The following is a 72,089-nucleotide window of genomic DNA, read 5'->3' on the forward strand; positions in this document are numbered from 1 at the left end:
TCCTTTTTTCTCTCTAACCACCTTAGGGAGGTTAGTTGGTTTTTGTGAAAAAATAGAATAAATAAAATATGATTTTATTTTTCCATAATAAAGTTACACGATTTGTAAGTGAATCTACATGATTTCACACAAAGCCTATACGATAGATTTTTTTAACTAAACGATTGGAAAATCTTGCTATACGATAGTGCATTCTTCTTCAATCGTCTTCCTCCTCTAAACGCCTAAACTCCCTTCTAACCAAAATAGTCAGAGTCCACCACTTCTAGGTTCTTAACCTGAGAATACCGAGGATACCAAGTGGTAGTGTCCTTCACTTTTGGTTCATTTTTGTTGTTGTTCGAGGAGTTCGTGACTGTTCAAGAAGTTCGTGAAAGTTTGAGGGATTTACATGAAGAAGTGTTCTTCAAAGGTATAATCTCTTAAATTTTTTTTTCTAGTCTAAAAGCATGCTGTAATTTTTATTAAGATGCATAATTTGTATGTTTGCTGTAAATGTTTGTTTTCAATTTAAGTGGAATTTGGAAGATCCGCTTCCGCTCATGGATCTCCTTATAAACGAGTTCCTTCACATAGGTAACTTAACCTTAATTCTAAGTGAGTTGTGAATTCCTACCTATGAGGGTAATCCTTTGATCTGTATGGATGAGAGTGGCCAAGTTCGTCAACTCAATATGCCTACCATTTTGAGAATTTGTCCATGTGGGGAGCTGGGAACACAACTACACAAGATGAAATTCATTCCTTCCCGATCATAGGGAAAGTAGAAGAAATACTCTCTTAAGGGCTGATTCCGGATATTGAACAATGAGGACCCTTACCCTCTCACTCTCAGAGAGGGGTCTAGTTTATAGTTGGGCTATAACTAATTGTTCATTATAGGGATCGGTGGTATTTAAAAAGTTAGATGTAATTACAGCAGTAAAACGGTAATTTGACCTAGTTGAAGTTACAAGCAATTCGTGAAAGGTCAACTTACTGTTGATTTAAATATATCTACAGTGCGAAGAATGCAACTACCGGTCTTTAGTGGAGCGGTTGACAGTTAATAAATGTTGATTAATTTAATTAAAGAGTTTAATTAATTAATCTCGTATCACTGGAGCTTCTAATCTGTAGGTCCTCTTGCTAGCTCAATAAAGGTTAAATGAGAATCAACTAATTTTGGATTAATTTGAATTGCTTAAATTAATTAAAGGGAATTAATTGTATAAGATGCAATTAATATAATGTATATGGATACATTATAATATAAAGTTTAATGAGAGAAATAAATATTTGAATTCAAATATTAACTATGTGAATGTGATTCATATAAAACTATATAAAGTTTAATATGAATATAATTCATATTAAAACTATGGTTAAAATTAATGTAAATATGATTCATATTAAAACTATAGGTTATGGGAGATATTATTATTTGAATATGATTCAAATATATGAAATTTATATTAAATATGATTCAATATAAAGTATTTAATTTAGCTATATTAAAAATTGTTTTAATATACTTAAATTAAGAAATATCTCCCTTGGGAGTTATTTCATTATGTAATTGGAGGAGTTTTTCCCTTCTCTCTAACATAATTTGGCCGATGTAATTTTGAAGGTAGAGGTAGTACATTGTTTTTCTCTGTCTCTTGGTACTTTCCTCTTGAACTCTCTCAAGAAAACATTAATTCCCTTACCAAAAAATAACAAGAAGGCCCACAATGCCTTCTTGATTTTCACCTTAAGAATAGTAAGAAAGGCTTGGTGGTGGTGTCCAAGATTTGTTCCTGTGTTGTTTTCTTCAAGGAAGAAAGAGCATTGTTTGTTTGCTCGAGGGAGATCAAACTCAAAGTTGTTTGAGACTTGGAGAGGAGTTTATCGTGAGGAGGAGTCTTCAAAGGTAAGTTCCTCTTGTATTCTTTTCTATTTCATAGCAGCATGCTTATATCAATGTTTGTTTTATCTTTTTCTTCTCTGTATTTTATGTTTTCAATATCAAATACCAAATGCTCGGCGTTCACACGCTTCCATGGGGAGTTCGATTCTTTCATGATTATGGTTTATTATATACGTTTGATACTAGTAGCTCTCTGGTTGGCTCTTGTGATGTTGATTGGACTGGGAGCTCTAAAGATAGAAAAGTACATATGGAGGTTATTTCTCTCTAGGACTACCTGATTTCATGGTTTAGCAAAAAACAAAACGGTGTTTCTTTGTCAATAATAAAGCTGAATACATTGTAGTAGGAAGTAGCTGCACCCAGTTGATATAGATAAAACAAATGTTGTAGGAGTATGATGTCTCACAAGATGTCATGACTCTTTACTGTGATAACATGAGTGTGATTAATATATCCAAAAATCTTATTCACACAGTCATAGTAAACACATTGACATTAGAAATTACTTTACTCGTGACCTTGTGGAGAGTAAACAAATCATGTTGGAGCATGTCAGCATAAAAAACCAAATAGCAGATATTTTTACAAAGGCTTTAGATACAACTCATTTTGAGGCCATGAGAGCAGCATTAGGCCTATGTATTCTGAAAGCATAGCAATTAATTTTATGGGCCAATCTTGAATTGAACGTGGCTCATCTCATTTTGAAGCCCAAAGGATTATCATGTTTAAAATCGCCTTAATTGTGGTTGTTGAGGGTGTGAGTTGGGTCATTTTAATAGTTTCATCTTATGCAGACATAAACAGAAGGTCATGTTGACATAAACAGAAGGCCAAAAAAACATAAAGTTTGAGTTAAATCTCTTTTGAGCCTAAAACAATAGGTCATTGGTGCCATTTTCCCATATTTCACCTCTTCTCTCCCGTTTCCTCCATTTTCTTCTCTTCGGAAAGAACGTTCATTACACCCATCCCATCTTGATCCAAAGACAAAAACATTGTCGTTTTGAACTTTTGATAGGCTTATTAGGACTAATAAGCATATCTCTATCTTCCATTCTCCTCCATCAATCTTGGCTTCTTCTCTTTTTCCATAGAATGGAAGGAAATGAAATCCAAAATCCAAGAATTAGTAGAATAATGCTTCAAACAATAACTTTTAATTCTTAATGACAGTTGAAAATTTCTATTAAATATATATATATATATATAAAAGGAAAAGCCTCACAAGATTTAAACAAAAGGCAAAATGGATTTCTCTTGTATTATTTGCCTCATTTCTCCTTACTATTCAATCAAAATCCATGTTATGCCAATTGTTATAAACTGTTCCCTTCTTCCTTTTATTCCTCTTTTTATTTTTTCTTGATTAACTCCTCACTTACATTAGAGAAAAATTTCCACAGCTTGTAAATTGTGGTTACTGGAGTCAAAATAGGGTTTTCAAAGAAGAAAAAACAAATTGAAGAAAATTGAAGTGAAGAATGATCTTGAAAATGTGATGGAAATAACATGATTTTAAGGAGTAGAACGAAGAGAAAGATAAGGAGTGATGGTTGGGATCAACGCAAGTCTACTAGATAAGAGGAAATGAGAGTAAAAGGGATGGGAACAGAGTGAAGAGAAGAAGATAAAAAAGAACTGAATAAAGAAAAGTCATGTTAAGAATTGGACACCTGACCAATGACACCTTTAGCTCCAATTATTGTACTAAAAATAGGCATGTTCAAAAAAATCTAAAATTTGAAAAAATCGATTACTCCAATCCAATTTGTGTGGTTTGGGTTAGATTAAGTTTGATTCTAATAAATGAAAATTTTATGGGTTGGGTTAGTTCATGATTCATCTAAAATATCTCAAACCAACTTGAACTTATTATTAACTTCAAATATATATATATATATATATATATATATATATATTTACTTATGTTACAATTAGATACTCATATATTTATTTTAGTTTTACTCAATTTCTTGAGTTATTTGAATAATATATTCTCTAATAACTCTAAATAGTTTTTTTTAGCACTCCAAATTTTACATTATAAAAATTTAAATTGAATTATTAATCTTAATTCAATATATGAAAATAATTAAATCAAATTTTTGTATTAACATTTTACTTCTTTTAGAATAAAAATTTAAATAAATGACCTGAGTATCCCAACCAATCCAACTCAAATGTTTCATGGTTAAACGAGGTTGAATTAATTTTTTAAGGAGAATTATTTTTGTTGAAGAAATTTACAATCCGAATAATTGGGTTAGGTCTTTAAAGTTCTTCAACTCACGAATACCCCTACTAAAAAAATCTTTAACGTCAAAGGCCATTTTGAACTATTATTTAAATGTTGCGGACATAAAATGTCTATTTTGAAGCCTCGATGATCAAATAGTCACTAAACTTAAACTAGATTGTTTTGGATTTTTATCAAATGGTCTTGATGATGTTTTATTTATTCTAAAAGAAAACATTTTAAGTTTAAAATGGTCCGCTAGTTTTGATATTTAAACTGGATCATGTATTAATGATCCGATTAGAGATTTGAAAAACCTGATAGTTACATTTGTTAAGTTAGATTATATGTCCGCATCTACTCCATCTCACATGTGTCAACTTAAAAAATATTGTTTTTATTTTGATTTTTAGACACACCTAAAAATGATAAAACCCACTGATTTAAATATTACTTTAGTTTCTATATTTTTTGTTTTTGTTCATTTTGGTCCATACGTTTTTAGATTCAATTTATTTTGGTTCTTAAATTTTTAAAAAGTTAGTATTTTAATTCTTTAAAAATGAAATAATATAGAAAGTGAAGAAATTAAGATGATCACTTTTTAAAGTATAAGGATTAAAATGAATATTTTAAAAATATAGAGAATTAAGATTAAAAATTGAGATATTAAAATAAATATTTTCGAAAGTATATCCATCAAAATGTATAAAAAAACCAAAGTCTAGGAAGGAAAGTAGTATTCAAAGCATAGATAAACCATGTTTCCCTAAATGTGATAGATGAGTTTTTTTAACCCAAAATATATATATTTTTAAAAAAGATGAATTATGTTTCAGTGTTTCAGTTGCTGAGGCTGGGAAGGAAGCGATAATGGTGGGAGCTTTGTATGGGGAATCAAAACTCTTCTCATCCTTTCTGGGAGTTGGTGCTAACCATTTCCTTCGCTCTGGGCTGCCTCTTCACCAACTCTTCGCCTATAATCCGGGTACTCTTTGCTTTTCTTTTATCAAAATCTCTCTCTTTATCTTGTTCTTTCTGAATACTTGTCTTCTCGCCCGACTGGTTAGCAACTCCTTACAATCCCGCTGTTTCCCGATCTTCTCCAGTGATAATTTGCTGTTATGCCATTGCAATCTGAATTCAACATCGAACTACTCAGTAATTACAGCGGTTTCTTGTGCTAATTTGTGCTAGTTTCCAAGTTGATGTGTTGTTATAAAACTACTTGCTGTTTTTTTTAGCTGCTTCTGTTTTTCACTTGAATGCAAAATCTAGGTAAAATGGAGGTAATCTGTATATACTTTTTTTTTAGGAGGGAAACATGTCTCAATGCAATTATCCAGGGCGTTTTCTGGTTTGACCAACCTCTTCTTCAGTAGAAGGTTCGAAGCTCGATAGTTTTGCTCTCGCTTTTTGAAGTTTAGGGTTATTGGAATTGGTATTTTGCACTTATACTACCCAGGATGTAAAATGTTCCTTAATTCTCATGGATATTCACATGACATTTAGTTTTATTCATCCGTGATTTGTGGACTTCAAATGGTATACTTTGATGAAAGTTCCAAGTTACACTTCACAGCGTGCTGTGCACATGGTAAAATTGATACTTGATAGTTATAAACATGTAAGTCATGTTCCCCTCAACACAGTTGACGGTCATATAGTTGACAGGGTTTAGGATGAGTATTCTTATTATCATTTTAGATGTCTTTGTATGTGCTTTGATACTTACTCAATGTGAATAGTGAACACGTGCACCCATGCAGTTGCGTATAATTATCTGTTATGGAATACATAGTTGTTTTGTTAGGCATCCTATTTAGATTTGGCCTTTGTGATATAGTTTCTGAAGGGGTCATAATACTTTTAGATATTTGACATCCAGTTGGAACTTTAGAACGAGCATGCTTAAGAATTGTATCCATTATTGTTTCTTTTAGCATATTTTAAGCACAAGGATATGTTGATTTTCAAAAAGTATTGAGTGAACCATTCTCATCGAAATTGATAGAAATGTGGACGAGATGCAAAATATGAAACGTAAACTTCTAAGACCTGGAAAAATTTCTCCTCGTCGACCTGTTCCAGACAATATACCAAGGCCTCCTTATGTCAAATCTAGGCAACCACCTGGAATTGCTAGTGGACCTGAGGTGCACGATGAGAAGGGCATAGAGTGTATGAGAGCTTCTGGGAGGCTTGCAGCCAAAGTTCTAGAATATGCAGGGACATTAGTAAAGGTATTTTTCTGCCTATTAAGGCTGGTCGCAGAGTAAATTACATGTTTCTATTTTCTCTACTTTCTTCTACAGTTCTACTTTCAAGTGAAACTCGTAACTCTCCGTGACTTATTGTCATTGCTTTATAGAAAAGAACGTATTAACATGAATTTACATAAAATTTGACCAGCAGAGAGTGCATTGGGACAAAAGGAATGCTAAAATCTAACAAAAGTCTGTTAAATAATGAATAATCTGTCCCAAATAGATTCCAAACCTCTGATCTCTGTACTTATTATTTTGAAATATGCTTTCTCCTTTTCAGCCAAGTGACCTAACAAAGAGCTGACATTACATCATTCCCAAAAAGTTCTCAATCTTTTACTTTTCTCCAAAAAAATTGCCCGTATAGATCAGTGGAATGAAACCACGTTCTTCCTTCATGTTTTATGTAATAAATTTTGACGTTGAATATTCCCAATAAGTGTGTGTGTGTGTATATATGTATATTAATTGGATAGTTGAAGTCAATAATGAAGTAAATTTCAAAAGAGGTATCCTTGATGCTCCATGTATCTCAATCATTTAAGGTGTGCTCTTTCTCAAAAAAGAGGAGAGTGTTTAGATCATCTGTTTTTTCATTGGCACTTTGATAATACACTGAATGTGCATGTGATGCCAGTTCCTGCATTTTCTGTGATGGAGCTCCTTGCTTAGATATCTGTGATTCCTTCAAATAGTGAGGCTAAGATCATAAGGTTGAATGCTACTCAAGCTATTTTTTTGGGATGTTTTGAGAATGGGTAATGGAGTTGTTTGTGAACATGCCATGGGTGAAATAATGAGGTTCGGAAGTGAGCGTATCTTAATTCTTCTCATTGTGCTTCTAACCATGAAGAAATCTTGTCATTTACTCATGTCTTTGTTTATATTGGTAAATTGAAGAGTATTTTTATGATCTCTCAACTTCTGATCAAATTTGACTCCTATCTGTACTACCTTGTCCAATTCCATTTTTTTCATTTACATGTTTCTTATCCAAGGAAAAACAATTTAAATGTTGCGATTCCTTTTGTTATTATGTTTAAACTACATGCAGTTTATCAGGTCATGTTGCATCCATTTATGAATCACCATTATATTTTATTGCAAAATTTTGATTCTCTCGTCTATTGGCAGCCAGGTATTATGACGGATGATATTGATAAGGCTGTTCATGAAATGATAATTGATAATGGAGCCTATCCATCACCTTTGGGTTATGGTGGCTTTCCAAAGAGTGTATGCACTTCAGTGAATGAATGCATTTGCCATGGGATACCAGATTCCCGAGTTCTTGAGGTCTTCTCTATGAATTCTTAGTAACATCTACAAATTTTATTGAAAAATCAATAGCTTGTTTTATGATGATGAATTGAGATGTCAGTTTTTTTCCCCAGGATGGAGATATTATCAATATAGATGTTACCGTCTATCTAAATGTAAGGATTTGCAACTCTGAACTTAATTTGTTTCAACAGATGCATATTTGAAGATTTAAATAATTTATACTGACCTTTATTTGACCGTGTGTACCTATTTCTTTCATTTTATACACTATGCATGAGAATTTAAAGTTATATAAGCTTATCTTTCTGTTTTCTTTCTACAACTTCTTTCAACACTTGAAAACATTGTGGGTGGAGGCAACAATATTCACATCACTCATCTTCAATTTATAGATATGACAGTCTTTTCTTCTCCTCTTTTAATGGCTTGAAGATCATAAATCTAATCTTTCTCATTGAAATCCAAACTAATATTTCTCATTGAAACCTTAAAAGCTACCTCCGATCTCAAAATTAACCTTTCAAAGTCTATGGGTGAATACTGCATACATGCATATGCATGTCCATGGGTCTCAAAATTAACCTTTAAAAACTACCTTCAAAATTAACCTTTCATAGTCTATGGTTGTTGAACGCTGCATATAAGGATATGTCCGTGGTGTTAAACATTCTACTTTTTTATTCCCTTTTGTTTTTGTTTTGTTTTTTTGAATTCTATGGTGTTAAACAGTTGGAACTATAAACCAGTTATTCTCCCTTTAATCTACCAGCGTCTCTTGGGGTGAATCTGAAAGTTCTTTCCTTTTAGAACATGATATTACAGAAAATTGAGCAAATTTATATTGAAGAATAATAATATTTTTAAAGAGAAGTGGGCCCAACCCTCTTCAGATTGAAAATATGTGGTTGTCTCATCCCTCTTTTAGCTCTTTACCTGTATGGGGGTGGTGAAGGTCCTAGGAAGATGGTAAAGTTATCGTTTTATGCATAAACTTCGTTGTTTGAAGGAATCACTTAAAATTTCTATTGAAATTAGGGTTTTGCACTCTAGGGGCATTTTTGTCTTTTTCATTGTACCCTAGGGTTTCCCTTTTCTCTATTTAAGCTAGTGGTCTATTGTATTTCTTTGTATCAGTTTTCTAATAAGAATTCCTTTATCCCGTGGTTTTTCTCCCTAATTAGGGTTTTCCACGTAAAATCTTGGTGTGCTATTTTTCTTTCCCTACTCTATTTTTCATCATAGTATCAAAGCATGGAGACAAAACCCTGGCCACCATTGAGGAAAATCCAACAGGAGAATCCCAAACCAATAACCCAGATATAACCAGTATTATCCAAAAAGCCATTGACAGGTACTTCCAATCTCTTCTTCCCCACTTTCGTGAAGACCAGCCACTGCCGCCCTACCAACCACCGGCCGATTCCTTTGCAGACGGAATGACCAGCCGCCAGACCCAGCAACCGACGACCAGCGACCCGGTGGCTACCCATCTGGTTCGGTCGCGCTCAGACGAAGACGACCAGTGACCGGCCGAACAAAGTCAAGATCTATCCGGTCGCTCTCAGACACAGTCAAACGACTTTGACCAGCCCCGATCTACGATGGCCAGCGCTGACCGGCCCAAATCTGTGATGCCCAGCGCTGACCAGTCCAGATCGATCGTGCCCAGCAGTTCCCGTTTGTTGCTGTTGCCGCCGGTCTTCTCCTCTCAGATTGGCGTCTCATCTCAGCCACTGCCGCACCAAAAGACAGATGGAAGAAGTGTTGGTGTTTTCCAGCCGAGTTTGAGCAACCGAATGGGGCAGTTTTCGCCGATCATGGATGAGTTTGGAGGGGGAGATTCTTCATCATACCACCAGGATGAAGGAAATATAATCCAAGATCAAATTACCCAGTTGCAGTTGCAGTTGCAGATTAAACGACAGAACGAGATGTTTCAGCAGTAGCTAGCTACTATTGGGGAAACCCTGGGATCGACATCCAAGATCCAACCAGATCTAAACCCATATCCTGAAAACTCAGTAACTTCGTTCCCTACTTACCCCTCAAATTTATGTTCTGGAGCTATAGGCAATTCTTCTAGCTTTATTATTGGAGAAAAGTTGAATGGTGATAATTACTTTTCTTGGTCCCAATCTATAAGGGTCGTCACAAATTTGGATACTTGACAAGTGAAATACCAAAACCAAGGATTGGTGATCCCTAAGAGCGAATGTGGAAAGGAGAGGATTCTTTGTTGAGATCGATTTTGATTGGAAGTATGGAACCTCAGGTTGGAAAACCTTTATTGTATGCAGCTACAACCCGTGATATTTTGGGAGGCAACCCAAAAACTCTATTCTAGGAGACAGAATGCCTCTCGTTTATATACCCTACGTAAGCAGGTCCATGAATGCAAATAGGGAACCATGGACATTACTGCTTACTTTAACAAGCTGTCTCTCTTGTGGCAAGAGATGGATTTGTGCCGTGAAATGATTTGGAACTGTCCTTGTGGAGGAGTGTTACATTATCAGTCTGAAGAAACAGATCACATGTATGACTTTCGTGCAAGACTCAACTCTAAATTTGATACAGTGCGAAGTCGTATATTGGGGACCAGACCTATACCATCCCTAATGGAAGTCTGTTCTGAAGTTCGCCTGGAGGAAGATAGGTCGAGGGCCATGAACAGTACACCTGTAACACCAACAGATTCCGCTGCTTTCAAAACGTCAGGTCCTATCCAAGATAAACAGAACAGTAAGCCGCCCCCAGTGTGTGAACATTGCAAAAACCCTGGCGCACAAAAGATCAGTGCTAGAAACTTCACGACTGACCGCCAAATGGTAAGAAACGACAGCCAAGCCGGGCTCTTGTAGGTGAATCTGTTACTGGAGATACTCAGCCTCAGAATCAGGAAACCACTCAGAGCACTACTACTACAGTGGGTGTAAGTGCAATCACCCATTCAGGTACTTTTCGCTCCTTTGGCCTTGTGTATAACTGGTAATAAACCATGGATATTAGACTCAGGAGCCACAGATCACTTAACTGACTCCTCTGATCAATTTTTGTCTTATCAACCTGGTGTTGGAAATGAAAGAATCAGAATTGCAGATAGGTAATTTGCCCCCGTTGCTGGAAAAGGACGGGTGTCACCCTTTGCAGGCTTAATCCTCCAAGATGTGTTGCATGTGCCAAAAGTGTCTTACAATTTGTTATCTATTAGTAAACTTACAAGAGATTTGAAGTGTCGTGTTATCTTCTCACCTGATGATGTTGTTTTTCAGGATCTGAGCTCGGGGATGACGATTGGCACTACCTGGCATGACAGGGGGCTCTATTTCCTCACTGAAGAAGCCTCCTTTAGGATATGTGATAGGACTAGTTTGTTTCCTTCCCATTTTTCTGTTTCTGAAACTGATTATATGTTATGGCATTATCGCCTAGGCCATCCTAATTTCCAATATATGAATTATTTGTTTCCTCATCTTTTTCGCAACGTTAATATTTCTAAATTGAAATGCGATGTGTGTGTCCAGGTCAAGCAGCCTTGTGTTTCTTTCTCTTCTCAACCTTATAAGCCCCCTACACCGTTTACTTTGTTCCATAACGATGTCTGGGTCCGTCACCAGTCACTACCATAACTGGGAAGCGTTGGTTTGTAGCCTTTATTGGCGATCATACTCGACTAACCTGGGTTTTCCTTCTGACAGATAAATCAGAAGGTACTTCAGTTTTCCAACAATTTTACAATTCTATAGAAACCCAGTTCAACTCCAAAATCGCTATTCTCCGGAGTGATAATGGTCGAGAGTACCTTAGTAACTCCTTACGCGAATTCCTAGTCTTCAAAGGTGTTGTCCATTAGAGTTCCTGTGCGTACACTCCTCAACAAAATGGAGTGGCCGAATGGAAAAACCGTCACCTTGTTGAAGTTGCCCGATCACTTATGTTGTCAACTTCCCTTCCTTCTTATTTGTGGGGTGATGCTATCTTGACAGCAGCCCATCTAATAAACCGCATGCCATCCCGGGTCCTAAAATTCCAAACCCCCTTAGATTTCTTCAAAGAGTCTTACCCAAACTCTAGACTTCTTTATGATGTACCCTTTCGTGTCTTTGGCTGTGTGATGTTCGTCCACACATGGATCTAACCGTACCAAGTTTACCCCTCGAGCACAAAAATGCATTTTTGTAGGGTACCCTCTACATCAGCGTGGGTACAAGTGTTATCATCCCCCCTTCCAGAAAATACTTTGTCTCTATGGATGTGTCATTCTTTGAAGATCATCCATTCTTTCCCAATGGTTCTCTTAAGGGGAGCATTCTAGTGAAGAAACTAATTGGGGTCCCAGTCTTTTGCCTTACCTGAACCTAAACCCATCCTTGATGTCAGTATCAGCACCAATGCACTTATCCTCCCAACCAAACAAGTCCCTTGGATCACATACTATAGGAAGAATCTCAGGAAGGAAGCCTGTTATCTCTCCGGCTCCAGTTCATGAGTCTGAACAGAGTTCAGTTCCAGGTACTAGTAGTCCTATCCCTGATCATGATAATAAATATGATAAAACTGATGCTTGTGTTGAAAATGTTGAGAGCAAAAGCAGGGAAGATAATGATAGCAAAGATGTGATTGAGGTCGATGATGGTGCAGAGACAAATGATTGTGTAACTCTTGAGAACATGGTAGAACCTTGAAAAGAAGCATCTCTTATTCCCGCTGAAAAAATTGTTGAAAGTGGGAAAATAACAGAACCGGAGGGTGAGTGCAGTATGTCAGAAGAAAGTAAAGACAAAGATGAATCTCTTGATCTTTCGATTGCCCTAAGGAAAGGTACTAGATCATGTACTAAATATCCGTTGCAGAGTTACTTGTCCTATAGTAATTTGTCTCCTGAGTTCAAGGCCCTCACTACAAACCTAGACACTGTGGTGATACCAAACAGTATACACACAACGTTGGAAAGTCCTGAATGGAAAGCCGCAGTTATGGAAGAAATGAGAGCTCTCGAGAAAAATCATTCGTGGGATCAAGTCAATCTTCCAAGTGGTCATAAAGCAGTCGGATGTAAATGGGTGTTCACAATAAAATATAGGCCCGATGGAACAGTTGACAGATACAAAACCAGATTAGTTGCCAGGGGTTTTACTCAGACTTTTGGGGTTGATTATTCCGAAACTTTTTCGCCGGTTGCAAAGCTAAACACAGTTCGGGTCCTCCTTTATGTTGCAGTTAATAAAGATTGGCCCCTTTACCAGCTTGATTGAAGAATGCCTTTCTTAACGGAGAATTGGAGGAAGAAGTCTATATGAGTCATCCCCCAGGATTCGAGAAACAGTTTAATCAACGAGTTTGCAGATTAAGAAAGTCCTTATCTGGGCTAAAACAGTCACCAAGTGCTTGGTTTGGCAGGTTTACTATATTTGTAAAGTCGCAAGGATATAAACAGGGTCATTCTGATCATACTCTGTTTACTAAAAGGTCAGTATTCGGGAAAATTGCAGTTTTGATTGTTTATGTTGATGACATTGTTATTTCAGGCAATGATACCTCAGAGATTGACCAATTGAAGGCAAAGATGGCTGAGGAATTCGAAATAAAGGACCTTGGAAAACTAAGATACTTCCTTGGAATAGAAGTAGCTCGATCGAAAGAAGGAATTTCAGTTTCTCAACGGAAGTATACTCTGGACTTGCTTAAGGAAACAGGTATGACGGGTTGCAAACCAGTTGATACCCCTATAGAAGCAAATGCAAAGTTAAGTAATATGAGTAAAGGTGTTTCAGTGAGCAAAGAAAGATATCAGCGACTTGTTGGGAAATTAATCTCTCTCTCATACTAGACCCGACATCTCTTATGCAGTAAGTATGGTAAGTCAGTTCATGCAGTCTCCATATGAAGAACACATGAGGGCAGTAAAGCGCATTTTGAGATATCTGAAAACCTCTCCAGGGAAAGGTTTGATGTTTAGGAAAACTAAAAGGCGATGCATCGAAGCTTACACCGATGTTGATTGGGCAGGATCTGTAGTAGACAAAAAATCAACATCAGGGTATTGTACCTTTGTGTGGGGCAACCTTGTTACATGGAGAAGCAAATAGCAAGGTGTCGTTGCCAGAAGTAGTGCCAAGGGCCATGAGTCTGGGAATCTGTAAAGAGATTTGGCTTGAAAAAGTTTTGGAAGACCTTGATCAAGAGCATACCGGTCCAATGAAACTCTATTGTGATAATAAAGCAGCCATAAGCATAGCAAATAACCCTGTTCAGATTTGGCTTGAATAAAGTGTTTGGAGCAAAGACCTTGATCAAGAGCATATGCCAGTTCATGTCTCCATATGAAACTCTATTGTGATAATAAAGCAGCCATAAGCATAGCAAATAACCCTGTTCAACATGACAGAACAAAGCATGTAGAGATTGATCGGCATTTTATCAAGGAAAGACTTGATAGTGGCAACATTTGTGTTCCTTATATTCCTTCCAATCAACAGATTGTAGATGTCCTAACAAAAGTAAGTTGTTTGACGCATGTGTGAGTAAGTTGGGTCTTATTGACATCTACGTCCCAACTTGAGGGGGAGTGTTGAAATTAGGGTTTTACACTCTAGGGGCATTTTTGTCTTTTTTATTGTATCCTAGGATTTCCCTTTTCTCTATTTAAGCTGGTGGTCTGTTTATTTCTTTGTATCAATTTTCTAATAAGAATTCCCTTTATCCCGAAACTGGATTTTTCTCCCTATACCCCTATAGAAGGCAAAGTTTAATCCACAGTAAATTAATCTTGGTGTGCTATTCTTTCTTTCCCTACTCTTATTTTTCAGGATCAATCAACATCAGGGTCCTTTGTGTGGGGCAACCTTGTTACATGGAGAAGCAAAAAGCAAGGTGTCGTTGCCAGAAGTAGCCATAAGGGCCATGAGTCTGGGAATCTGTAAAGAGATTTGGCTTGAAAAAGTTTTGGAAGACCTTGATCAAGAGCATACCGGTCCAATGAAACTCTATTGTGATAATAAAGCAGCCATAAGCATAGCAAATAACCCTGTTCAACATGACAGAACAAAGCATGTAGAGATTGATCGGCATTTTATCAAGGAAAGACTTGATAGTGGCAACATTTGTGTTCCTTATATTCCTTCCAATCAACAGATTGCAGATGTTCTAACAAAAGCAAGTTGTTTGACGCATGTGTGAGCAAGTTGGGTCTTATTGACATCTACGCCCCAACTTGAGGGGGAGTGTTGAAATTAGGGTTTTACACTCTAGGGGCATTTTTGTCTTTTTCATTGTATCCTAGGGTTTCCCTTTTCTCTATTTAAGCTGGTGGTCTATTTATTTCTTTGTATCAGTTTTCTAATAAGAATTCCTTTATCCCGTGGTTTTTCTCCCTAATTAGGGTTTTCCACGTAAAATCTTGGTGTGCTATTTTTCTTTCCCTACTCTTATTTTTCATCAATTTCGAATTGTGAAGTTTCTAGAGACTTGAAGATCAAAAAACAGGTGTTTAACTAGCATTAACATGCTGGATAAACTGGAAGAGGTTGATTCCCTAAGTTTTGAGCTGAGGGAGGAAATGTTGTCTCTGAAACTTGAGTTTGAAGAGGTGATTAAAAGTGACTATTAGGTGGAAGCAAATGGCTAAGTTTAAATGGGCCAAAGAAGGTGACAACAACTCATTACCTTCCATACATCATACATGCCATCTTTAGAATTTTGTGAGATTCAATTGGTAATTTGTAATTTCATTACCATGTATAGTGTGGTGTGAATATTTTTTTTTCTTACAAAGTAAACGGACTACAACCCAATTTATACACTCCAAAGTGACCGCAAAAATGTGATTCAAACTCGATGGTGGCTATATACCTAGGACGTTAAAATTCTATGAGCTGTTTGACATTCGTAGATTAGACACTTGTTCATGAGATTAGCCGAGGTGCTTGTAAACTAGCTTGGACACATTGTTATGAAAAACTGTAATCATAGTGGGCTGAGAAAAAAAGGGCAGGAAAAAAAAAAGGAAATAAAGTCTTAAAAGGAATAGAGCTATATAAGAAACTATCTATACATATGAGCCTAATAAAAAGGTTCTTATATAAAGCGTTAAAATTTGTGTCCTGGGCCATTGTTTAGAAACACATTAAATGAATAACTCCAACATATTCATGCCCATGAATTAGTCTCTTATCTTTCTGGTTTTCATTCTTGAAGATTGTGGGTCATATGTAGGGCTTGAGCATCTAAATAAATAACCGTACTGCTGGGATTTCAATGCTATCTTGATGATCAATAGCTCATAATGATTATATATGTTAGTTTAATGGGTGGCCATTGTAAAGTGTCTCATAAGCTGTTATTCGTACACTTTATTATCACATATTAGATAGACATTCATATGTCAACCTCATCTAGAAAGGTGGGAAAGTAATCAAAGCATTAATCTTTTTTTTTTTTTCCTTTTCTGTTATTCAAGAAAATAAAAATTTGTAGCTATTAAAGCTATTTATGCTATCTGCAATTATAATCTGTAGGGGTACCATGGTGATACTTCAGCAACTTTCTTTTGTGGAGATGTTGATGACGAAGCTAAAAAACTTGTCCGGGTAGCTTTTTCTTTCTTCTTTTGTTAATGGGTAGCTTTTTGCTTTTTGTTTTTTGTTCTTTTTTTTTCTGTTTTGTTGTTTTTTTTTTTTTTTTTATGAGAAACAAATTTCATTGATTTTAAACATAGCCATGTTGTTCTTGATGTCTTTTAACACGTAAATACTTATATATATTTTTGTTAATATTTCAAAGAAATTGGTTTTCTACTAGGACCTATCTTGAACTTCATATATATATATATATATATATATTATAAGAACACCTGCTTTCATTGAGAAAAAAAATGAATGAATATAAGGGCATATAAAAAAAGACAAGCCTAGCAAAACACCCCATCTAAAGGAAGCTGTTTTGTATCTAGAACTTTATATTTTTGTTGGGCGTAAATTCTTGGAGGATAGGTCCTTGTAGAAAACCATATGATAGATCAAAGCCCTGCAATGTTATTTTCTCCCCATTTAATATTGATTTTCACTTGTTGGGTCTTCTACATAATTCAAGCATACAAATGAGGGAGAATGTTAGATGATATAGTATTAAATTTACCTTCACCCATCAGCTTAAGCTTTTGGGTCAATTGGTGATTTAAGAGTAGTTCTCTTCAACAACACCCTTTGAGCAAATTCCTTTGTATTATGAGTTCCATCTGATGGGCAGTTGTGTTACACTATTAAAACCATATGAATGATAATCAAGTATTGTAGGCTTGAGTGGTTGTTTCATAAGATTAGTTGAGTTGGGATAAGTTGGTCCAAACATTTGTGTGCATTAAGGGGGAAAAAAACAGAAGTCGTGTCACGTGACTAAGAGCATCAAATAAGAACTTCACTAATTTGATATAATATGACAAGTTTAGGTTTAGCCAGCTAGATGCCCATCATTTAAGTATTGTGCATTATTATGCTCACTAATTTAATTTAATACGAAGAGTTAAATTTAGCTAGCTAGATGCCCATCATTTGAGTATTGTGCATTACTACGTTCACTAATTTAATTTAATATGAAAGTTTAAGTTTAGCTAGCTAGATGCCCACCATTTGAGTATTGTGCACAAGTATAACTATGTTAAAATTATTTATGTTATGTTAAATTGGTCAAGTGAGAGATGGTGTTGAAGTCCGTGGATTTAGTAGGTCTAGGTATCGAGAGCCTAAGACTACATAATGAGGCATTCTCGGCAAAGTGGTTGTGGTGCTTCATGGAGCTTAATACGTTGTAGATTAGGGTGATATGAGTAGATATGACCCACATCTTTTGAGTTTGGTGCAAGTGGTGGATCAAGAAAAACCTATGAAAAGCTATTTCCTCTGTGTTTCTTCTTTTTTTCCTCAGTTTATCCATTGGTTAGTTGGGAAAGGCTCGAAGGTTTATTTTGGGGAGGATCATTGGGTGGGGGATAAGCCTCTTTGGGCTTTGTTTATAAGGTTTTATTGTCTTTTGAACAAGAGGCTAAATCTTCTGGCCTCAATGGTGCCATTCTCAGGCTCTTTGATTTTTTTAGGTTTCCAATGTTAAAAAATCCCGTTAACATCATTAGATAATTTCACTACAATGATGCCCTTATTGTTGCTTATTTGCACTTGAGAGAGAATATTTCTTTTTTGCACTCCCGCCAGAACAAATTTTGACCATTTATTTATTTGTTTGTTATTTTTTTTCTCCAATACGCTTTAGGTGACTAAAGAGTGCTTAGATAAAGCAATATCCATTTGCGCACCAGGAGTGGAGTTCAAGCAAATTGGCAAAATAATTCAGTAAGAAAACCCACTTTGTACTGCTGAACCATATGACACTATTGAAGATTGTAGTTTCAAGGTTTGGATATCAATGATATTTTCTGTTACCTATCCAGAGAGAAAGATAAAGGATTAGATTTATTTTCTACTCTGTGATTCCTTTTATGGTTAACACCCAAGGTGTGACGTGATTTTGTTAAAATACCACAAAATATGAGCATATTCTAATTTGATAAAGACTGTTATTGTCTCTGCTTTTCTTTGGAAACGTGTAATGTGATAGAGCTACTAGGAATTAAAATCTCTTTTTAAGAACTAATGGGGAGGGGAAGGGTTAAAGAATTAGTTGAGGTATAATTCAAAAAGGATTCTGTTAGGTTTCTCTTACCCTGCACTTAGTAAACCCAACAATATATGCAAGAAAACAGAGTAACAGGGCTCTTATAGACTGTTATCAATAGAGAAGAGGACTTAAAGTCTGTATTACAATGCTAAACACAGAGCACACTAGCTTAATAGCAAATGAACAACAATAAAAGGAAAATATCGAGGAAATAAAAGATAGCAAACCAGCACATTCGAGAGAGTTGGTGGTCCTCTCCTCTAAAAAAGCTACTCTCAGCTTTTTACCAAAATAAACCCTGGCCTACACTAAAACTCAAGCTGTCCTTTTATAACAACTTTTGTGGTCCCTCAACGGTTTTCCTCCTCTTCCACGTACTTTGCAGCTATTGTCTTTTATGTAGTTCCTTTCTTGCCCCTCCTTTTATATGCGTAGAGAATTGGGATTTCAACAATACTGCCCTCTTGAAATGCGCCTTGTCTCAGAGTGGAAGTGAGGAAATTGTTGGTTCATTAAGTAGACCGACTCCCATGTTACTTCATTCTCGGGAAGGCCCTTCCATTTGACAAACCATTGATTGGCTGCTAATTCACCGTTCCAACGCACGCCTAAAACCATTTCAAGGATTATTTATAACTCGAACTCCTCAGTTAAGGTCGGTGGGTGGTGCTAAATCTGATGAGCTTGCCCCAGTTTCTTCTTAAGTTGAGAAATATGAAACACGTTGTGAATCCACCTTTGGTGGAAGAGCCCGTTTGTAAGCTATTGCGTTTAATGCGGTTAACATAAACTGTGCTGGAATTTCTATGTGAACTAACTATGCGCCGAGTTGTAGCTAAATATGCACTTATCATAAGTTTTCTTATAGTTTGCCAAGTATAAACAAACTAGTGTGAGTCGAGGTTGAACTTAGGGATTTGTAACTAAGAATGTTTGGAAAGTAATGCGTATGCAGCGAGAACTTAAGTAATTTCAGTAAAGTCAAAAAGCATGTGATTAATAAGTATGCAGTGAAATTAGCTAATTGGGCAATGAGTACTTTGAGTCTAATTCTGAGAATACTTAGAGAAGCAGCAGCTTTAACTTGTGTTAAAAATGTATGGAGAAAGCAGGGTTGGAGGGAAGTCGACGCTTAGTTCCTAAGTTTAGCTTCAAAGGTAATCCAGGCTTGCAACATCCGTTCATCACACACCTCTCAGTGGCCAGCCACATTTGTCATATCTCTACGATGCATGAATGATGTTGCGTTGAGCATAAGGTTGTTTCTATCTCTAGAAATACTTCTTATTTTGCTTAGTGAGATCCGCAACTACTTACCCTCTTGGGCAGTTGGTTATAGCTACTTGATTCACTGAGTGATCATAAGCAAACATTTATATAATCATACACTAAGCAAACATGATTAACCCTTACAGATTCAATTTAGCTCATAACATTCAACTTCCCCCTTACCTCGTGGAGATTAGTTACTCATGGTAAATGAAAAAGTGATGGTAAAGATAGAGGAGATAATGAAAGTAGTCATGATGATATCTAGATAGAAATAGAATTGTTGTTTACAAATTGAGTAATCTCTTAAAGTCACAATGCAATACAATAGTAAAGATAAAAAAGAAAATGATGGAAGGTCAGTTTTCAGCAATCTCTTGCATCAAACAGATGTAGTGTCAAGGTTGCTGATGACAAAATGGTAGTATGAAGTGGAAAAGCCTTCTCAAACTCTTGCTTTGGCGAAATTCCGGTGGTAAGTCGAAGGTGATTTTTGGAAGTGAAGCTCTCTCAGAGAAATTCTCGATTATGCTTTTGCTTGTGATCATTGAATTTTGACTAAGACAAAAATCCGGATCCCTTGACATTGGCGTCAAGGCTCTATTTATAGAGCCATCCACTGATTGCTTTGGGCATCCCGCTTTGGTTAGTCGCAATCCCTGACTAGGTAGGTGAGAATGTCAACGCTGCTATTATGGTCAATGTTCCGAGTTTTGGTAGAATATCCATTGGGATTATGTCAGAGATCCCGATCGACCGTCTCTTCATCGGGTGCGAGTTCGGCACATGTGGACAATTCCTGCGATCAACTGCAAAATATAGCACTTCTTTGGTGCAGATTAACTCATGATATGCGGTCAACAAGGATTTTAAATGTACTTCAGTGCAAGTATATTTTTAAGAATGAATCCCTAGTATTATCAACACATACTTTGCTTATCTAACTTCATTATTCTAAGTAAAAGGCTACAATAACTTGTATTTCTACGAGTTATCACACCCCCAAATTTAGAATAATGCTTGTCCTCAAGCATATCTTATACTAAAGAAATTCAAACTTACTCTACACCTCAAATCAGAGGGGGAGAGGGTCTAGTATAAACATCTTGATAAGGAGTGGTCCTGATAGAAATATGAAAAGTAGTATTATACCACAATTCGGCCAATGCAATCCACTTGTTCCATTTTGTTCGTTGTTCATTGCAAAAGCATCTTAGGTATGTTTCAAGACAGCAATTAACCCTCTTCTTTTGGCCATTTGTTTGAGGGTGGAAAGCCATGCTCCTTTTTAACAAGGTTCCCATCAACATGAACGTCTCTGTCTAGAAGTTGCTTAGGAAAATCTTATCTCGATCAAAGATTGTGAAGTTGCTCAGAAAAATCTTATCTCGGTCAGAGATTGTGGACTTTGGGACCCCATGGTGACGTACTACTTCTTGTATGAATAACTTAGTTACTTGTTTTGCCGAGAATGGATGCTTGAGAGGGATGATGTGGGCATACTTACTTAATCCGTCAACGACCACCATGGTAGAGTCATACCCACCAGCCTTTGGAAATCCTTCTGTAAAGTCCATCGTTCACTCAACTAGATCATCATTGAGCGCCCCCCACCCCAATTGTTGTCTCCTCTCTCCTCTTTTACCCTTCCCTCCGACCTACTTTTCCCCATCCGTTCACCTTCTTACCAGCGCTGATTAGTCTTCATCTTCCTTCGACCTACTTCTCCCCATCCAATCACCTTCTTAACAGTGTCTTCACCTTTCTCTTCACCTTTCTCAGACCTTTCATTTTCCAAATCAATGGAGGTAAAAAGTTGTTGCATTTTCGATCATTTCTTCGGTATGTGGCAAGATGGTAACAGTTTTTGGGTGGAAGACATGAAAAGAGGTCAGAAAGTTTTCTTATCAATTATTATGGCACAATGGCTCCACACCCGCTTGAAAAGGTTTTTGAGTGGTCCAACTTTTGAGTTCTTCTTACTTAAGGAAAGAGTAGATCGAAGTGTTATTCCCCTTGCTAAATTTGCAAAGAACGGTGGTTTGTAGAGTGTGCGGTATGGCCTTCAACAGGAGGAAGGAAGAACATCCACATCCCTTATGAAGATGGCAAATCCGGTTGGCAAGAATTTAAGATGGTTAGTTTTTGGATTAATAGCCCCCAGAATCTCCCATTCAAATGGAACGTCGGATATTAAAGAAGCCATTAACAAAGTTTGATCACTCCACCAAAGTTATCCCTGAGCTCAATCTCCAAAGGAAACATGAAAGAAATTTCACAAATGTGGTAAAAGAAAAACGGAATATTAAGTTCTCTGCCCCAGAGTCATCAATTAAGAACATTAACGAGTAGTTGCAGTCCCCTATTTCAGCGATGGTAAAACAGAGCAAGAAATCCTTTTGGGTTCAGAAGAATTATGATATCTTTTAAGGAAGATTTTAACAACTTATGGATCATTTCGAGGTTATTTGTGTTTAATGAATGGAAGGAGATAGCAATAATACTGAAAGAGGTATTCCACTCTAACGTCGTAATCAATCCCCTGTTTGTAGATAAAGCCTTGATCAAAGTTGACTAAGGAAAATTGGAAGAGTTGATTGATGATTCGGGTAAATGTTAGTTAATTGGTCCTTTATCACTTATTTGAAAAATGGAATAAGTTAAAGACATGGTAGACCTTCAGTTATGAAAGGTTTTGGGGGATGGATATCAATAAAAAATCTTCCATTAGATTACTGGTGTTGAAGCACGTTTGAAGTAATTGGAGCTTATTTTGGAGGCCTTGAAAGCATAGCAACTGAAACTCTTAATCTCAAATTGCTCGGAAGCTAAAATTCAAGTTAGAAGAAATCTTTGTGGATTCATACCAGTGACCATAGAAATTAAGGATAAAAAATGTGGCAACATTTTTTTGAATTTTGGGGATATCGAGTGTGTTGAAACTCCCAAAATAACTCGTGGCAATTTATTTGTTAATTATTTTTTCAATCCAATAGATTTAGTTCGTCTGAATCAAGTTATGAAGGATGAAGGTGGTGATATTGAAGTTATGGAATCAGAATGGTCTTTCCTTGTATCCACGCAGTCCAAACCGGAGTACTCAAACCCGAATGCGTTCTTGAAGAAGAATCTTTGGCTGACAATGCAGACAATGAAGACTTCCTCGCCAATCAAGCCTCCCTCAACAATGGCTGGTGTGAACACTTTAGAAGAATGTGAAAAGTCGCTTTTAATGAGGAAAGAGAGTTTCTAACGATTCGGGTTTTAAGGATAACATTATTATCATAAACACAAAAAAGGCAGATGAAGAGACACTTTTAGAAAAAAGAAAAGGAGTGAAGAACATTAATGATAAAGGAGAGCTATCCAACATGGAAGACCAAACGACCCACGACGAATGTAATGCTGAGAAAGTGCTGCACCAGGGATTTTCTCTTGGAATTTCTCAAAAAGTAGGGACCTTGAGCAACTCCCCCCTATATCCAGACGATAGGAAGCTAAACTTGAGGTAAATCAAGAAAACTCTCTGCTTCCTCGGCTACTCGGTCGAAATTCTCCTGTCATTGGAAACCTTTTCCCAAACATTTTGCTAGAAAAAGAACTTCATCAACAAATGAACAGTACCAGACAATCAGGAGATGTTGGAAAGCAGTAATCTTAGAATCTCAAAAACTTTTGGCTCCTCAGCCGGTCAAGAAAACCAGAGTCTGAGTCCCCTCAGAATAAGCTCAACAGAAAACAATCCTGATCTGTTAGAGGATTGTTGCACAAGAATTCAAGCACCCTCTTCTTCTATAAGGTCAGATAGCATCTCTTCTTCTTCTAAATAGTTTAATCATTCGAATTTCAACATTCCTAACTCAAAATGTAATTTCTTGAGAGGTACACCTTGTTCTCCTCTGATCTCCTCTAAAACAAGGAAGTGTTATTCATCAGTGTTAGTAATGAAGACATTGAAGGCTGGGAGATTGGGATTGCTCAAGAAGACAGTGTACAAGAAGAAATAAGTGGTGCAGATCTACAGACTCTCTTTATGAATGAAGTTGAGTTGAAAGGTGTTGAGCATCATGCTTCCTGTTTTTCTCCATTACATCCATCTGAAATACCACCTCACTTGACCTCCATTGTCAAGGATTGTGGAGTTATCTTGGCTTGAAGACTCTCGCTTCTTTTGATACCTACAGTGCTCTATTGACAAAACACAATGAAGATTGTGTCCTGGAATACAAGGGGGCTTAAAGGCTTGAATAAAATAATAGCTCTCAAAAGGTTTTTTAAACCTTAATCCAGATTTGGTCTTAATTCAAGAGTCCAAGAAAGAGGGATTTGAAGTAGCCTTCATTAAATCACTTTGGAGTTCAAAGGAAATAGGCTGGGAATTGATGGAATCCTTTGGAAAATCTGGCGGTTTATTGACTATGTGGGATAAGAGCAAGGTAGAGGTTATTGAATCACTCAAAGGGGGATACTCCCTGTCGGTCAAATGTACTACTATTTGCAAGAAAATCTGCTGGATTACTAATGTATATGGACCAAAGGACTACAAAGAAAGGAGGTATGTATGGCCAGAATTAACTTCCCTCTCGGTTTACTGCACAGAGGCATGGTGTATAGGGGGAGATTTCAATATAACAAGATGGGCACATGAAAGATTTCCTTTTGGAAAAACTACTAAAAGGATGAAACAATTTAATAAATTTATAGAATCAGCCAATCTGTTGGAAATTCCCTTACCAAATGGAAGGTACACTTGATCCAGAAGTGGAAGCTCATCCTCTAAATCACTGATAGATCGGTTCTTTATTAATAAAAAGTGGGATTAGCTTTTTGACAACACAAGAATCATCCGACAGGTACGTATCTTTTCAGACCATTTTCCTCTGTTATTGGATGCAGGTTCAATTGTGTGGGGCCCTTCTCCTTTCAGATTCTGCCATAGTTGGCTGTTAAATAAGGACTGCATCAGAATTATTGAAAATTTTTGGAGAAACAGCAGTAGAATTGGATGGTCAGATTTTGCCATTCGCAAAACTGAGAATGGTTAAAGGTGCAATAAAGGGCTGGTTTGCTGAGTTCCAGGAAATGCAAAAAAGAAAAGAAGAGGATTTGTTAAAAGAAGTAGTAGAGGGGGAAGCTTTGGCTGATACTATTGGGTTGAATTCAGTTGAGAATGATTACATTACAGCATTGAAAGCTGATTTCATGAATCTATACAGGTTGGAAGAAAGAAATTTAATCCAGAAAAATAAACTAAGTTAGCTGAAGTTGGGTGATGAAAATTCTAATTTATTCCACCGTTTTTTGGCAGCAAGAAAAAAGAAAAATCTAATCACTGAATTGATAAATGATCAAGGGGAGCCAACCAAATCATTCCGAGATATTGAAAACCTTGTTTTGGGTTTTTATGATGCTCTATATACTTGCATTCCTGGTACTAGATAATTATTGTTATTATTAAATTGGTCATGTGTTATCCCATCTCAAAATGCCTCGCTAATTGCCCGTTTCTCATAAGCAGAAATTTATTTGGCTTTAAAGTCACTTGGCAAGAGTAAAGCCCTAGGTCCATATGGTTTTACAGTGGAGTCTCTCTAAGTTTTGGTATTTGGCTAAAGAGAATTTTAAAGAGCTATTTGATGATTTTCACAAGAATGGAAAACTAAATGCATGTATCCGTGAAAACTTCATATGCTTAATTCAAAAGAAAGAGGATATGGTTTTAGTAAAGGATTTCAGACCAATCAACCTTACTACCTTAACCTATAAGGTAGTTGCTAAGGTACTTGCAGAAAGATTGAAGAAAGTTATGCATTCCATAATTGGCTCATCCTAGAATGCTTTTATTGAGTGCAGACAAATACTAGATCCAGTGTTAATTGCTAATGAGGTGGTGGAAGATTATAGAGCAAAAGGGAAAAAGGGGTGGATTCTTAAGCTTGATTTGGAGAAAGCTTTCAACCGTGTAGATTGGGCTTTTTTAGAAAAAGTAATGTTTTCTAAAAGTTTTGATCCACGCTGGATTCCTTGGATTATAGGATACGTAAAAAATCCCAAATTCTCTATATCTATTAATGGAAGGCCACGAGGATGTATTCTTTCGTCTTGGGGAATTAGACAAGGTGCCATTATCACCATTCCTTTTCCTCCTAATTAGTGAAGGGTTGGGTGCTCTTCTAGGTAAGCTATATGGAAATGGTTTGTATGAAGGTTTTGTGGTAGGAAGGAGAAGATTCATATTCCACTACATTTTGTAGACAACACTCTTCTTTTTTGCAAATATGATAATTGTATGTTATCAAAACTGAAAGAAGCCATTGAGTTATTTGAGTCGTGCTCAGGACAGAAGGTGAACTGGGAAAAATCAACCTTAAGTGGAATCAATATAGATGAAAATGAGTTGCTGCAAATGGCTGGATTTCTAAATTGCAAGGTAGAATTTTTGCCTTTTCTTTATCTTGGCCAGCCATTAGGTGGGTACCCGAAGCAATCTTCATTTTGGCAGCTAGTGATTGAAATGGAGGAGATTTAAAGACTCCTTTAATTGGCACACAGCTGGGAAGATTGGATATAGCTTGAGAAGTCTTTGGATTAGTATTTCGAGAATTTGGTTGAAAGTGGAAGCTTTGGCTCCTTTCAAACTTGGCAATGGTGATAGAATTGCTTTTTGGACTGACATATGGGTAGATGCACTTCCTCTAAATATTCATTATCTAAGGCTTTTTAAGATTGCTTTGTTACCAAACGGATCCATAGCATCTCATTGGGATCATATGCTTGCTTCTTGGTCTATTGTCTTTCGAGGTTTGTTTAAAGACGACGAAATAATTGAGTTTCAGGATTTGCTAACTCTAATTTCAGGCAAGAGAATTTCGGATAATTCTAATACGAGACTCCTTTAATTGGCACATAGTTGTGAAGATTGGAAATAGCTTGAGAAGTCTTTGGATTAGTATTTCGAGAATTTGGTTGAAAGTGGAAGCTTTGGCTCCTTTCAAACTTGGCAATGGTGATAGAATTGCTTTTTGGACTGACATATGGGTAGATGCACTTCCTCTAAATATTCAGTATCCAAGACTTTTTAAGATTGCTTTGTTACCAAAAGGACCCATAGCATCTCATTGGGATCATATGCTGGCTTCTTGGTCTATTGTCTTTCAACGTTTGTTTAAAGACGACGAGATGATTAAGTTTCAGGATTTGCTAACTCTAATTTCAGGCAAGAGAATTTCGGATAATTCTGATACGAGAACATGGCCCCTAGAAGCATCCGGTAAGTTTTCAGTAAAATCCCTTACTACTCATCTCTCCCCTTCATCCCCTTTGGACAAATATCTTTATAAGGCTTTAAGGAAGACTAAAAGTCCGAGGAGAGTAAATATTCAAGTGTGGATAATGATTTTTGGTCTCCTAAATTGCTCCTCAGTCATGCAAGGAAAGTTCCTTTCAGTTTGCTTGTCACCTCTATTTGCCCTTTGTGTAAAAAGGATGGTGAAGGTTTGCAGCATCTTTTCTTCAATTGTTCGTATTCCGTAAAATGTTGGTGGAAATTTTTCCATCTTTAATATTGTTTGGGTGTGGAGATAACTTTAGAAGTAATGTTTAGCAAATTTTAATGGGCCCTTCACTTAAGAAGCACCTTAGATTAATTTGAGTTAATATGGTTAAGGCCTTACTAGCAGAATTGTGGTTTGAAAGAAACTAAAGAGTATTCAATGATAACGAAGCAGGTTGGTTGGATCGGTTTGAATTAGCGCAAAAAAATGCTTCAGCCTAGTGCACTCTTACAAGACTTTCGAAGATTTGTCCATACAGGAAATATGCTTAAATTGGCAGGCCTTCATTTTCCCAGAATTTTAGTAGTTTTTGTCTCATTTTTGTATTATTTGGCCTAGTCTTCATTTGTATTATTGTGCATCTTTTTGTGACTTTATTTGCTCGTTTTGTTTTGTATTTTGGATTGTTTAGGGCTTTAGGTTGTCCTTTGATTTTATCATCATGTTAGTTTGTATGGATATGATGAGGGCACTAAGGGGGTATCAACCTAGTTGAGATGCCCGGGTGCATCTCTTGATCCTTAGGCTTTCTTGCTCTTTGTATAACACTCTTGTACTTTGAGTACTTATCTTCTTTCACATAATGAATAAAGAGGCTTGTTTTTTCTTTTTCTTTTTCTTTTTTTTTTGTAAAAAAAAATCCATCGTCCACTCCTCCATGATCAATTCCGGAATTGGCAGTGGTTGAAGTAGGCCCATTGGTGATAACGAGTCAGTCTTGTTTCTTTGGCAAATTTCACAGCCTTCCACATACTTTTTGACGTCAAATTTCATACCTTGCCAAAACAATTCACCATTCATCCTTTTATAGGTTCTCAAGAACCCTGAGTGGCCGCCTAACACCGAACCATGGAATGTGTGCAATAAGGATGGAATCAAAACAAAGGAGCGAGATAACACTAACCTTCCCTTGTATAGAAGTCTGTTATTCTTCCATTGATGTTTTGTTTTCCTGTCAGGATCCTCTTTCAATATAGCTATTATCTTTTGGAGTTCTTCATTCTCCTCGACTTCCTTCAGAACCACTTCCACATCAATTAAGGCTGGGGTTAGCATATACGCTTCAGTTGTTAGAGGAACTCGTGACAAAGCATTGGTTGCCTTATTTTGAGGCTAATATAATATTTCAAAATCATACTCCAAGAGTTTTGTTAACTACCTCCAAAATTGTGGTTGGACTTCACATTGCTCAATTAGGAATTTTAAAGTCTTATGATCTAAAATCACTGTAAATTTATTCCCCAACCGGCAATGTCGCCACTTCTGTACTACTAGCACCACTGCCATCAGTTCCCTTTCATAAATAAACTCTACTTCGGCTCGAGGAGAGAGCTTTCAGCTAAAATAAGCAATTGGCTTGGAATTTTGAGATAATACCGCACCCAAACCAAATTCGGAAGCATTTGTTTCAATAACGAATGGCATAGAGAAGTCAGGTAAGGCCAATACTGGGACTGTCATCATCGTTTGCTTCAATTCTTCAAAAACTTGTGCGACTTCATCATTCCATTCAAAGGCATTCTTGTGCAATAGTTTGGATAACAAGGCTACAATATTGCCATACCCTAGCATGAATCTCCATTAATACCTTGTGAGCCCTAAGAATCCTCGAAGATCCAACACATTCTTCGGTTGTGGCCACTCCACCATTGCCTTAATCTTTTCCCCATTGGCTTCCACTCCTTGATGAGAAATCCAATGGCCCAAGTATTGTATCCTCGTTTGACAGAAGATACATTTCTTCTTGTTCGCATACAATTTGTTATCTTGAAGGATATTGAATACCACTTCCAAATATGTCTCATGAGTGGTGATGTTTGGGTTGTACACCAAGATATCGTCAAAAAACACAAGTATAAATCGACAAAGGAAGGGGTAGAATACATGATTCATTAGTGATTGGAATGTGGCCAGCGCATTGGTCAATCCAAAAGGCATTACCAGAAATTCATAATGTCCTTCGTGGGTTCTAAAAGCAGTCTTCTCGATATCACTGTCACGCATTGGTCAATCCAAAAGGCATCCATCTTTCTTCTTAATTAACAACACCGGGCTCGAGTATGAACTGTGGCTAGGTCTTATTATTCCAGCTTGCAGCATTTCGTTAACCAACTTCTTGATTTCTTCCTTTTGTGTGTGGTCGTATTTATACGATCGAACATTGATGGACTTTTGCTCTTTCCCGATGAGTATACGGTGATCAATTGCTCATTTAGGAGGGAGAGTAGTAGGAATTCCGAACACATCTTCACTTTGTGTTAACAGAGTTCGAATTATTATTGGCAATTGTTCATACTTTTTTTCTTCAAAGTCAGACATGGTATCCCTATTCTCTTTGATCTCCAAATTCCGAAACTTAATCAACCACTCTTGATCTTCTTTCTCCCATGTTTTTGATAAAGCCTTCAAAGAGATTTCCGACTTCGTAAGGGAGGGGTCCCTGCGTAATATCACCTGAGAACTTCCAGATAAGAAAGACACTGTTAGTGTCGGCCAATGAACGCCCATGAATCCAGTTGTGCATAACCACGGTATCCCTAACACAACATCCATTTGTCCTAGATCAATCGCAAGAAAATCGGCTATCACCACTAATTCTGGGAATTTCAACTCCACTGATTTGCATATCCCTCTTCCCCGTATCGTTGTTCCATCCTCGGTAACAACCCCAAATTTCGCTTTTCTCAATAATAGTAGATTTGATTCCACCACAATTTTCTGATGAATAAAATTGTGAGTCGTACCACAGTCGATCAACACAATGACCTCCTTCCCTTTCACCGTGCCTCTCAGTTTAATCGTCCCTTTCACGAAAAAATCCGAGCATCAATCTCAAGGCTATTTTCGCTTTCTCAGTAACTTCGATCGCCTTAAACTCTGGGTTCTCATCTTCTTCTTCGACTATCTCCACCTTGGAATCCTCTTCCTCGTTCGTAATGAACAACCTTAGTTCCTGATTTTCTTTCACTTTACAACGGTGCCTGGGAGAATATTTTTCGTTGTAACAAAAACACAAACCCTTGTCTAGACGTTCTCGAAACTCGCGTCAGACAATCGCTTCACCGAAGGATCCTTCTTCGCGTAATTTCCCTTCACCGAAATGGATATCTGCCTCATCGCCAGGGTTTCATTCCCCTTTACATTCGTTTTATCGGTGGGCGACCCCTTTCTTTCCGCTTTGGGCCTTCTTTTTGTACGGCCCAATAGTTCCCAAGTTAGACAGGGCTAGTTTCAGGGCCAATATATGCAAGAAAAAAGAGCAATAGAGCTCTGATGGACTGTTATTAATAGAGAAGAGGACTCAAAGTCTGTATTACAACGCTAAACACAGAGAGCACACTAGCTTAATAGCAAATCAACAACAATAAAAGGAAAATATCAAGGAAATTGAAGATAGCAAACCATCACATCGAGTGAGCTGGTGGTCTTCTCCTCTAAAAAAGTTATTCTCAGCTTTTTACCCAAAATAAACCCTATCCTACACGGAAACCCAAGCTGTCCTTTTACAACAAGTTTTTGTGGTCCCTCTACGGTTTTCCTCCTCTCCTACATCCTTTGCAGCTATTGTCTTTTGTGTAATTCCTTTCTTGCCCCTCCTTGTATATGTATAGGGAATTGGGGGTTTAACAGATTCTTTTGTAGCTTAGGAAGTGGTTGAAGGTTTGGAAGTTAGTAAGAATTAGTGTGTTTTGAAGTTGGACCTTGAAAGGCCCAGTATAAAGTCAATTGGTACTTCCTTTATGTTGTCATGGAGTTAAAAAGGCTTTGGTAGCTTGTGGAGAAAATGGATAAGGGGGTGTGTTTTTACAGAAAATTTCTCTGTTTTGATCGATGGTAAGCTTAGGAAAAAGATTTCAGCTGAAAGAAGTTTGGCGCAAGGCGATCCCTTGTCCCCTTTCTCTCTCCATCATCAGGCATGCTCTCAGCCGAACATTACAATATTGTCGAGGGAGTAGAAACCTCAAGTAAGGGAACTATGGTGGATGTGTCACATCTATAATATGTTGATGATACAATTATCTTTTGCTCGGATAAGAAGAAAACCTTGATAGGGGGAATTTGATCATTTGCTTTCTTGAAAAATTTGTATTTGGGGTGAAATTTCAGTAAATGTTTATTTTGTTGCCATGAACTAATATTCAATTTCTTCATTTATGATTTAATATAGAGTGGTTTTTATGTACTTATATTGGTTAAAATATCATTTGGGCCTCTATAATTTGAATATCATTCTTTTTTGAGTTCTTGCAATTTCAATGGTCTAAATTTAATCCTATGCTTAAAATAAATCTTAGATTTAGTCCTTCAAAATTAAATTTTACTGAAATTGGAAAAATAATAATAATGATTTTCATACAAGAAAAGACACTATGTGGAATATGTTTCTAAAATGTATAAGGGAAATGCTAATAACAACTAAATTTCTTTTTTGGAAAAATCAATAATAAACTGGTAACATGGACTAAATTTGAAAAATTGGTAATACATAAACTAAATAGAATGAAATCCAAAGTATAGGGATCCTATCACATAGTTTTACTTTTAAAACTAAATAGAATGGAACCCAAAGTATAGGGATCCTATCTCATAGTTTTACTTTTAATTTTTTAAAAACTAACTTTGGATCCTATCATACAGTTTTACTTTTAATTTTTTAAAAACTATATGTTTGAGCTAATTTATGTGCACTTATCTAATGGATTGTTTGGGCTGCACATAATATCTTAGGTAGGTGGTTGCTAAGTGTTATAATTCTATAATCAGGATTTTCCATTTTTGTAAATATTTTGTGATATTTTCCTTTTCTATGCTTTTTACACTTGTATATATTCATATCTTTGGTGAATGAATAGAGCATTCCGATTTTTTCTCAAACCTAAGAGTTTTACATGATATCAAAGCTCTCTAAATAAACTTAGGGTTTTTGTGAACCTTAGGGTTTGAGAATTTAGAACCCATTTGTGATACGTTTAGGGTTTTGTGGAGAGGTGAGTTTACGCTTTTGCTCATAGTCGCCGTCTTCGGTTTGTTCGCCACCGCCGCCGTCGGGAGAAAAAAAAAAGGAAGCTGTTTTTTTTCGACACCGCCCAGTTCAAAGAGGAGCCCAGCCACTGTCTACAAAACCTCAAAGTCCGGTTGCCATCTGACCAGCCTCACACGCCAATTGTTCTTCTTTGTCGTCCGTCCACACGCCGGCGCGTGTAGGCGCATGCGCCGTCCTTTTTTGTTCGTTTTCTGTGGGTTTCTCCAGTGTGGTTGACTCTTCTTGGTGGTGTGTTTGTTTGGGATATATAAATATTCTTACTGCTTGTAAAGACATCTCTTCAGTAAATTAGGGTTTAATTATCTGCTGTCCGGTGTCTATTGTTTTTGAGGTAATGGCTGATAATAAACCATTAGTCATGTCTGAAATTGTTCCTATGGTGTCAAAAGTAACTGAACACAAGTTGAATGGATCCAACTCCTATTCATGGAGATCAAATGTCCGCCACTTTGTTAGGAGCATGGAGATGGATGATCACATCACAGAAGAGTCACTGATTGATGCTAATAAGAAGATTTGGTGGCGGGACGATTCAAGGATGCTTCTACAAATCAAGAATTCTATTGACCGTGAATTGTTGAACTAGTAAATCACTGCAAATCAGTCAAGGAACTATTGGAATATCTGGATTTCCTTTATTCAGGGAAAGAGAATATTAATAGAGTGTGATATGTTTGTAAGACTCTATATCAACCTGATCAAGGAGAAAAATCTCTTACAAACTACTTTATGGAGGTTAAAAATTCATGCGCGGAATTCAATGCCTTGATGCCAATCAACACGGATCCAAAAGTTCTAATGCCTCAACGTGAAAAGTTGTTTATCATGAGCTTTTTAGTTGGTCTTGCACCTAAATATGAGATGGCCAAAGATCAAGTGTTGTCAAGCTCAAATATCTACTCGTTGGAAGAAGCTTACACTCGAATATTTCATACTGAAAAAACACAAGCAGTTACATCATCTGATTTTAGCAGTGCATTGATTGGGCGCACAAATGATTATAGAGGTAATAAGGGGGTTGAATCAAATAGCTTCAAAGGTCATCCAAATAACCAAAGATCAAATCTAGGAGGTATTGTTTGCTATTACTATCATAAACCTTGCCATACGAAGCATGAATGTAGAAAATTGCTGAATAAGAGTTAGAGGATGCCATCACCCTCTGCACATGTCGCCTCTACTCCTGATAATCTTGACAAGTCAATTACGATTTATGCAGAGGAGTTTGCTAAATTTCAGCAGTATCAAGAGTCATTGAGGGCATCATCTTCTACTCCCATTACAGCCATCACAGAGACAGGTAACATTTTTAAATGCCTTCTTTCCTCCACGTCAAAATGGGTCATTGACTCTGGCGCTACAGACCATATGACAGATAACCCCAGTTTATTCTCTAACCTTTGTACATCTACCTCTTCACCTAATGTCACTATAGCTGATGGAACCTCCACTTCTGTTTTAGGATCAGGAACCATCCATCTTACTGAATCAATTTCTTTGTCATCAGTTTTAAATTTACCACATTTCTCGTTTAATTTGATTTCGGTCAGTAAACTCACTCGTGATCTTCATTGTTGTGTCTCCTTTTTTCCTGGTTATTGCTTATTTCAGGATCTTATGACGAAACAGACTATTGGTAAAGGGCGTGAATTTGGAGGTCTTTACATCTTTGAACCACAAACACCTACGGCCATCACATGCTCAAGTGTATCGTCTCCCTTTGAAGAGCATTGTCGTTTGGGTCATCCGTCTATCTCTGTGTTGAAGAGTCTTCGTCCACAACTTCAACATTTGTCTTCTTTAGATTGTGAGTCATTTTAGTTTGCTAAATTTCATCGTTTGAGTTTGTATCCTCGAGTCAATAAACGAGCTAGTACTCCTTTTGAATTAGTCCTGATGTTTGGGGTCCTTGTCCTATTGAGTCCAAAGGAGGATTTCGGTATTTTGTTATATTTGTCGATGACTATTCTCATGTTACGTGGTTATATTTAATGAAAAGTCGTTCTGAGTTACTTTCTCATTTTCATAACTTCCATGTTGAAATCCAAACTCAGTTTAGTGGTGCTCTTAAAATCCAATGGAGTGATAATGCTAAGGAATATTTCTCTCATACACTCGAGCCTTATTTAGATGCCTATGGCATTCTTCATCAATCTTCTTGTATCGATACTCCATCCCAAAATGGGGTTGCAGAATGAAAGAATCGTCATCTCCTTGAGACAGCCAGAACTTTGATGTTTCAGATGCATGTTCCAAAATCCTTTTGGGCTGATGCTGTTTCCACAGCTTGTTTCTTAATAAATCGCATGCCTTCTTCCATTCTTTAGGGTGAGATACCTTTTCACTTTATGCCCCAAGAAAAATTTGTTTCCCATTCCACCCAAAATATTTGGTTGTACCTGCTTTGTTCAGGATGTTCGGCCTCAGCATACCAAGCTGGATCCAAAGTCCTTAAAATGTGTTTTCCTTGGTTATTCCCGTGTCCAAAAGGGGTATCAGTGTTATTGTCCTAGTCTAAATAAATATTTCGTCTCTCCTGATATCACGTTTTTGGAACATACCCCATTTTTTTCATCACCATCATTCTCTCCGAATAAGAGTCAGGGGGAGCATAAGGAAGTAGAGGATGATTTCCTTGTCTACACAGTTACTTCTCCCTTCAATCCTCTTCCTGATTCATCTCTACCTGTGGCTACCTCTACTCTTCCACCCATCGTTAAGGTCTATACTCGACGACAACCTCCTTCAGTTCCATGCCCTGTACCAGAGTCTTCTTCGTCAGTGGATCCAGAAACGAGTGATGATCTCCCTGTTGCTCTTCGTAAAGGTAAACGTACATGTGCTCATCTTATTTCCTCTTTTGTTTCATATGATCATTTGTCACCTTTCACATGTTCATTCATTGCATCCTTAGAGTCTGTATCCATTCCTAAAAATGTTCATGAGGCTCTGTCTCATCCTGATTGGTGTGCCGCAATGGTGGAGGAGATGACTGCCTTAGATGATAATTGTACTTGGGATTTAGTTTCTCTCCCTGCAGGAAAGAAGGCTATCTGTTGCAAATGGGTGTTTGCGGTTAAAGTCAATCCTGATGGTTCTGTTGCTCGGTTAAAAGCGTGCCTTGTAGCGAAAGGCTACACACAAACTTATAACGTTGACTATGCTGATACTTTTTCTCCTGTAATAAAAATGGCATCTGTGCGATTGTTTATTTCATTAGTTTCAATCAATCATAAGCCTTTACATCAGCTTGATATTAAAAATGCATTTCTTCATGGTGATCTTCAAGAAGAGGTGTATATGGAGCAACCACCAGGGTTTGTTGCTCAGGAGGAGAATGGAACGGTGTGTCGCCTTCGTAAATCTTTGTATGGATTAAAGCAGAGCCCATGAGCTTTGTTTGGTAAATTTAGTCAGGTGATTGAAAGCTTTGGAACGCAGAAGAACATGCCAGATCATTCAGTCTTTTTTAAGAGATCTGAGGGTGGTATCATCTTGTTAGTCGTATATGTGGATGATATTGTGATTACTGATGATGATGCTTTAGGTATTCAGTCTCTAAAGACCTTTCTTCATAGTCAATTCCATACAAAAGATTTGGGCGTGTTGAAATACTTCTTAGGAATTAAGGTAATAAGAAGCAAGAAAGGAATTCTATTATCACAGAGAAAATATGTACTTGATTTGTTGACTGAAACAGGAAAGTTAAGGGTCAAGCCATACCCCAATGATGCCCAACTTACAGCTCATAAAAGATGGAGAATTGCTAAAAGATCTTGAAAGATATAGGAGGTTAGTGGGAAAACTTAATTACCTTACAGTGTACAATGACTCGACCCAACACAACCTATTCAGTAAGCATTGTGAGTCAGTACATGTCATGCCCTACAGTTGATCATTGGCCTGCATTAGAACAGATTCTTTGTTATTTGAAAGCTGCTCCCGGCGTGGTTTATTATATAAGGATTATGGTCATACTAATATTGAATGTTTCTCAGACACTGATTGGGCAGGATCTAAAGAAGACAGAAGATCAACTTCAGGGTATTGTGTTTTTGTTAGTGGTTATTTGATTTCTTGGAAGAGTAAGAAGCAAAATGTGGTGTCACGTTCAAGTGCAGAATCAGAATATAGAGCAATGACACAATCTGTGGTGAATGAATAGAGCATTCTGATTCTTGTTGAGTTGGGATTTGAAATCACCAAACCGACAAAGTTGTGGTGTGATGATCAAGCAGCACTTCATATTGCGTCTAATCCAGTATTTCATGAAAGAACTAAACATATTGAAGTTGATTGCCATTTTGTACGTGAGAAAATTCAACAAGGGTTTGTATCTACAGGATATGTGAAGACTGGAGAACAATTAGGAGATATCTTCACGAAAGCATTGGATGGAAGACGTATAGATTATCTATGTAACAAGTTGGGCATGATTAACATATATGCTCCAACTTGAGGGTGAGTGTTATAATTCTATAATTAGGATTTTCCATTCTTGTAAATATTTTGTGATATTTTCCTTTTCTATGCTTTGTACACTTGTATATATTCATATCTTTAGTGAATGAATAGAGCATTCTGATTCTTTCTCAAACCTAAGAGTTTTACACTCAGATTTGAACTTATTCATATCAAAGAAATTTTACTTTACTAACAGATGATTGTGTCAATGCAGCTGGTCATTAATAGGATTATTGTGAATTAATGGAAATATCCTTTCTCATAATTTTCTCTGTTTCTTTAATCAAGCGACCATGCAGATAAACATCGATTTGGTGTAGTTCGACAGTTTGTTGGCCACGGCGTTGGACGTGTGTTTCATGCTGATCCAGTTATTCTTCACTTCAGTAATTATTCCCTTCTTTAGATGCTCGCTTTCACAGTGTGCTTTTTGTGTCATGCTGGTTGATCGAACATGGTCTTGATCATTAAAAGTTCTTTATGCTCATGGTTATAAAGTAACTAATTTAATATAATGAAAGTGTAATGAAGTCATAAGATCCATATGAAGTATAGTTAGCCTCTCTTTTGATCATAACGGAAACTGTTTAGTTGTGAAGAATATTCTTTAAAGCGAAGTTTTGTGTCGCTTATGATGAAGTTAAAAAATTATTTACTTTGTGAATAAATGACATATATGGATCGTATGGTGGAACCTCATCACTCTATCTGGTGCATTTTTCTCATCATAATTTGCTCAAGAAAAGGTTTCCTGCTCTTCAGTTTATATGCTTTTGCGTTGTACTGTGAAGTGCTCGCATTCTTTAACCAAACACACGAAAAAAAAAAAAAAATTTGCAAGATACTTGAGCACGAGTTCTTAATGCTTTCAGGGAACAATGATGCTGGGCGCATGGTGTTGAATCAAACCTTTACAATTGGTATTATATTTCAATTTGTTTTAGTTTTCCTGTATAGTATATTTTTGTTCTCGGATGATTACTTGAAATATGCAAATGAAGTCCGCTATAAGTAAATTAAGCGATAGTCATCAATGAAAAGTTCATATATAAAGTGGTTGAATGAAATTACATTTTTAATTATATCTCTAGTATGATTTGAATCATTGGGATTTTAGCGTTACGTAAATTTTTTTAAAAACAATCCATCCAAATTTAGCTGAACCAAAGAAATCTTATATTTTTCATCCTTGTTTTTGTCCTCCAACAATCTGGTACTAGAGCCTAAATGATTATAATATTTTTCTCCACCTTGCCACCATGCATCATAAATAACCTCTGTCTGCATCAGGCGGCCATTCCTCTTGAAACTTGAAAATTAGGTTTCTGCATAAAATGAAAACCTATACAAAAGGAAAACAATCAGCACCACTCACTATGATCATGGAAGTGATCATCTAAAACATCAATCCCACCATTAGATTCAAAATCTCATGATGTCTAATTCAAAATAATCTTTGCTGTTTCGAGCCAATTGTGTACCATGCGTTGTTTCTTCTCAGTCAAATTCTACTAACTCAGCCACCCTATTTCTTTCGAAATTTCATCTAGCATCTTCTGGAAGGCACCTTGGTTCAACTGATTCTTAGTAACCTAAGATATCGAAGTATGCGGAAGATTGGAAATGTAAGATTATGTTGTAATACTTCAATGTAAATCTCGTCATTCTAAATTTTCTAGTGTTGGGGAGATTATCACCGAGGAAATTGAAGTAAATATTGAGAAACAAACCCACAAACAATTAGATTGAGGCATGTGTATCTCGCTCTCTTTAAGGAAGTTTAAACCCACTGTAGTGTATATTTTTTTATCAGTCACTGGTGCAGCATGTCTTGTATGGCTGTCTCCTCTCAGATACAACCTAATCCAGATGTTGTATAGCTCAAACAAGCTCCACATCAGTTAATACTCCTCTTTTGGCCAATTTCTCTTAAAAGAGCAAAGGAGATAAATATGAGGAAGTAGAGAGAATAGAATATTGAAATAGTGTGTTAAAACTGTTTGTTATGGGATTTCCCAATCTAGTGAATTTATGACACGGGTTTTAACACCTCAGTTAACAAAAACATATAGGTTTTATACTTAATTTGATAAAAGAAAAAAAAAATTCAAATTTACTATCTCAATTAAATGTTAAACTTGTATAATAATTAGTAGTTAATATTTGAATGTAACAACACTTGGTGCGAAGGAAAACCATTAGCTGTTATTATTAATGTTGTTAAGTTTCTGTCATTGTTCTTGTTTGAACTTGTTCTGATGTATTTGGTTATTGTTCGTGGCTTTAACTGATTGATTAGCTTTCGGTAGGTTGTTCTTTTTGTAGCTTAGCCTTTAACAGCAGAACTAATATTTGTTGTGCTCGGCAGTTGACCTATATCCACTGCCATGGTCCCTTATTCAGTAAGAGAGATTCTGCAAGATTTACATTTCTAAAGTTCGTTCTTTGAAGTTTTTTTTCTAAAGAAATGAGCACTTTGTAATGAAAGATTAATGTGTATGTTTTGCAGTATGTCTTTTCAAAACTGGAATACCTTACCTAGTGTTTATATCCCTATGAGCAGCTACCATTAGAAACACTTGCCCTTTTAGGATCGTAACCATTTAAAGGACCCTACAAAAATGGGCATTTAAGGCTCTACATTTACCTATCATAAGCTTAGAGTACGGACTTTAATGAGAAGTAACAAGAGCTCTCTGGTAGCCATAGTTTGTCTCCTCCGTCTGGGTGCAGCAAATCTTCCCAAGTTAAAGAAGATTCAGCTGAATCCTAAACTCAAATTCCACTTGCTGGCTTCTTAACACCCAAAACATTAATGTATTTGGCCCTGCATGTTTAAGTTAAAGACCCTATGAAAAGAGTCACTAATGAGGAAACTTCAAGGCTCAAGCCAACCATGTTCTCAAGACCAGTACCCACCCTGAGGAGTGAATGCAGCTGGATAATATTTCTGAATTTAGAAATATTTAATGGAGGAGTTCTACATTTACCAACCTGTTCCTTGTCATGCTATTACCACCTGGAGCTCCTTGCTAGTTGCTACACTTATGGGATACTAAATATTTTTCATCCCAGCAAAAGCAAAGTCACTTTATCTTTATTCTTACAGCTTGAAACTCAACCTTTGAACAATCTTGTATAAGAGTCAAGATTTTAGATTAAAGAGTGCTCTCTATATGAAATTGAGAATGTCTTCCGTAGTCAAATTTGGTAGGCCGGAATGTGGGGTTAAGTTATCAACTCATATCGCCAAATTGATAGCATCATGATAATCTACCTTTATTGTGGTATAAATTCTAATTTTTAGGCATTTAAAACTTATGATGGATGTAGGCGAGAAAAGTTAATCACCATAAACGTTTCAATTGTGGACTTTTTATTATGTGAACACCAACTTTTGTTGAGTGAATCGTTTATAGCTGCAATTGTGTGATCGATTTCAGCTCTCAATTCTGTAAGTTCAACTTTACTACTTTTCTTATTCGGCTTCTAGATTCAGCCCATCAATTCTCTCCTTGCTCTAGAAAACCAATGATGATTTAATTTTGATTGAGCATGCAAAAGGTGTTTCTCAACTGATCAAAAGAGTGTCTTTCTTCCCTTGCTCTTCTTGCCATACATACAACAATAAGCACTCATACTACAACTGAACTAGGGCTTGTGTAATATTTTCCAAGACTCAAACTTGCAAGAACCTAGCATATTCTTCAACTACCGCCACGACTTGAACACAGTTCAAAGCTCTTGTTGGCATGTAATTTGTACAATATTTTGTTGACATTAGAATTTATACCTTTGTCATCTTGTGCTCCATTGGGGATTTTTATTGTGCACATTTTTTAATTCTTCTGCAGAGCCGATGCTAACCATTGGTAGCATAAATCCTGTCATGTGGAATGATAACTGGACCGTCGTAACAGAAGACGGAAGCCTATCAGCACAATTTGAACACACCATCTTAATAACCAATGATGGAGCTGAGATATTGACACAGTGTTAAACAATAGTGGATCTCATGGTAATACTTTGATACTCCAAAAAGGGGTAATTTTTTTTCCTGTAGCTCTTTTTGATTTATCACCTCCAAATGTATGTTCCAGAAAACATGGAGGCACTATTAATTTTGCCATCGTTATCGTTTTATAGAAACCAAGTTATTCATTGTCACCCTGAATTTATTAGTTATCTGTACTGTTTACACCGAGGGCTAGTGATGGCCAAGGTCCTTCCCCCCAGTAAGAAAATTCTTGTAAGTTATTTGTTGAGACAAACAACTCTTGTATTAATGTATAATGTATTGAAATTTGTTTTGCTTTAACTTAATGTTTCCTTATCTTACAAGGATTTCCTTGATCTGGTATTTGTAATGATGATGGTTCTATTTGAGGCAATAAAAGGATGCGGACAATAACTTCAGAATGAAGAAAAAAATTGGAGAATACTTTTTATCCAGTATGATTTCCCTGTGCTAAATTGAAACCTGGTACTTACAAGGAGAAAGAATTTATAAAATAAATGGTTGGGAAATACTAGAGATCTCCATCTGAGACCACTGAAGGAAATTTGATCTGTAGCTAGGATTGACAAAATTCCCCACGGAATCGGGATTCCGCCCCGATCGAGGCGGGAAATTTTCAGTTTGACCGGAGATGGGGTCAAATCGGAGAAATTTTTTGGGGTACCGTCCAGGGACGGGCGGGGACGGGATGGTATCCCTGCTCCAACCCCGACCCCGATTTGATATATTTATATTTTTAATACTTTACAAATATATATTTATAATATATAAAATAACTTATTTATGTGTGTTTATAACGTATATAATCAAATATTAAATATCTAAATTATAAATCTAAGTCCAAAAGTCAAGCTCAAATTTTAATCAAATTTTAGGCTCGCCCCCGTTGCCAACCCTATCTGGAGCAGCGATTTTATTGAGCTATTGCAATAGTTATGAACTGCTACAACACATTTTGCAGCAATTTACGAACTCCTAGCTGTGTTAAGAGGGTTCTAGCAACATTTCTCAAATATGTTGAATACTATGTAACCGCTGCAATAAGGGTTTTAGAATGGGATCTAAAGATGAACACTTGAACTGCTGCCGTCGTTGATACTATAGTAGCAGTTTTTAAATATATTTTCCAATAATAGCAACAATTGTGTTCGTTATACTACAAAATATTTGACTATTTGTGCCAGTTTTAAATTGCACGTCTTCAGTGATGTGCTAATTAAACTGAATGTTGTCCAATTGAGAATATATGATTGGGGCAGATCAAGCAGAATGGCAAGTGATCAGTAATCACTATTCTGTGACATTGGAATCTAATTAATTGTCCGTGGAAAACCAAACCATCCTTAAAAAAAAATCGTAAAATGGAATTTCTTAAAGCAGAGTTAGAGAAGAATACACTACTAACTAATAACTTCTAACCAAGGGTACATAAACCAACCTACCCTTCGAACCCCGACCCAAACCCAACATGTTTCAGTTAGGGAAAAAAAGAAAGGAAAGAATGCAATAAAACACACATCCAAAGATATTGACTCTACAAAGGCCAAAACTCCGAATATCTCCTCATAAATAGGGCAGTTCATTTCTGTTGATTTATCAACCCATCACTACTTCAAGGCTGAATGTCTCTCTTTAGTATGGCCGATACCTCCAGTCTGCTCTAGATGGTCTTCCACCACCAATTCCATAACCCCACTGCATAATAAAAACAAACTAATCTTACCCAAAAAAAAAAAAAAAAGAAAAATCATGTCTTTAAAAGAGAGAACAAAAAAATAAAATCATGTTGTGTAGTGAGATTAAAAATGCTTTACATTTCAAACCACTTCTTGAGTTCTTTTGTGGAGAAGTACTTGTACTGTATTGTATCGTTTACTAGAGTATTTTACTCGAAAGCACTCTGAGAAATTTTGAACCAAACATTAAAATGAATTCTGAAGTATTCTTTCTAAAAATACACTTAGTTCTAGAAGCACCCTCAAATAATGCCCACTAAAGATTCAAGATGATTATTGTTGGAGTTTCTTTTTAAAGACTCTAAACTGAGTAGTCCATCTCATGATATATAGTAAAATGCTTGACCCAATAATTTGACGTAACTTATTGATATTGTACCAAATAATATCTACATGGTGCAAGTACTTTAGATTTTGAGGAAAAAGCAACTTATATAGTTATATCATATACACATGAAATTTTCATCTGCGTAATTTCAATTTTCAATCATTAAACTAGTGAATATGGATTTACCAATAAATGTTATATGGTGGACGACCTACCAATCACCACCTGAATGCTAGCCAACTTAAATATAAATTCAAATAGGAAATAAAACAGAGGCACTTACATCATCGAAGTCCAGGCTTCCATACATCCGTCCATAAGTCCTCATAGGTCCCACATAGCCGCCAAAAGATTCTGCGGCGCTATTCATCATAAAAGTTCCACTTGCTCCAGCTGCTCCAGCTCCAGCTCCAGCATCATCAAGAGGAGTGGCTGAATCAATAGCAACCTGCAGAATCCAACGGTGAGATTATATACTTGATTGAAGTAAAAAGAATTAATCAACCCACCGCAGAGAGAGCCTAAACAGAGAAGAAAAGAAAATTACTGAAAGGGATCCACACCCAAAAAGTTCGAACTGAAAATGCTCATATAATGGAATGCTTCAGAAATATATATAGTGTTTCATGTCCATGTCTACAAGCATGTATACATCAATTAGGTTACAAAAATACAAACTCTACTCTAAACAATCTAGATGTTCAAACACAAGACAATTATGCTTCCTTCTAGCAAGCAAAGTGGCATGCAGAAACATACCTGTTGTCCACAAATCTCATGAGATCTTCGAGATACACGATCTGCTACACCATCTTCAGCAAAAGTTACGAAACCAAAACCTCGATGACCAGATCTTTTAGGATCCTACATTGATCAGTAATAACAGGATCTTTAGGCTTATATCTCAAATCAGCCACTCTCACAAAATCAGCATTAACTAAATCTAGTTTTTACCTTCGGAACATAGACATCCAATATACGGCCAAATCTACCAAAGTATTGTCGGAGATCATCAGCAGATGCTTCTTGTGGGAGCCTACCAACAAAAATCTTTTTCCCCATCCCTCGAATTTCCCTTCCTGATCCAAGGACAAGGTAAATCAACATATAACACTGTTTACCAAGACCAAGCATTACATGAATGGTATCAGAGATACATACTCCCATAAACTGAGCCCGGATGGTCATATAAGGTAGGAGCACCAAGTGCTGCATATCTTGTTGCGGCAGAAATATAAGCATTGTATGCACCGTATCCACCCCCACCACCCCCCTGCGGCATTTTCCCTATGGGCCTGAAATCATCATCCTGGAAAGATAATATATATCTACCTTTCATTAGATGTACAAATTTAAAATATGAAATATCTGGAAGATAAATATAGTGTTAAATAGTCAACTGCAAAAATCTTACCTTAGGGGTCGCTCTATCAACAACCACAGTAGAACCTCCCAATTCATGAGTATCAGCCATCAAATTTTCCACAGAATCTGCAAAACATGAGTTACCACATTCAGTGCCTCGAAATTGAAACCATAGGCAACCATGAAAAGGATTTTTCTTTGATTTGACGGAAAGAAGGGCAATTTCAAGCACAAGGTACACGCGGGGGGGGGTACCCTATAGAAGAGCTTTTCATAAGCAAAAATTACAACTTACAAGAAGCGGATCCAAGAACTAGTGTCATTAAAGAGGATAATTACAACAATATTTAGTCACAGACTCACAAATTAACTATTTAGAGATGTTACCCGCTGGAAAACATTATGAGCACATGATTTACCAATGAACCAATAACAAGTCACAAATGAACTATTAAAGTGGATACATCCCAAACTTTATCCCAATAACTCTCAATTCGCTAAAATCAGTTGTTACTATTGATCTATTTAGTTATGATTAACAAATGTTCGATGCATGGCAAACAAGTTTCCCCAACTCATAGTCAATTTGTACCAGGTACAACTTATGTCTAGTGCATGTGTATTAAGCTAACAAGTTTCTAAGTGTTGGAGTGTCCAATACCTGCCAGACTCTAACAGTGCACACATTATTCAAACTAAAGTGTGTTGTGCTTAATAGGAGTAGGACAAAATCATTAATGTAAAACAAACTCCCTCCGTCCTTCCATGGTAACTGCATTCTTACATATTTCTCAATGAAAGTTCAGTCTTTTTCTTATTTATATTTTTTATAATATATACACACACACCATCCAAACAGCTAGGAGACCTCTCCCAGGAACTAACTAGTTGAAAAGGTGCACTTTGTAAGAATATGGTCCAAATCCTCCACTCATAAGGACATACCATTACAACCCAAGATCAATAGAAGACAACCTCTAGATGACATCAAGTCATCAACAATCTTGAACCATGGTCAACCAAGGAAAAGAACTTGTCTTTCTTTGAGATGTTTATCTTCAAGAGTTTGGTGTAAAGCGAAAGGAAAAAGAAAACCATGGAAAGAGGCAAGGCAGCATGAGCACTGCTACCTTTTGTGATCTTATTATTTGTTTTTTTCTAATACTTTAAATTCAAGAAACAAGGCAAGACACTTCAAGGAGGTTGTCTTGTCTTACCAGGTGAGACACTAAAATTGGCAACTTGAACTCTACAATCATATATCAATATAGAAATATAATCCAACCTGAACTTGCAAAAGTGATGAAACCTATTCCACGATGGGTTTTTGAACTCTACAATCATATATCAATATAGAAATATAATCCAACCTGAACTTGCAAAAGTGATGAAACCTATTCCACGATGGGTTTTTGATCCCTGGTCCTGAATTAAACAAGGAAACATTAAATCATGTCAGTAATATATCATAGATTGCACATAAGCATGGGCAAACCACATGTGGACATCAAATCAATATATAAAATGGACATTGCCCAATTCGCATAGTGCGTGGACTCCTGACAAGTGAAAATAAGAATAAAAATCCCCTTCCTGATTTACTTTTACACGAGACAGTAGTAGAACCACAGAACTAATTTCCCACTTTAGTAAAAAGGAAACCGTACCTTTGGCATGTAAAGATCTGTTATCTCTCCATATTTCTCAAAATGACTGCAAAAAAAAATTAGAAAAACATTAAAACCCATAAAATTCATTTTCATCCTGAAGGGACGTCAAATCTACAAAATGCTTGAATAATGTCTTAGTTGATTCTACATGGCCTGCTGTCAACCCAAGGATACTACAATTCTTCTCTCCGAAATCCCGTCAGGATGACGGCTTTTTCAGAAAGTCATAAGGTCCTTGTTGATTGAGTTAATGGATTTTTAAGAGAGACCAACAAAAAGAAAAACCAGGAATGGAACTGGTTTCCTTCCCATGTTAGTAAAAATAATTAATTTTATGGAATTAAATGTCTTTTTATAAATGGGAGTTAGCACTTTGCCCCCTATACCTAGGGCACCCACCCCAAGGTCCAAACTCCTGAGACATCAAGGGTTTTTGTTGCTAAGCTCAGTTGAATATTCAAACTTAGAACCTCTATGCCAGTAAGACCAAAAGACCCAAGCTCTTCCCAAAGGGGCCGACCACTGGGGGCGATAATTTCATGAAATTATGTAAAACTTCACATTGAGTTCGAATTTCCTTATTGAATTATTGTATAAAAATAATATATTTATATAAAATATATATTTTTAAATGTGTTTTTGTCATGTTCGTGTCCCATATTGTAAAAAAAAAAAAAATGGCATGCCATAGCGTCTATGTCGAGTCGTATCCATATCTCATATGTTTATCCACACTGCTTAGGCCACATGTAATGATGTGAATGGAAAATTAGCAAATACATAATTTTCCAACTGCCACCTCTTTATGTTCTTTCTTTTCCACATTGCTACGAAGCTTCAAGAAGAGGTTTTCAATTTTTCCTGTCTCCACAAACTATTTCATCAACATTCCATAACCTGTACGTTATAGGTCTAATTCAATATTTTTCTTCCAACTTTTCCCCTATTCTCTTCTAAATTAGTATGTACCTCCTATTAACTGATAATTCCACATCAGATTTCTAGCTACAAAGATTCATTAGCAGGTCCTCAACCATCTCGGATCTCAAACTTCCTTAGATGATCTATGACAAGCATCTTTTTACCTAATTCATTCTTTTTCTGGTTCCCGTTGCATTTTCTTCCCTGTTCTCAATCAACTCCAACTTCCTCTTCCATCTTCACCAACAATTCCCAATCAAATTTCTAGTTCCGACATAATAGGAGGTATATTCCTTTTGTGATCGACATCTACTTCAAGTATGTAAAGAAGCACGAATAAGCAACACATCACACCACAAGTACAATGAAATGTTATTGTATAAAAGTCTAGAACAAGAATGGGCTAATCTCTCATAGCTTCTCTCCTTGGTTACCTTAAGGAATCGCAATCACTCTTGGTCTTGATCCCTTGATCCATCCAACATTTATACAATCAAATCCCTCGTGGAAGATTTTGTGGATTCTCCTGTCCTATTTGAGTAATCTTTACATGGTGAATTGGCAAATTCATATCTAAAAGAAGATTAAAATTGTCCTTTGGGAACTTAGTTTTGGAGCTATTGCCACGGCCGATCAACTTCAGCACCATATGTCTTATATGAACATCTCCCCTTCATTATACATTATGTGTGCACACTCTGAATATCCAAGTCACCTTTTCTGCATTGCTCTTTTGCTTCCACTTATTAGGTCATCTTCCTCTACCTGCCGACAAAGAATACAACAGAAATTCCCAAATAGCGAAGGTATCTTCCTCGCAAGCCGATCTATCGTGTTAGCACAAACATAAAAAAAAAAAAATTAAAAAAAAAGGGTGTCCAATATCACTATTTTGATAAACATTGACTGTTGAAACATTCAACACATGATGGACAGAATAACATCACCCTAGCTAAAATGTCCATGGTTTATAGACTTCAAGTATGGAATGACTGAAAAATGAAAGGAAATATGCCTGAGAAAGGGCCAGAATTTTTATTGTTTATCCTCCTTAAATTAACCATTCATCCCTAATCTATTTCCAGCTAACAAGATCATTTCTAGGGGTTGTATTTCGATTCAAAACATATGTTTCAACTTTCAAATATACAGTTACAACGTCCATTTTTCTAAAGAAGTGCCTCAACATTCATTTTCAAACGATCGAATATAAAAGGCGGAGAAATAGCAGAAAACCACACCAAACTACCTGCGGAAGGCAGCCTCAGTCACAGATTGTGAGATCCTTGCTACAAAAATCCTAGTGACTCTCTTTGGAGGTGCTCTCATCTCCTCCTGTCAACAGAAAAATATGAAGTCCACATCCAATTCAGTTGTATGCATACACATGAAAACAAAGTACTTGCACTTCTTATGATTTATTAGTTTTTTTTTAAACAAACAAACAAACAAGAAGATAAAATGAAGATCACTCTGCAGAAGGAAAATGTGTGTAAGGGAGTGCAAATAAGTAGAGGGGACAGAGAGAGAGAGAGAGAGAGAGAGACTAACCTTAGGTGTGGCAACTTTAACTTCCATCATTCTGTTGCCAAGAAAGTGCTCACTTGATAGTGCATTCTGCAACAAAGAGATGTTAAGCATCAAAAAACGTCAAGTCAACAAAAAGAGAAAATGTTGAACATATTCCTACCTTAGCATCTTCATCGGTTGCAAATGTCACATATCCAAAACCACGAGAACGACCAGTTGACCTCTCCTGACATATTAAAAAAAAAAAGAAAAAAAAAACAAACCATATGGCTGTAAAGATAGGACTCAGAAATAAAAAGTACGATACAAAATTAGTCACAACAAACATTCACCATCTTCATGTGTAGAATCCACCAGGAAAAAAAGCTGATAAAAATTATATTTCATCAAGAGGGCAATTTTCATTAAGTAAACATTTGACAAAAAAATTATTAAAAAAAAAAAAAAAGAAAACCATAGCCCAACAAGAGGAGGCACCAGAAAGAAAACTAGCCGGCTAAAAGAGTTTAAATTCAAGAGAACAAGGCCTAATGAAAGTTCTGCAAAATTCTTAGAAGTAGACACCTTAGGTCAATGGACATGTGGCTTTCAAAAGGTGAGGAGTGCTTAATACTGCTTGAAGTCGACACGCCACAAGGCTAGGGGTGGGCACTTTGATGCTTGAAGCTCTATTTTTCTTTTCAGTAATGTTTTATGAAGAAACTAAAAAGTATTCTTAAGAGTTAAAAGAGTGTTCATTTTTCTCCCCAGTCCCTAATAAAAAGCTATAATGATGGAGGTAGCATTATGGTGATTTTAGTAATCCCTAGTTTAATCCTTTTTTACCCTCAGTTGTGTGTAATTCCTTATAAATAGGGGTCCCTCTCCCCGTGCTTTTTAAAGCTCAAGACGCAATAAAGCACAATAGTCCTTATGGGCTTAAGCGCAAGGCACAAAAAAGGGGCAGGCTTTTTATTTTGTGAGGCACACTATATATAAAAGCACTACATTATGAAGGGGAAGTATAGTTGAAGTGGAAATATATTTCTATTAAAAATAAATATATTATTACTATTTTTAAAAATAATGAAAAAGCCCCAAGGCCCAAGGCTTTGAGTCTTGGGGCTTCACAAAAGGTGCACACCTTATTTTGTGAGCTCACCTTTTCAAGGCGAGGCATCAAACCTATGCCTTGAGCCTAGGCACGCACCCGAGAGGGCATTTTAAAAAACTACCCTCTCCAATATTATATACACTTTGATTGATAACAAAGCTCTTGTTGTTTGATTCCTGGAGAATTCACTCCTTCGTCCTTAGTCATTCTTAGGCTAGAGCAATCACTTGAGCCAATGTTGACTATCGCTGGTGGAAGACCAAAAAACTTTTAGCAACGTTGATCACAGGAGGAAGCTCCGTAAACTATGCTCGTTGTCAAACAACGCACGCCTAATTACACAGAGAAACCCTTTAAAGTAGAAGAAAATTAAAAAAATCGTCCAATAAGTGGAATTTTACAAGACAAATATGTTTAGAGACAAAAACTATTATCTTGGTGTTTAGAGACAAAAACTATTATCTTGGTTATGAAAAACAACCAACAATTGCAGAAGCCTATTCAACAACACCCAATTCCTACGTCAACCCAAAAGCAATGAAGGAGATGATGGAAGAAGTGATCAACATCCAACATATATTGGGAAAAATTATTCAAAATTTGGATTAATTTTAAGAAAACAGCAAGAATTCAATAAAGGAAGACTTCTGTATGATGCATGAGTAATTCAACAAAATTGGGAATTCACTCAAGAGAATGAAGAATTTGGGCAAAAAACCCACAGATTTTTCAGTGAAGGAAAAAAAAAACGAGTGTGGGGATGATGATTTGATCTTGCAGAAACCACATGAAGTCGAACATGAAATTTAAGCAGACAAAATCAAAGCCAAATCAAGGAATGAAGACTCAGGAGTTGGCAGTATCAACACGGAATCAAAATCAAAGCATAGGACGAGGTTTTGAAATAGTAGACAAGAACTTAAGTAATCGAACAAAGTAGAAGAAGAAGGAGAATTTAAAGATGTTGAAGCCGAGGAAGAAGATAACAACCATGTGCGACCCAATCCAAAGAATGGTAAAAACACTAGACAACATTGCGTGCAAAGATAATGAAGTCAGCAAGACTATTTCCAAATCAGAGCTTGCATGACCCAATCCGATAGAGAAATCAAGGGTGATTGTTGAGAACAAAAAATTTCATAGAGGAGATGACGACGGAAATTTTGAGTGCAAAGGGTTTTTTGCCAATGCCCCCCCCCCAAAAAAAAAAAAAAACCAGTTCAACCTGACCCGAACCCATCCCCAAGACAATTGGGTATTGTATGAACACTCGACCTATGTAGTTTGCATTAGTCATTGCAGTCTACGCCTTAAACCAAAATTTGGGTTTTCAAACCCTAGCCCCACACGGCCAAGTCCAATTCGTAGCCTATGACCCAACCCATACCCAAATCACTCAATCCATCATCCCAAAACACATTAAATTTTCCCAACATTTTTTGTGAGTTTTCTTCACCAAATGATTCTTCTGTGGGTGGTTTTGGGTTTGTTGGATTGGATGAGTCTGTTCATGCAATGCAAAAGCTTTGTATCCTAGGTTGTGCTTCTTTGATTAAAAAATTTGTGAACAAAATGTAGGTAGTTGATTCGACCGCGCTTCATTGAACGAGTCTATATCGTCTTTTTAAAACTCAAGGACGAGTTTCTTTTGGGAGGGATAGAATGGTGGAGGTAGGATTAGGGTAATTTTTGTAAATCCCTAAGTTAATCCTTTTTACCCTCATTTGTGTTTAATCCCTTATAAATAGGGACCGTGCACATGAATTGAATACACTACACATTGATTGATAATAAAGTTTTGGTATTTGATTCTCAGAGAATTCACTCCTTAATCATTCTTAGGCTATCACATAAATTCTTAAACATTTCACTATCTTAATATTCATAATGCTACTTATTCTAATGTATAAAAAATATTATTTACAACTTTTTTATTTTCTGGCTTGGGCTTCAACCCGGAGGACTATTGCTGTTGAGTGAGCGCAATCACACTTTAAATAACACTAGGTTCTATACAAAGGCATGCTTAAAAGCCATAGAAAGAATGAATAGTACGAGTGTACCACAAGAAGAATGTAAAAAGGCAGACCTTCATGACAATACAATCCTCCAACTCCCCAAATTTGCTCATGTAGTCTCTCAGCCCTTCTGTATCGACGTCCCATGGAATACCAAGAACCTATCATAAAATGAATAAACAGCAAAAATCAAATCGGTAAGCTGATGGATAAAACAGAAACTAACCTTATACCTAATAAAATGAAATAAAAACCTAACGGGGAAACCAGATTACTTAATAGAAGAAACAACTGAAAAATCATAAAAACGTAGCCGAATAGGGAAAAACAGAAAATACTAACCACCAACTTCCGATCCATGATGAATTGGCGCAGGTAACGCAGAGAAATTGAACCCTAAAAGTGAAAAAGTATATCACTCTCTCCTCCTCTTCTTCCTCGCTCGCTCGCTCGCTCGCTCAAAGACCCACGCTCACTCTCCCCAAATCTCTCGCACTCGCTCCCTGCACATGATAACAAGAAGAGGCACACCTCTTTCTCACACACAATACTCAAATACCAAATCAATCTCACCGAATTCATCATTCGTTTTGTTTTTTTCCCTGTTTCAATTTCTTCTTTGCGATTAAAGCTCAAAATAACAAATCAAACAGACAAAAACAGTAGATATTCGTGGATAACGCGCTCAACTGACCTTTTATTCAAAATTTCTGGGATTTCAAGAAAACCCTAACGTAGATCTCTTCTCTCTCTCTCTCTCCCTCTTCGTCTCTCTTTCTCTCTCCCTATCGCGCGCCAGAAATAGCTTTAAAGCCGTCGCGTTTTCACCCATGTGGCCATGTTTAAGGTCCTCGAGTTTTGACTTTGGCAGCGCAACGAGAAATTGTTCGGTGCGATCAGCTACTACGGAAACAATGGTGGTGCTGCATTCGATTTATGCCACGTGTCTGCTGCATTTTCATCTTTATTTTTAATTCGAAGAAGTTTGCTTTTTGTTGCATGTTTTAATTTGCGAATTACACACATTTCTTTTCCTCAATTTTCACCCTTTTATAATTCTCTATTGAAAGAATTATGTATTTTACGAACTGCTGAAGGCTTCGCCTTTTATAGGCCTTCAGCATCGAAACAAATCATGAGTACCCCTTGGGGCCCAAACCCAAAACACAAGGTTTGAGTACATAAATGAGACTTCCAACACCAAATTTTCCAATGTGAGATTCTCCAACCAATAAAGTTGGTTCGCTCTTTGTTTTGAAAGTTAAATTTTTACCCAACAATCCCCCACTTGGAAATTTAAACAAAAGGAAAAGAGAGAAAAGATTTTCATCGAGCAGTTTCAGTCTATACAACACTATACAAAAGCAAAGGTGTCTTACGACGTGAACCTTTATATAGTGTAGATGATTCAAAATATACTAGAGTAATCCTTGGTTTTGAACTCTATCTCTGACAGCATCTCACACAGTGTGTCATTAGGGTGTCGTATGAAAGCCCGTGCTTTTAAGGCCTAGAACATGAATCCCAGTTTAGTGAATGCTCTAGAGAGTTTGCCTAAAAACTCCATAGGAAGCGGCCTTCACTTCCACATTCACACAGGTGAGTCTATCAAGGGTACTCTTGTAGCTGGGTACCCCACTTGTCATCAAGTATAGATCTCATTAAGAACTGAGTTCAACTTTTCTTACGCTTCAGGATATCATGCTCAGACTTTAAGTCATAGGAATGGAACTCTATGTTTGGTTTAGCATGATTCACTATATATCACCCGTGATCAATTATTACCCGTTGAACCTGTTTTTTGGGATCTCTAGTCTACAAGTTGGGTTTTCCTCACGGTGATTCATTTTTCGATAGGCATGAGTCTCATCCTTTCTGAGGTTCTGAAAACTTTTTCTCTGGCCAGTCCTTTCATCAAAGGATCTGCCAAATTTTCATCAGTCCGTGTGTGATCCACTCCAACTACACCAGTAGTGAGAAACTCTCTAATGGTATTGTGCTTATGACGTATTTGACGTCTCTTTTCATTGTAGTAACGGTTCTGAACTTTTGCGATTGCTGCAGTACTATCGCAATGGATCAATATGGCTGGTATCGGCTTTTCCCATAAGGGAATCTCTTATAGCAAACTTCTAAGCCAACCTGCTTCTTCACTAACTGTCGCTAGTGCTATCATTTCTGACTCCATTGTAGATTGGGCTAAAATAGTATGTTTCTTGGACTTCCAAGAGACGGCTTCGCCAGCTATATTAAAGCTATAGCAACTTGTAGCCTTTGAATCATCTGAAAGAAAGTTCCAATCAGTATCGTTGAACCCTTTCAGGACAGTAGGAAACTTTTGATAATGTAATCCTAGGTTTTGGGTTTTCTTTAAGTATCTCATGACCCTTTCTATAGCATTCCAATGCTCTTTACTAGGTCTACTTGTAAACCTGCAAAGCAGTCCTACAGCATAAGCTATGTCAGGCCTAGTACAGCCGGCAGCGTATCTAAGACTGCCTATGATGCTCACATACTCATATTGATCAACACTGTCACCAATGTTCTTGAACAACTTGACACTAGGGTCATAAGGAGTACAGGCTAGTTTACACTCAAAGTAATTATATTTCTTTAGAATCTTTTCTATATAGTGAGATTGATCTAAAGAAATTCCCTTTTCAGACCTATTTACTTTTATGCCTAAGATTACACTAACTTCTCCTAAATCTTTTATGTCGAAGTTCGCACTCAATATTGATTTCACATCATTTATAACATGCAAGTTCGACCCAAAGATAAATAAATCATCTACATATAGACACAAGATGGTGCATAGGTTATTGTCAAACTTATGGTAGATGCATTTATCACTTTCATTGACCTTGAAACCTTTAGATAGGATAAGGATGTCAAAATTTTCATATCATTGCTTAGGAGCTTATTTTAATCCATAGAGAGATTTTTCTAATTTATACACCTTATTTTCTTGGACCATGGACAACAAAACCCTCAAGTTGTTCCATGTAAATCTCTTCTTCAAGTTCACTGTTTAGGAAAGCGATTTTTACATCCATCTGATGTACTACGAGGTTATAAAGGGCAACGAGAAAGAACAGGGCACGGATAGAGGTAATTCTAGTGACAAGAGAGAAGGTGTCAAAGAAATCTACGTTTTCTCTTTATCTAAAGCCCTTTGCTACTAACTTGGCTTTAAATTTGTCGACAGACCCATTATGTCTAAGTTTCCTCCTTAAGACCCATTTGCACCTTATTGCCTTACATCCTGGGGATAGATATACTAAATGTCAAGTCCTATTTGACTCAAGTGAGTCCATCTCATCATTTATGGCTTCTTGCCATAGGTTGGCATCGACTGAGAACAAGGCAGTTCTTAAATCTTTAGGGTCTTCTTCTACATTGTAGGTCAGGAAGTCATTTCCGAAATCTTTGGCGGTTCTAGCTCTTTTGCTTCTTCTAGGTTCTGGATCAGTTTCCTCTCTAGGGTTAGGATTTCTAACTAGGGTTATACCACTTGAACTAGAGCCCCCACTATTCTTTGATTTAAAAGGAAACCTATCTTCGAAGAAGTCAACATCATTTGACTCAATGATCACTTGGTTCACTAGATCATAGAACCTATAGACTTTACTATTTAAAGCATAACCTATAAAGACACACTCGTAAGCTCTACTAGCCAACTGTAACACCCCACACATTTTTTAGTAATAATGTAATTTCAGTAACTTTATTATTTGGAATTTCAGTAATTATTATTAGTTGGAGGGAATTTTTGGAATTTTAGACTTCAAGTATAAGTGTGGAAATTTAATTGTTGGCGTAAAATTATTCAAATTGGAAATTCATGGCAGGAATTAATTTTCTTTTGAAACGGAAAGGAATTTAATAGTAAAACGAAAAGGAATTAAATGTAATGGAATTTAATAGTAAAAGGAAAAGGAATTAAATGTAATTATACTTATTTCCTTTTTGTTTTATTATTATTATTATTATTATTATTTTATAAAAAGTCAAACCCCACCTCCCATCTGTTCGTTTTCTCCTTCCAATGAACAACGGCAATGCCCACGATCTCCAACCATGTCCTCTAACGCCGCAACATACAACTTCAACGGCCACAACGCTTGCGACTTAGATTTGAGTTACCCACTTCTTGATGACTCCAAATTTCGAACAACAACCAACAAGGATTAAAGTTGTTTTGAATATTTGTTTGATTCAAAGTTCCATTGGGCAAGGAAGAGGTTGAGCTTCTAGTTTCTAGAGTTTACGATTAGAGGTAAGTAATCTTACTATTGGAACTGCCCACGGGCCAGGCATTAAATGTATGCCAGCATGATAAATGTATGTTATGGCAGAATGACAACATGATAGATTGATAGTATAATATGATCAAAGTATGTTCTGTTACGAGATTCAAATTATTTATTTATGCACATAGACACTTGAATGGTAGTATGAGATGGTATGTGCTTCCATGGTTGCATTTGATCTGATGATGTTGAGGTATACATGTATGTTGTAGAACCATGATGTTGAGGTATATGTGTATGTTGTAGAGCCGAGGTTTATATGTATGTCATAGATTCGTAAGTGATGTTTACGATATTGAGACTGTGCAAATGTCCTTACTAATTAGTTAAATGCCCATTAGATTTTGTGTTTCCTTCGGGATTCACCAATTTGTGTTTCCTTCGGGATTCACTAGTTTGTGTTTCCTTCGGGATTCACCAGTTTGTGTCTTCTTCGGGATTCACCAAAGGTAGTGGGCATACTTAACTATAGTAGGATAGGACTCAGTCTCCTTCTTGTTTCATGTGCATATGTGTCCCATAAGGACTAGAGCAGTTTATATGTTTCACTAGAGGTGGGTATCTAGAGGACATAGATGTCTAGCCTGACCACAGTAGTGGGTTTACTTACTGAGTATTTTATACTCATTCTTTCTCATGTTGTTGTTTCAGGTAAGGGTAGAGATGCACCGACGATGGACAAGCGAAATTCGTGATCGAGCCACTAAGACTAGTTTTTACGCTTCCGTATCATGAGATTTAGAGTTCTTTTCATGTTTCTCTTAACTTTTAGTTTTGATGTTTAAAACTTACTTTTAAGAATCACTTTTCAAACTTATTTATTATCCTTTATGATTTACGGGTGCCCTATTATTATTTTAGTATTTGAATTTAATGAAAGTCTTTTGAACTTACCTTATTTAATTAGTATTTATCTCGTAATAACCGAGTGTCGTTTTGAGTTTCATGCATGCATATATTTAGTAACGGCCTAACTTAAGTCCTAGGGGGTCGGGTCGTTACAATTGGTATCAAAGCCCATGTTTTGGGTTCTGTAGACTGACTTACTATGTAAGTCTAGATTGTCCCTATGGCCCATGAACGGATTCCTCGTCATCGCCAAGTATGTTTTATCATTTACAAGTTTTATGATAGTTGTGCATTAAAATATTTGTTTAGCTTAAATGCACCAGTTATGTTCTAATGCTAGGTCAGTGACTTGTTAGAAGTTATTATAAGAGGATTATCAGGTACGACACTACAAAAGGAGAAAAAAATAAAATAGAATAAATTATGAGGTCACTTGGCACTAGTTTATCTCATGGAAATCATGTTAGAAATGAACAAATATATATACCTCAGCTTAGAGATCTTAAAGATTGATGTAACTATGTAGAGTTATGATAGTTTAGGAATAAAGGTATATATATGTTTAAGCCAAGGAATAAATTGTCGAGACAAGATTTGATTAAGGACTATTGTTATGTTTTATATTGGATGGTGCAATTAGTGGTAGTATAAATACACAGGCTAGTACTCAAATATAAGGTTAAAAGTTGTTTTATGGATAAGAAGGAAAAGAAGAAGAGTCTATAGATTTATTAAAGGTTCTGAGATATTAAACCAAATGTTTTTAGAGGAACGTTGAAAACGATTAATAAGTCATAAGCACTTTGGTAATACTAGGAACTTGATGGAGTAGGCAAAGTATATGTGATGATATGAAGAATTCTTTTGGAATGTCTAGCTAAGTTGATGTCATTAAAGAAAGCCAAAATAGTTAGGCATGAGTTTGGACTTAAAGGGGATAAAAGCAATGTGTTATTTGTTTAGGTTGAAGGATTATTTTAGTATACCTAGACTAAACCCAGAGCCATATTGTGTAAAGGAGATCCAAGTTAGACAGATTTGAAGAAACAAAAGTCTTTTGGAGTTTAAACGTATGCAAATTGGCAAAGAGGAATTCTACAAGATGGAAATTCTTAGTGAGAGAGATATGATTTATGGAGGAGTTAAATAAAATATAATTTAGTAAAAAGATTATGTTCCACATGGAAAGTGGAAAAAAAATGGAGGTGTCTTGAATTTAGTGGTTTTATTAGAGATAAGTGTGAATGAGAGAAAAGTATCCAAGAAAGTTTACTCTTTTGGAAAGAGAAAAAAAAAAGTTAATGTGTTTGAAACTCCTAGTAAAATATAGTTTGAAGGCTTGATAAGAGAGGTTATAAGGTATTTGTTTTGGTATAAAAGAAGAATACCTCATTATCATGTGGAACTTTAGGACAATATGTGTTAGATTGAAAGATAGCTTATGTAGGTGATTGGTATGGAATTTTATTTTAACACAAGAATCTGTTACCGAAATAGAAGGTTGAAAAGGGATAAGTTAAAATGGAGTTACTAGTAACAGTAGATGTTTGAGAACTATTGATATGATATGTTGAGGCTTCATTAGTTAAGAGATAAATCATTGAGGGCATTAGGAAGATTTAAGGGATTTTGACTTTGTGTGCAAGTTGGAAACATGAACTAGCAAGACCATTAATTTGATTGAAAAAGGAAATTAATCCAGCTCAAGGTAGGCAAAAATGGTATATGCACAAAGGTAAGTAAGTTGGATCTTCCAATATAACCATTGGTATAAGAGATAGACTTGGCAATAAAGTTGAGTTGATAGTAAGAAGTTACTAAAAGTAGGTTTGGAGCATTACAAGGTAGTATGTATTCTCTTGCATGGGCAATGAGTTCACTAGCTTTAGGGAGTACGAGTAATCCAAGCTAGGACTTCTGAATCAAGAAGGTTTTATCGTTAAAAAAAAAAAAACTTCAAGGATCAATTACGGTTATTACGAGGTTATGAAAATGTGTTATCAATTGATTTATGCTTTAGCATCCAGGGACTTCAAAATACCCCCCGGAATTTTTTTTCAAGAATGAACTTTCAAGGACGAAGTTCTTTGAGGAGGGAAGAATGTAACACCCTCGGAGTTTTTTTTTTTTTTTTTTCAAGAATGAACTTTTGAGGATGAAAGTTCTTTGAGGAGGGAAGAATGTGACACCCCGCACATTTTTTTAGTAATAATGTAATTTCAGTAACTTTATTATTTGGAATTTCGGTAATTGTTATTAGTTGGTGGCCATTTTTGGAATTTTGGACTTCAAGTATAAGTACGGGAATTTAATTGTTGGCGTGAAATTATTCAATTTGGAAATTAATGGCAAGAATTAATTTTCTTTTGAAACGGAAAGGAATTTAATAGTAAAACGGAAAAGAATTAAATGTAATGAAATTTAATAGTAAAACGGAAAGGAATTAAATGTAATATACTTATTTCCTTTTTTGTTTTATTATTATTATTGTTGTTTTTTTTATATATAAAAAGTCAAACCCCACCTCCCATCTGTTCGTTTTCTCCTTCCAATGAACAACGACAATGCCTAGGATCTCCAACCAATGTCCTCTGACGCCACAACATACAACTTCAATGGCCACAATGCTTGCGACTTAGATTTGAGTTACCCACTTCTTAATAGCTCCAAATTTCGAACAACAACCAACAAGGATTAAAGTTGTTTTGAATGTTTGTTTGATTCAAGGTTCCATTGGGCAAAGAAGAGGTTGAGCTTCTAATTTCTAGAGTTTGCGATTAGAGGTAAGTAATCTTACTACTGAAACTTTCCACAGGCCAGGTGTCACGGTCATGCTTGTCCAGGGCCTGTTGCCCATGGCCGCATGCCGATCCAACCCCCTTCTAGTATACTTTTATATCATGTATTGTATTAGCTTAGTTAGCTTGCTTTCTTTACATTTTCATTGTAAGTGACCACTCGCCCTTTTGCATATGCAAGGGTGCCAGTTGGCTTTTTGTTCAGAATGCACTATATGGGGATAAGACTAATCATCACCTCCCCATACCCGGAGTAGTACTCTATAAAGCTGTTGTTGTTGCTTATTACTTTCTAGCCTACTACAATCTTTCTTTCTTTATTCACACTCACAAAAACTGCTTATGAAAACCTTTTCTCCAAACCCGTTTTCTAAAACCGTTTTCCCTAAAACGGGGGTGGAGGTTGCGAGAGGCACTCGGTGTGCCACCAACAGTCCGTATTCGAATTGGCTGACTTGTTCGTGAGCGGGAACAAGTGCCGCACAATCGATAAGAGAAGCTTCCGAAAGAGCGATTGTGACAGTTGGTATCAGAGCCAAGTCGGCTCATAGAGAGAAAGACTAATGATCATGTCGGCGACGAAGAACCTGAACAAGTCCCATGTGGATAGGTTGGTAGAGATGGAAGAGCAAATGCTCTACCTGAGAGAGGTCCCAGATAGTATCCGTTTCCTAGAGATTCGGCTACAAGAAGTTGCTGAGAAAGCCGATAGAATTGATGCAGTAGTGGGCCACCTAGACGGATTACCCGTCAGAGAACTGATGATGAGGGTAGAGACCCTTAAGACCAAAACAGCACAGTTCGGTAGCTTTGAACGTGGCGATAGCTCATCGGGCTCTGTTGCCTACATAGAAGAGCGCGTCGAAGAGTTGGACGACTCCCAAAAAGCAATACTTCATATGGTAACCGATTTGTCTGAAGACTTTCGGTCGGCCCTTGACGTCATCAGAGCCGAGATAGCGGATGTGAGCGTAAAGGTGAATCTCACCATCCGAGCGGTAGCGAACCAAGCCCCATCTAGGGGAGCAATGGCAGTAAGTAGAATAAGAATCCCAGAACCGAAACCCTTCTGTGGGGTGCGGGAAGCAAAAACCCTGGAAAACTTTATCTTCGACCTTGAGAAATACTTCAAGGTGACGAACACGGTGACTGAAGAGTTGAAAGTCACACTAGCAATGATGCATCTGGCTGAGGATGCAAAACTATGGTGGAGATCGCGATTTACAGACATACAAGAAGGACGATGCACAATTGATACTTGGGATAGATTGAAACAAGAACTTCGCTCGCAGTTCTTCCCTGAAAATGTTGAGATCCTGGCTCGACGAAAACTCCGAGAGTTGAAGCAAACAGGTAACATTAGGGACTACGTAAAATAGTTTGCAGGACTCATGTTGGACATACGAGATATGTCCGAGAAAGACAAGGTATTTTGCTTTGTCGAAGGGCTGAAACTGTGGGCGAAATCAAAATTATATGAACAGAGAGTACAGGATCTCCCCTCTGCCTATATGGCAGTTGAACGGCTATACGACCTTAGCACCGACTCGCAAGATGTGAGGAAGCAGTCAACTTCCTCAAATGGGGGAAACAGAAACAGTTGTTCCAGTCCTCCCAGACCTGGGGGAGGAGACAAAAACACAGGGGGGGACCGTAATCCATCCCAACCGAGATCAGGAAATAACTGGCGAGGGCCGCCGTAACAGCATAACAATTACAATCGCCCCCTGTCTTGTTTCATATGTAGAGGGCCACACAGGGCGGGTGAATGTCCAAATCGGACCGTGTTCAATGCTTTTCAAGCCACATTAGCCTCTAGCTCAGAGGATAAGGCTGAACTGAGGGAGACAGTAATCGAGCCAGCTGCAGAAATTGAGAATCCCATGATGGGGGCATTGAAAATTCTTATCTGCACTCCAGAAGAAAATGGGAAAGGCGACGGAGCCACTAGAGAGAGGACTCATGTATGTGGACACTTGGGTCAACCAAAGATCGGCCAAGAGCACTATGGTCAACTCTAGGGCCACCCATAACTTCAGGACTGAAACGGAAGCCCGCCGCCTAAACTTGACCTAGGAAAGAGATGTAGGGAAGATGAAAGCTGTGAATTCTGTAGTCCTACGGATTACGGGGATAGCGAAGAGAACTCCGGTGAAGTTAGAAGACTAGAAGGGCCTCGTTGGCTTCGTGATTGTCAAGATGGATGATTTCGACGTGGTATTGGGGATGGAGTTCCTACTTGAACATAAAGTTATACCAATGCCCCTCGCCAAATGTCTAGTCATTACCGGATCCACACCCACCGTAGTTCAAGCCAGTATCAAACAGCCAAATGGGGTGAGAATGATCTCAGCCCTTCAATTGAAGAGAGGCCTAGCCCACGACGAACCCACGTTCATGGCCATCCCGATAGAATCAACTGAATCCACAGAAGAGGAGAACCCTCGAGATATCTTATTTGTCTTGGAAGAGTATCAAGATGTCATGCCTAAAAGCTTGCCCAAGTCCTTACCTCCACGAAGGGGGATTGACCATGAGATCGAGTTATTACCAGGGACAAAGCCGCCCGCCAAGAATGCATATCGGATGGCCCCGCCAGAATTGGCCGAATTCCGAAAACAGTTAGATGAACTGTTAAATGCGGGATTTATTAGACCGGAAAAGGCCCCTTATGAAGCCCCAGTACTGTTTCAGAAGAAGAAGAATGGGAGCCTCCGGTTATGCATCGACTATCAGGCCTTGAACAAGCTCATAGTCCGCAACAAATATCCCTTTCCTATCATTACTGACTTATTTGATCGGCTTCACTGCACTAAGTATTTCTCGAAGCTAGACCTACGGTCAGAATATTATCAGGTCTGAATTGTTGAAGGAGACAAACCTAAGACGACCTGTGTCACGAGATATGGAGCCTTCGAATTCCTCGTGATGCCCTTTGGCTTTACCAATGCTCCAGCAACTTTCTGTACCTTAATGAACCAAGTGTTTCACGAATACCTCGACAAATTCGTCGTAGTGTATCTTGATGATATTGTGGTCTATAGTGCCTTGCTGGAGGACCATCGACATCACCTCCAACTAGTCTTCGAAAAACTGAGGAAAAATCAGTTGTATGTAAAGAGAGAAGTGCTTATTTGCCCAAGAGCGCATAAATTTCCTCGGCCACGTGATTGAATATGGTCGGATTGGTATGGAAGAGGGCAAGGTGGCTGCGATCAGAGACTGGAGGGTACCATCATCCGTGACCGAACTACGATCCTTCCTCGAACTAACCAACTATTATAGGCGGTTTGTAGAAGGATTCTCAAGAAGAACAGGGCCATTAACCGAATTGCTGAAGAAAGATAGCCAATGGAGCTGGACTCCTGAATGTCAAGCCGCCTTTGAGGGCTTAAAGAAAGTGATGATTGAGGGGCCGGTCCTCAGAATTACCGACGTGACCAAGCCATTTGAAGTCGAGACTGATGCTTCTGACTTCGCGTTGGGCGGTGTCCTCCTCCAAGATGGACACCCCATCGCGTATAAGAGTATGAAACTAAATGATGCCAAACGGAGGTATGTCGCCTCCGAGAAAGAGATATTAGCAGTAGTTCACTACTTGAGGGCCTGGAGATAGTATCTCTTAGGGGCCAAGTTCGTGGTCAAGACCGACACAACTCCATTTGCTACTTCTTCGACCAATCGAAGTTGTCGTCGAAACAGGCACGTTGACAGGAGTGTCTAGCGGAGTTCGACTTCCAATTCGAACATAGACTGGGGAAAAGTAACCAAGATGAGCCGAAAGAGCAAACATGCGACCCTGTGTATGTTCACAAAAGTACGTTGAGTGCAACAGTACGAGAAACTGTCAAAACTCACTTGACAAACGACATAGCGGCGCAGGCCATCATACAGTTAGCCAAAGAGGGGAAGACACGCCAGTTTTGGGTGGAAGACGATCTACTATACACCAAGGGAAATCGCCTCTTCATCCCCAGATCTGGGGAGTTATGAAGGTCGCTAATGAAGGAGTGTCACGACACACCATAGGCGGGACATAATGGTTGGTAGAGGACTTATGCCCTTCTGAAACAAGGCTACCACTGGCCAAGCCTTCGAGACGATGTCATGCAATTTACCAAGACTTGCCTTGTCTGCCAACAAGACAAGGTTGAAAGGGCGAAATTAGCGGGTCTACTGGAACCCCTACCTGTGCTCTCTAGACCATGGGAGAGCGTGACTCTCGACTTCATCACCCATTTGCCCAAGGTGGGAGAGTTCGAATTGATCCTTCTTATCATCGACTGGTTCTCAAAATATGCCACTTTCATCCCACGCCGAAGATGTGCACAGCCGTGATGACTACCCAACTGTTCTTCAAACACATAGTGAAATTATGTGGCGTCCCTGCGAGCATTGTTAGCGATCGGGACGGAAGATTCACTGGGACATTTTGGACAGAATTGTTCAAAATATTGGAGTCAACACTGAATATCTCCTCTAGTTATCATCCCTAAACTGACGGCCAGACGGAACGCTTCAACAGTATGCTAGAGGAATATTTGCGTCACTTTATTGATGCTAGGCAGAAGAACTGGGTCTAGTTGTTAGATGTGGCTCAATTCAACTTCAATAGCCAGCAGAGTTCCGCGACCGGAAAAACGCCCTTCGGAGTGGTGTGCGGTAGATAGCCACTCATGCCACACTTGGTGGACCACCCTTATGCAGGCAAGAATCCTCAGGCACATAACTTCAATAAAGAGTGGAGCAAAACCTCTGAGATAGCTCGCGCCTACCTAGAAAGAGCGTCAAGAAGGATGAAGAAGTGGGCTGATAAGAAGTGGAGGGCCCTCGAGTTTCAAGCTGGGGACAAGGTCCTGATCAAGCTACAATCGGAATAGTTTCGTTTCCGAGGCTAGAGAGACCAACGACTCGTAAGGAAATATGAAGGTCCAGTGGATGTAATTGAGAAGGTCGGGAGAACCTCATATAAGGTTCAGTTACCCTCATGAATGAAGATTCATCTTGTCATCCATGTGAGTATCTTGAAGCCATATCATCCCGATCCCGAGGATGAACAACGAAATATGCTAAGGCGCCCACCGATCACGATGAAGAATTCCGCTGAGAAAGAAGTTGCACAAATCCTGAATAAACGTACGTGTCGTATTGAAAGACCCAGACGAGAACTGACAGAGTTCTTAGTGAGATGGAAGGATCTACCCAACGAAGAGATCAGTTGGGAGCGGGTCAAAGATTTGAAGAATGCAGCTCTAGCCATCGCAGATTTTGAAAAAGGTCAGTTGACGGGGATGTCAACCAATTAAGTGGGGGAGAATGTCACGGTCATGCTTGTCCAGGGCCTGTTGCCCATGGCCGCATTCCCGATCCAACCCCCTTCTAGCATACTTTCATATAATGTATTGTATTAGCTTAGTTAGCTTGCTTTCTTTACATTTTTATTGTAAGTGACCACTCGCCCTTTTGCATATGCAAAGGTGCCAGTTGGCTTTTTGTTCAAAATGCACTATATGGGGATAAGACTAATCATCACTTCCCCATACCCGGAGTAGTACTCTATAAAGCTGTTGTTGTTGTTTATTGCTTTCTAGCCTACTACAATCTTTCTTTCTTTATTCACACTCACAAAAACTGCTTACGAAAACCTTTTCTCCAAACCTGTTTTCTAAAACCATTTTCCCTAAAACGGGGGTGGAGGTTGCGAGAGGCACTTGGTGTGCCACTGGTAGTCCGTATTCGAATTGGCTGACTTGTTCGTAAGCGGGAACAAATGCCACACAATCGCTAAGAGAAACTTCCGAAAGAGCGATTGTGACATCAGACATTAGATGTATGCTAGCATGATAAATGTATGTTATGGCAAAATGACAGCATGATAGATTGATAGTATAACATGATCAAAGTATGTTCTGTTATGAGATCTGAATTATTTATTTATGCACATAGATACTTGAATGCTAGTATGAGATGGTATGTGCTTGCATGATTGTATTTGATCTGATGATGTTGAGGTATACATGTATGTTGTAGAACCATGATGTTGAGGTATATGTGTATGTTGTAGAGCCATGATGTTAAGGTTTATATGTATGTCATAGATTCGTACAGTGATGATTATGATATTGAGACTGTGCAAATGTCCTTACTAATTAGTTAGATGCCCATTAGATTTTGTGTTTTCTTCGGGATTCACCAGTTTGTGTTTCCTTCGGGATTCACTAGTTTGTGTTTCCTTCGGGATTCACCCGTTTGTGTCTCCTTCGGGATTCACCAGAGGTAGTGGGCATACTTAACTACAGTAGGATAGGACTCAGTCTTCTTTTTGTTTCATGTGCATATGTGTCACATGAGGACTAGAGTGGTTTATATGTTTCACCAGAGGTGGGTATCTAGAGGGCATAGATGCCTAGCCTGGCCCTAGTAGTGGGGTTACTTACTGAGTATTTTATACTCATTCTTTCTCATGTTGTTGTTTCAGGTAAGGGTAGAGATGCACTGGCGATGGACAAGCGAAATTCGTGATCGAGCCACTAGGACTAGTTTTTATGCTTTCGCATCATGAGATTTAGAGTTCTTTTTATGTTTCTCTTAACTTTTAGTTTTGATGTTTAAAACTTACTTTTAAAAATCGCTTTTCAAAATTATTTATTATTCTTTATGATTTATGGGTGCCCTACTATTATTTTAGTATTTGAATTTAATGAAAGTCTTTTGAACTTATCTTTTTTAATTAGCATTTATCTCAATATAACCGAGTGTCGTTTTAAGTTCCATGCATGCATGTATTTAGTAACGGCCTAACTTAAGTCCTAGGGGGTTAGGTCGTTACACCTACTTTCTCCTTTTTGGGTCAGGAATCCTTACAAAGGCTAAACAACCCCATGTTCTAAAGTAGGACAAGTTTGGTTTCTTATTCTTGAGAATTTTGTAAGGTGAAGTTTTATTTTTAGATTTCGGGATTCTATTTAGGACATAACACACGGTAAGGATGATTTCACCCCACAAATAAAACGCAACTCCTGAACTAAGTAAAATAGCAACTACTAGCTCAACTAAAGTTTTATTTTTTCTTTCGGCTTTTTCGTTCATTTCAAGAGAATAAGGTACGGTCTTTTCGTGTATTATTCCATGTGAGTTAAAGAATTCATTAAAACTGTTCGAGTCATACTCGGTTCCTCTATCACTACGAAGTCTTTTAACTTTTCTATTAAACTAATTCTCTATTTTAGAAACAAAAAGTTTGAAGGCATCAAAAGCATCACTTGTGTTTTTCAGCAGGTATACAAAAGTAAAATCAGAGCAACCGTCAATAAAAGTAATGAAATATCTTTTACTGTTCCTATTCAATATGCCATCAAATTCACAAACATCAGAATGAATCAAATCTAGAGACTCAGAATTCCTAAGTACAGATTATGCGGAGTTTTAGTAATTTTAGCCTGACTACAATACTCGAATTTATCAAAATCATTCATGGATAACTTAGGTATTATTTCCAGCCTAATCATGTTACTAATTAAATTCTTATTCACATGACAGAGTCTAGCATGCCAAATATTCATAGAACACAACATATACACAGAAGATTTCATTTTATTAAGATCTAGATTTAATTTGAACATTCCCTTAGTTGCATACCCTTACCCTACAAATACATTATTTTTGGTAAGGGTATATAGGTCTGCCCTTATAATTTGATAAATTTGACTTTGTTTAGGAGATAGTCCAAAACCAAATTCTTTCGTATCTCTAGAGTGTGTAAAATGTCCTTCAACGTGAGGGTCTTCCTAGAGGTAAACTTCAGTTCCACCTCGCCGGTTCTAGCAACTTTCGTGGAGTGGTGATCTTCCAACAGAATATTCTTATCCTTAGTTTCAGTATAAGTTTTAAATAGACTAAGGTCGTGACAAGCATGGCGCGTCGCGCCAGTGTCTATCCACCACCTTTCACAACCACCGATCACATTTACTTGTATGATCATGGCGACTAAAGGTTCTTCTGTCAGGTTCGGCTGACCAGTTGGACGATGCCTGTTCCTAAGTATAACAACCCAACCCCCCTAGGATTTAAGTTAGGCCGTTACTAAATACATGCATGCATGGAACTCAAAACGACACTCGTTTATGGTGAAATAAATGCTAATTAAATAAGGTAAGTTCAAAAGACTTTCATTAAATCCAAACACTAAAACAATAGTAGGGTACCCATAAATCATAAAGGTCAATAAATAAGTCTGAAAAACAATTCTTAAAAGTAAGTTTTAAACACCAAAACAAAAAGTTAAGAGAAATATGAAAAGAACTTTAAATCTCATGATGCGAAAGCGTAAAAACTAGTCCCAGTGGCTCTATCACGAATTCTACTTGTCCATCACCGGTGCATCTCTACCCTTACTTGAAACAACAACATGAGAAAGAATGAGTATAAAATACTCAGTAAGTAACCCCACTACTAGGGTTAGGTTGGGCATCTATGTCCTTTAGATACCCATCTCTCGTGAAACAAATAAACTACTCTAGTCCTCATGGGACACATATACACATGAAACAAAAAGGAGACTGGGTTCTATCCTACTATAGTTAAGTATGCCCACTACCTCTGGTGAATCCTGAAGGAGACACAAACTAATAAATCCCGTAGGAAACACAAATTGATGAATCCCGAAGGAGACACAAACTGGTGAATCCCAAAGGAAACACAAACTAGTGAATCCCGAAGGAAACACAAACTGGTGAATCCCGAAGGAAACACAAAATCTAATGGGCATCTAACTAATCAGTAAGGACATTTGCACAGTCTCAACATCATAATCATCACTGTATGAATCTATGACATACATATAATCCTCAACTTCATGGCTCTACCACATACACATATACCTTAACATCATGGTTCTACAACATACATGTATACCTCAACATCATAGTTCTACAACATACATATATATCTCAACATCATCAGATCAAATACAACCATATGGAGGCATATACCATCTCATACTAGCATTCAAGTGTTTATGTGCATAATTAAATAATTCAGATCTCGTACCAGAACATACTTTGATCATATCATACTATCAGTCTATCATGCTAACATTCTGCCATAACATACATTTATCATGCTAGCATACATCTAATGTTTGGCCCATGGGCAGTTCTAGTAGTAAGATTACTTACCTTAATCGAAAATCCACAGATAAAATCAGACAACCAAACAATGACAGCGGTTTGAAGTAACGACCCTAACATACGAATACAACCATTAAATTTCAGTCCAACAATAACTGTGAAACCTCATACTCAAATCCAAACTACCCAAAAGCTCACCCAAAGAAACTTGATCAACAACCACTCCCAAGATTTCGACTCCAAAATCTCCTTCTAACAGATTCTAATTCCAACGAATGACGACTTAGATACTTCAAAACATGAATTAAATGATTATTTAATCCAATAATCAATGGGTGTCAAAATCCTTCAAGAAATCCATCCCACAAAATCAACCTTATCTAAATCTAAGATCTGGTCAAAAACCAAGAGTCGGTGGCAGAACTTGCGAAGGGAGTTGAATGGCGGCCCTGTGATAGAAACACGAGCAGTCCGTGGGACAGATCTACGGCGGCGGACCAGCGGAGCGAGAGTCTGCTGGGCTGGACGGACGAGTGGCGCGCGACTACGAACGTGGACGAGGCTGGGCGGCGCAAACTGAAGAACGGTGGCTCCTCCGATTCGGGCTCGAAGAGGGCAGCGGCTTGCAGAGGTGGACAACGCGACCGGCTCCGCATTTGTTCAACAGCGTGGTCGCTGGCGTACTGAGCTTCGACGTCATCGACGGTAGCATTCGGCTGGGTCGGAAGGGTCTTCGTGTGTGAGGAAGAAGAAGAGAAAGGAAATCAGGAGGGGAGGGGTGCTGTGCGAGAGGAAGAAGAAGAAAATACTTTTTTTGTTTTATAAAGAATAATAATAAAAAAAACTAAAAAAGGAAATAAGTATAATTATATTTAATTCCTTTCCTTATTCCACTTTATACTATTAAATTCCTTTCCTTTTCAAAAGAAAATTAATTAATGCCATTAATTTTTAAATTGAATAATTTCACGCCAACAATTAAATTCCCGCACTGATACTTGAAGTCCAAAATTCCAAAAATGCCCTCTAACTAATAACAATTACTGAAATTTCAAATAATAAAGTTACTGAAATTACATTATTACTAAAAAAAAATGTACGTGGTGTTACATACAGTTCTTAGCCATGTGCCCAGGTTTATTACAATTAAAGCAGAGGAACTGTACCGTTGGTTCTGACCTTTCCTCTTTGTCCCCTTAGGGTTTTTGTCAGGTTTTGCCACGGTAGAGGTGGGTTTCCTAGATACTGCGTTCACCTCCTCCTTCTGGTCCTGCTTTCGGGCTTCTTCCTCGATCCTTAGCTGGGTTATAAAACTCTCCAAGGAGAACTCTTTTGTCTTATGCCTCAAAGTGTTCTTAAATCCTTACAAGGGGGGGGGGGGGGGGGGGGAGGGCAGTTTATCAATAATAACAACAACTTTGAATTGTTCATCTAGAGGCATACCTTCAGTAATTATCTTGTGGGCTATCTTCTGGAGTTCATAGGATTGGGCCTCCACGTATTTGTCATTCGTCATCTGGAACTTGAGATAACGGCTAACCGCATATTTCTTCGACCCGGCCTCCTCAGTGTCATACTTCTTTTGCAAGGCATCCCAGACCTCCTTCGCTATCTTCATTGTACTGTAGTAGTCATACATATCATCAGTCAAATCATTTAAAATGAAATTCTCACATAGAAAGTCTTTCTCTTCTCAGTCAGCGGCTTCTTTTATCTGTTATTCAGTTGGTTCTTCTAAAGGGACGATCGGCTTAGCGCTGGTACAAGCTTCGACAACTTTCTTGACGGTGAGGAAGAACAACATCTTTTGCTTCCACCGCTTAAAGTTCGCTCATTCGAACCGAAATGGATGGTTGAGGTCAGATATCTCATTGTTGCTACAGAGAGCCATTGAAGATGTGGAAGCGTCTTAAAGTTGTTGGAAATAGCAGGACCCTCAGAACGACGAACTGTGTCAAGGCACGAAGGTCAAGCGAAGAGCAAAACCTTATCTTTAAGACGTTTCGCGGCTCTGCCCAAGTGTGAAAGCCAGTCTAAAAATTGTCATGTTGTCCCCAGGATAAAACAGCCAAATGAAAAATCGATTGGAAATGCACCGTTACCGATCGAAACGTACACCCTTTCTAAACTCACTGCTCGGAAAGCTTAGATGGAGGAGGAGAGGAAAATGAGGTGGGAATTTAGAAAATGAATTATATGTTTTACGAACTGGTGCCTTCAGCATCGAAACAAATCGTTTTAAAATTAATAATAATAATAAAATAGTATTTTTTTTCTTTAAAATAATTATCACATCTACCAAACTCACATTGGTGAGTCTCCCTACTCCTTCCAAACATGGGTACCCCTTGGGGCTTAAACCCAAAACACAAGGTTGGAGTACATAAAGGAGACTTCCAACACCAAATTTTCCAATGTGGGATTCTCCAACCAACAAAGTTGGTTCCCTCATTATTTTGAAAGTTAAATTTTCACCCAACAATAGATCAAATATTAACAAACTTACCACATACTTTTACATTTGTGGAATGTGTAAGAGGAAAAGGTGAGGAATAAACTCCAAAAATTTTATCTTTCACAATTAGGATTTTTTTTTGGCCATTCGTTATTTTTTTCCCCATCCCAGATCAACCTTGAGAGTCGAATAGAAATTTGACTTCGTTTCATCCCACATCCAAACTAGCAATTGTTTTAGATTTTCTCGATTGAATCTCGGCTAGAATGAAAACTGAGATTCTATGTAATATTTTCCAAATCTTACATGATATCTAATCTTCTTCAAATTTAAAGAAATTTTAGAGTTTTTAATAATAGCTTTTAATGTTTATGATCAATCAAATCTTCATATATTGTCCGACTCTTTATGAACAAAAAAAATTCCAATATTTATGATGAATCACATCTTCATCAGTTAGCTTTCCTGAATAAAAGATTATCAAAAGATTATGAAAGATGAATTAAAAATCTACACAAGATTACTTGATTTGGGAAATAAATCAAATTTCTACACGAGATTATGTGATTTGGGAAAAATTACATACAATCTCGATCTTCATCTTGGTCAACATTCCATCGAGAAAGCCTAAAAAAATCGATAGTTTTGTGTACGATAAAACGAAGTTAAATTTTTATTCAAATCTCGGGGTTGATCCCGACCAAGAATACAAACATCATTGTTTAACTAAGAAATAAATGTCACCTCAGTTGCCATTAGTAATTAACAATGAATTTGATAGATGGACCAAAAATGTTGCTAGATGCAAACATCAGGGTAAAATTATTTGAGTTTAAAAAAATGTAGATACCTAAATACAATCTAAATTAAATCTAGAGAACAAAAGTGTAACTTTTCCATTAATTAATTAAATATGTTGGGTCTTTCACCCTTTTCTAGTAACTTGCAGAGTTGATATGATAAATGCACTTCAAAGAGAGGGGGACTATAGGTTTCCTATGTTGGTATTAGGGGTGAGCATGTTAGACTGAAAAACCGACACGATCGACCCAAACCGATCGAAATAGAGTCAGATGGTAGAAAATCTAAATAAATCAGTTGGGTCGGTTTTCGATTTTTCGAACCGAAGTTATTGGCGGTCGACCCGACCCGACTGATTTATTTAAAAGAAATATATATATATAT

The 72,089-nt window shown here is 37.3% G+C and overlaps 2 protein-coding genes and 1 long non-coding RNA gene across 5 annotated transcripts; 2 read left to right on the plus strand and 1 right to left on the minus strand.

The window, feature by feature from the left end:
* The first annotated feature begins 4,859 nt into the window (after positions 1–4,859).
* MAP1D (methionine aminopeptidase 1D) lies at positions 4,860–41,000 on the plus strand. 3 transcript variants are annotated; one of them, XM_039021340.2, is made up of 10 exons: positions 4,860–5,121; positions 5,449–5,518; positions 6,148–6,376; positions 7,535–7,696; positions 7,795–7,836; positions 16,201–16,272; positions 17,948–18,027; positions 36,971–37,068; positions 37,555–37,602; positions 40,537–41,000. In XM_039021340.2, the coding sequence occupies exons 1-10, from the start codon at positions 5,007–5,009 to the stop codon at positions 40,680–40,682; spliced, it is 1,062 nt and encodes a 353-aa protein (XP_038877268.2). In that variant the 5' UTR covers positions 4,860–5,006; the 3' UTR covers positions 40,683–41,000. The 3 variants fall into 3 exon arrangements, with proteins under 3 accessions (XP_038877268.2, XP_090162333.1, XP_090162334.1); XM_090306207.1 differs by lacking the exon at positions 40,537–41,000 and adding an exon at positions 40,207–40,325; XM_090306208.1 differs by having other exon boundaries at positions 4,877–5,121; positions 36,971–37,052.
* On the plus strand, positions 9,257–11,156 carry LOC150033478 (uncharacterized). The gene is made up of 2 exons (XR_016524083.1): positions 9,257–10,638; positions 10,957–11,156. It is a non-coding gene; the product is annotated as an uncharacterized LOC150033478 (long non-coding RNA).
* A 977-nt stretch (positions 41,001–41,977) lies between the features above and the next one.
* Positions 41,978–52,194, minus strand: LOC120069555 (RNA-binding (RRM/RBD/RNP motifs) family protein). The gene is made up of 14 exons (XM_039021342.2): positions 52,056–52,194; positions 51,704–51,864; positions 51,433–51,522; positions 48,411–48,476; positions 48,272–48,337; positions 47,970–48,055; positions 45,797–45,842; positions 45,500–45,554; positions 44,179–44,255; positions 43,926–44,073; positions 43,719–43,843; positions 43,524–43,628; positions 43,048–43,212; positions 41,978–42,395 (listed from the first exon to the last, which is right to left on the minus strand). Exons 2-14 carry the CDS (start codon positions 51,719–51,721, stop codon positions 42,333–42,335), a joined length of 1,110 nt encoding a protein of 369 aa, XP_038877270.1. The 5' UTR covers positions 51,722–51,864; positions 52,056–52,194; the 3' UTR covers positions 41,978–42,332.
* Between the last annotated feature and the right edge of the window lie 19,895 nt (positions 52,195–72,089).

This window comes from Benincasa hispida, chromosome 10 (assembly GCF_027475165.1).
Source record: "Benincasa hispida cultivar pf3 chromosome 10, pf3_genome.v1.1, whole genome shotgun sequence".
In the NCBI taxonomy this organism is placed as follows: domain Eukaryota; kingdom Viridiplantae; phylum Streptophyta; class Magnoliopsida; order Cucurbitales; family Cucurbitaceae; genus Benincasa; species Benincasa hispida.

Bases quoted from the DNA above. Each gene is read 5' to 3' on its own strand.
- MAP1D (XM_039021340.2), top strand. From the start codon at position 5,007: ATGGTGGGAGCTTTGTATGGGGAATCAAAACTCTTCTCATCCTTTCTG. The intron at 7,697-7,794 runs GTCTTCTCTATG...TTTTTTCCCCAG, and splicing joins CAGATTCCCGAGTTCTTGAG to GATGGAGATATTATCAATAT. The intron at 37,603-40,536 runs GTATTATATTTC...ATTCTTCTGCAG, and splicing joins GAATCAAACCTTTACAATTG to AGCCGATGCTAACCATTGGT.
- LOC120069555 (XM_039021342.2), bottom strand. The intron at 44,256-45,499 runs GTTGGATTATAT...CATGTTTTGCAG, and splicing joins CATCACTTTTGCAAGTTCAG to ATTCTGTGGAAAATTTGATG. The intron at 44,074-44,178 runs GTAAGATTTTTG...TTATCTTTCCAG, and splicing joins TTGATAGAGCGACCCCTAAG to GATGATGATTTCAGGCCCAT.